The sequence below is a fragment of the Aegilops tauschii genome, chromosome 4 (assembly GCF_002575655.3).
Source record: "Aegilops tauschii subsp. strangulata cultivar AL8/78 chromosome 4, Aet v6.0, whole genome shotgun sequence".
Lineage (NCBI taxonomy): Eukaryota > Viridiplantae > Streptophyta > Magnoliopsida > Poales > Poaceae > Aegilops > Aegilops tauschii.
In genome coordinates, this window is record NC_053038.3 from 162,328,665 (window position 1) to 162,400,753 (window position 72,089).

Consider the following 72,089-nt stretch of genomic DNA (forward strand, 5'->3'; position numbering starts at 1 on the left):
ATACTATTTGAATCTTCTCTGAATTCTTTTATGCATGATTTGATATCTTTGCAATTCTCTTTGAACTATCGGTTTGGTTTGGCCAACTAGATTGGTTTTTCTTGGAATGGGAGAAGTGCTTAGCTTTGGGTTTAATCTTGCGGTGTCCTCACCCAGTGACAGTAGGGGTAGCGAGGCACGTATTGTATTGTTGCCATCGAGGATAAAAAGATGGGGTTTACATCATATTGCTTGAGTTTATTCCTCTACATCATGTCATCTTACTTAAAGTGTTACTCTGTTCTTCGTGAACTTAATACTCTAGATGCAGGCAAGAGTCGGTCGATGTGTGGAGTAATAGTAGTAGATGCAGGCAGGAGTTGGTCTACTTGACACAGACGTGTTGCCTATATTACATAATCATTGCATTGGATATCATCTAACTTTGCGCTTTTCTATCAATTGCTCGATAGTAATTTGTTCACCCACCGTATTATTTGCTATCTTGAGAGAAGCCTCTAGTGAAACCTATGCCCCCGGGTCTATTTTCCATCATATAAGTTTCCGATCTACTATTTTGCAATCTTTTACTTTCCGGTCTATAAAGCAAAAACCCAAAAATATTTACTTTATCTTTTGTTTAGTTTTATCTATCTCTATCATATCTCACCTTTGCAAGTGACCGTGAAGGGATTGACAACCCCTTTATCGTGTTGGGTGCAAGTGTTTGATTGTTTGTGCAGGTATTAGGTGATTTATGTGTTCTTCTCCTACTGGATTGATACCTTGGTTCTCTAACTGATGGAAATACTTATCTCTACTTTGCTGCATCACTCTTTCCTCTTCAAGGAAAAACCAACGCAAGCTCAAGAACTAGCAAGAAGAATTTCTAGCGCTGTTGCCGGGGAGATCTACGCCAAGTCAAGACATACCAAGTACCCATCATAAAACTCTCATCTCTTGCATTACATTATTCACCATTTGCCTCTCGTTTTCCTCTCCCCCACTTCTAAAACGATTTTCGAAAAGATTTTCCTTTTCTTTCGCCCTTCTTCCGTTCGTCTTCTTTGTTTGCTTTTTGTTTGCTCGTGTGTTAGGTTGCTTGCTTTGTCACGATGGCTCAAGAGAATACCAAATTGTGTGACTTTTCCAATACTAATAACAATGATTTTATTAGTACTCCGATTGCTCCCGCCACTAGTGCGGAATCTTATGAAATTAATGCCGCTTTGCTGAATCTTGTTATGAAAGATCAATTTTACGGCCTTCCTAGTGAAGATGCCGCATCCCATCTGAATAATTTCGTTGAGTTGTGTGATATGCAAAAGAAGAAATATGTGGGTAATGATATTGTTAAATTGAAGCTATTTCCGTTCTCACTACAAGAGCGTGCTAAAACTTGGTTTTCATCTTTGCCTAAAATAGTATTGATTCATGGAATAAGTGTAAAGATGCTTTTATTTCCAAGTATTTTCCTCCCGCTAAGATCATCTCCCTTAGGAACAATATTATGAATTTTAAGCAACTTGATCATGAACATGTTGCACAATCTTGGGAGAGGATGAAATTGATGATACGAAATTGCCCTACTCATGGTTTGAATTTGTGGATGATTATACAAACTTTTTATGCCGGATTGAACTTTGCTTCTAGAAATGTTTTATATTCAGCCGCGGGAGGTACTTTTATGGAAATTACTTTAGGAGAAGCTACTAAACTCCTAGATAATATTATGGTTAATTATTCTTAATGGCATACCGAAAGATCTTCCACTAGTAAAAAAGTGCATGCGATTGAAGAGATTAATGTTTTGAGTGGAAAGATGCATGAGCTGATGAAATTATTTTCTAGCAAGAGTGCTTCGATTGATCCTAATGATATTCCTTTGTCTACTTTGATTGAAAATAATAATGAATCTATGGATGTGAATTTTGTTGGTAGGAACAATTTTGGTAATAACGCGTATAGAGGTAATTTTCCTAGGCCGTTTCCTAGTAATTCCTCTAATAATTATGCTAATTCCTACAACAATTCTTATGGAAATTATAATAAAATGCCCTCTGATTTTTAGAATAGTATTAAAGAATTTATGAGTTCGCAAAAGAATTTCAATGTTTTGGTTGAAGAAAAATTGCTTAAGATTGATGATTTGGCTAGGAACGTGGATAGAATTTCTCTTGATGTTGATTATTTGAAAATTAGATCTGTTCCACCCAAGCATGATATCAATAAATCTCTAAAGGCTATGAGAATCTCCATTGATGAGTGCAAAGAAGAACCGCTAAGATGTGTGCTAAGCGAGATTGGTTTGTAAAAGCGTGTTCTTCTAGTTTTTGTGAAAATAATGATGAAGATCTTAAAGTGATTGATGTGACTCCTATTGGATCTTTATTTTCCAATATAAATCTTGATAAAGATGGGACTGGAGATGAGTCAACTTTAGTTAAAAGGCGTCCCAATGATTCGGAGTTTTTAGATCTTGATGCAAAAATTGATAAAAGCGGGATTGGAGAGGTCAAAACTTTAAGTAGCGATGAAGCCACTCTTTTGGATTTCAAGGAATTTAACTATGATAATCATTCTTTAATATATTGTATTTCATTGTTGCAATCCATGTTGAATTCTCCTCATGCTTATAATCAAAACAAAGCTTTTACTGAACATATCGTTGATGCTATGATGCAATCTTTTGAAGAAAAGCTTGAATTTGAAGTTGCTATCCCTCGAAAACTTTATGATGAGTGGGAACCTACTATTAAGATTAAGATTCATGATTTTGAGTGCCATGCTTTGTGTGATTTGGGTGCAAGCGTTTCCATGATTCCAAAAACTTTATGTGATGTGTTAGGTTTCCGTGAATTTGATGATTGTTCTTTAAATTTGCATCTTGTGGATTCCACTATTAAGAAACCTATGGGAAGATTAATGATGTTCTTATTGTTGAAAATAGAAATTATGTGCTCGTAGATTACATTATTCTTGATATAGATTGCAATCCTACATGTCCTATTATTCTTGGTAGACCTTTCCTTAGAACGATTGGTGCAATTATTGATAAGAAAGAAGGAAACATTAGGTTTCAATTTCCGTCAAGGAAGGGCATGAAACACTGTCCTAGAAATAAAATTAAATTTCCATATGAATCTATTATGAGAGCTACCTATGGATTGCTTACCAAAGATGACAATACCTAGATCTATGTCTTTATGCCTAGCTAAGGGCGTTAAACAATAGCGCTTGTTGGGAGGCAACCCAATTTTATTTTTGTGTTTTTATTTTGCTACTGTTCTTGAATAAAATACACATTATTACCTCTGTAGTAATTGTGTTTTGGTGTTTCAATTAGTGTTTGTGCCAAGTAAGACCTTTGGGATAGCTTACGGTGATAGTTGTTTTGATCTTGCTGAAAAACAAAAACTTTTATGCCCAGAAAAATAATTGTCATTTTTTATAGAAGCGTGCTTTTGATCTGATTCTTGTTACACGAGATTGGCACACAAATTTCCCAGGTTGTCCTAATTTTTCAGAATTTTTGGAGTTACAGAAGTATTCGATAGTTCCAGATTACTACAGACTGTTCTGTTTTTGGCAGATTTTGTTTTCTATGTGTTGTTTGCTTATTTTGATGAATCTATGGGTAGTATCGGCGGGTATGAACCATGGAAAAGTTGGAATACAGTAGATATTACACCAATATAAATAAAGAATGAGTTCACAACAGTACCAAAAGTGGTGATTTATTTTCTTATACTAACGGAGCTTATGAGATTTTTTGTTGAGTTTTGTGTTGTGAAGTTTTCAAGTTTTGGGTAAGGATTTGATGGACTATGGAATAAGGAGTGGCAATAGCCTAAGCTTGGGGATGCCCGAGGTACCCCAAGGTAATATTCAAGGACAACCAAGAGACTAAGCTTGGGGATGCGTGATAACCCAAAAGTATAGGGGATCACAATAGTTCTCGAGGGTAGAGTATTCAACCCAAATTCATTGATTCGACACAAGGGGAGCCAAAGAATATTCTCAAGTATTAGCGGCTGAGTTATCAAATTCAATCACACCTAAAAGACTTAATATCTGCAGCAAAGTATTTAGTAGCAAAGTAGTATGGAAGTAACGGTAACGGTGGCAAAAGTAACAGTAGTAGTTTTGTAGCAATCGTAACAGTGGCAACGGAAAAGTAACTTAACAAGGATCAATATGAAACGAGCTCGTAGGCAATGGATCAATGATGGATAATTATGTCGGATGGCATTCATCAGGCAACGGTTATAATATAGGGTGACAGATAACAAGCTCCAATTCATCAATATAATGTAGGCATGTATTCCGAATATAATCATACGTGCTTATGGAAAAGAACTTGCATGACATCTTTTGTCCTACCCCCCCCCCCCCCCCCCCCCCGGTGGCAGTGGGGTCCTATTGGAAACTAAGGGATATTCAGGCCTCCTTTTAATAGAGTACCAGACCAAAGCATTAGCACTTAGTGAATACATGAACTCCTCAAACTACGGTCATCACCGGGAGTGGTCCCGACTATTGTCACTCCGGGGTTACCGGATCATAACACTTAGTAGGTGACTATTGACTTGCAAGATATGATCAAGAACACAAATATATTCATGAAAACATAATAGGTTCAGATCTGAAATCATGGCACTCGGGCCCTAGTGACAAGCATTAAGCATAGCAAAGTCATAGCAACATCAATCTTAGAACATAATGGATACTAGGGATCAAACCCTAACAAAACTAACTCAATTACATGGTAAATCTCATCCAACCCATCACCGTCCAGCAAGCCTATGATGGGATTACTCACGTACGGCGGTGATCATCATGAAATTGGTGATGGAGATGGTTGATGATGACGATGACGACGGATTCCCCTCTCCGGAGCCCCGAACGGACTCCAGATCTGCCCTCCCGAGGAAGAACAGGGCTGGGCGGTGGCTCCAAAACGTAAAACGCGATGAATCCTTCTCTCTGATTTTTTTCTCCCCGAACATGAATATATGGAGTTGGAGTTGAGGTCGGTGGAGGTCCAGGGGGCCCACAAGGTCGGGTGGCGTGCCCCAGGGGGTGGGTGCACCCCCACCCTTGTGGCCAGGGTGTGGGCCCCCTTCACCTGATTCTTTCGCCAATATTTTTTATTAATTCCAAAACTTATCTCCGTGAAGTTTCAGGTCATTCCGAGAACTTTTTATTCTGCACAAAAATAACTCCATGGCAATTCTGCTGAAAACAGCGTCAGTCCGGGTCAGTTCCTTTCAAATCATGCAAGTTAGGGTCCAAAATAAGGGCAAAAGACTTTGGAAAAGTAGATACGATGGAGACATATCAACTCCCCCAAGCTTAACCCATTGCCTGTCCTGAAGCAATTCAGTTGACAAACTGAAAGTGATAAAGAAAAACTTTCACAAACTCTGTTCGATCTTGTTGTTACAAATATGTAAAGCCAGCATTCAAGTTTTCAGCAAAGATCATGAACTAACCATATTCACAATAACATTTAGGTCTCACACTAGCAAACATGCCCATGCATTGCAACGGGTGGAAAAAATATCAACTCAGCTAACCCTTACTTCCAAAGGTCCATGCCCCCTACGTCAACACGACACCTCACCCGTGTTGCCGCTTATCCTTTTGAAGGAAATATGCCCTAAAGGCAATAATAAAGTTATTATTTATTTCCTTATATCATGATAAATGTTTATTATTCATGCTAGAATTGTATTAATCGAAAACATAATACATGTGTGAATACATAGACAAACAGAGTGTCACTAGTATGCCTCTACTTGACTAGCTCGTTGATCAAAGATGGTTATGTTTCCTAGCCATAGACATGAGTTGTCATTTGATTAACGGGATCACATCATTAGGAGAATGATGTGATTGACTTAACCCATTCCGTTAGCTTAGCACTCAATCGTTTAGTATGTTGCTATTGCTTTCTTCATGACTTATACATGTTCCTATGACTATGAGATTATGCAACTCCCGTTTACCGGAGGAACACTTTGTGTGCTACCAAACGTATCCTTATTCCACTAAGGATAATTTTGGCCGCTGTCCAGTGATCTTCTCCTAGATCACTATTGTACTCCCTTGCCAAAATCAGTGTAGGGTATACAATAGATGTGGTACACAGCATGGCATACTTTATAGAACCTATGGCCGAGGCATAGGGAATGACTTTCATTCTCTTTCTATCTTCTGCCGTGGTCGGGCTTTGAGTCTTACTCAATTTCACACCTTGTAATACAGGTAAGAACTTTTTCTTTGACTGTTCCATTTTGAACTACTTCAAAATCTTGTCAAGGTATGTACTCATTGAAAAAACTTATCAAGCGTTTTGATCTATCTCTATAGATCTTGATGCTCAATATGTAAGCAGCTTCACCAAGGTCTTTCTTTGAAAAAATCCTTTCAAACACTCCTTTATGCTTTGCAGAATAATTCTACATTATTTCCGATCAACAATATGTCATTCACATATACTTATCAGAAATGTTGTAGTGCTCCCACTCACTTTCTTGTAAATACAGGTTTCACCGCAAGTCTGTATAAAACTATATGCTTTGATCAACTTATCAAAGCGTATATTCCAACTCTGAGATGCTTGCACCAGTCCATAGATGGATCGCTGGAGCTTGCATATTTTGTTAGCACCTTTAGGATTGACAAAACCTTCTGGTTGCATCATATACAACTCTTCTTTAATAAATCCATTAAGGAATGCAGTTTTGTTTATCCATTTGCCAGATTTCATAAAATGCGGCAATTGCTAACATGATTCGGACAGATTTAAGCATAGACACAAGTGAGAAACTCTCATCGTAGTCAACACCTTGAACTTGTCGAAAACCTTTTTGCGACAATTCTAGCTTTGTAGATAGTAACACTACTATCAGCGTCCGTCTTCCTCTTGAAGATCCATTTAATCTCAATGGCTCGCTGATCATTCGACAAGTCAATCAAAGTCCATACTTTGTTCTCATACATGGATCTCATCTCAGATTTCATGGCCTCAAGCCATTTCGCGGAATCTGGGCTCATCATCGCTTCCTCATAGTTTGTAGGTTCGTCATGGTCAAGTAACATGACCTCCAGAACAGGATTACCGTACCACTCTGGTGTGGATCTCACTCTGGTTTACCTACGAGGTTCGTTAGTAACTTGATCCGAAGTTACATGATCATCATCATTAGCTTCCTCACTAATTGGTGTAGGAGTCACAGGAACAAATTTCTGCGATGAACTACTTTCCAATAAAGGAGCAGGTACAGTTACCTGATCAAGTTCTACTTTCCTCCCACTCACTTCTTTCAAGAGAAACTCCTTCTCTAGAATGGATCCATTCTTAGCAACGAATGTCTTGCCTTCGGATCTGTGATAGAAGGTGTTGAAGGAAATATGCCCTAGAGGCAATAATAAAGTATTATATATATTTCCTTATATCATGATAAATGTTTATTATTCATGCTAGAATTGTATTAACCGGAAACATAATACATGTGTGAATACATAGACAAATAGAGTGTCACTAGTATGCCTCTGCTTGACTAGCTTGTTAATCAAAGATGGTTATGTTTCCTAGCCATAGACATGAGTTGTCATTTGATTAACGGGATCACCTCATTAGGAGAATGACGTGATTGACATGACCCATTACGTTAGCTTAGCACCCGATCGTTTAGTATGTTGCTATTGCTTTCTTCATGACTTATACATGTTCCTATGACTATGAGATTATGCAACTCCCGTTTACCGGAGGAACACTTTGTGTGCTACCAAACGTCACAACATAACTGGGTGATTATAAAGGTGCTCTACAGGTGTCTCCAAAGGTACTTGTTGGGTTGGCGTATTTCGAGATTAGGATTTGTCACTCCGATTGTCGGAGAGGTATCTCTGGGCCCACTCAGTAATACACATCACTATAAGCCTTGCAAGCATTGTGACTAATGAGTTAGTTGCGGGATGATGTATTACGGAACGAGTAAAGAGACTTGCCGGTAACGAGATTGAACTAGGTATCAAGATACCGACGATCGAATCTCGGGCAAGTAATATACCGATGACAAAGGGAACAACGTATGTTGTTATGCGGTCTAACCGATAAAGATCTTCGTAGAATATGTGGGAGCCAATATGAGCATCCAGGTTCCGCTATTGGTTATTGACCGGAGAGGTGTCTCGGTCATGTCTACATAGTTCTCGAACCCGTAGGGTCCGCACGCTTAACGTTACGATGACGGTTATATTATGAGTTTATGTGTTTTGATGTATCGAAGGAGTTCGGAATCCGGGATGAGATTGGGGACATGACGAGGAGTCTCGAAATGGCCGAGACGTAAAGATCGATATATTGGACGACTATATTCGGACTTCGGAAAGGTTCCGAGTGATTCGGGTATTTTTCAGAGTACCGGAGAGCTACGGGAATTCGTATTGGGCCTTAATGGGCCATACGGGCAAGGAGAGAAAGGCTCCAAAGGGTGGCCGCACCCCTCCCCATGGACTAGTCCGAATTGGACTAGGGAGGGGGGGCGCCCCCTTCCTTCTTTCTCTTTCTCCCTTCCCTTTTCCTACTCCAACAAGGAAAGGAGGAGTCCTACTCCCGGTGGGAGTAGGACTCCCCCCTTGGCGCGCCTCTCCCCTTGGCCGGCCGCCTCCCCCTTGCTCCTTTATATACGGGGGCAGGGGGGCACCTCTAAACACACTTGATATACGATATTTTAGCCGTGTGCGGTGCCCCCCTCCACCATATTACACCTCGATAATATCGTTGCGAAGCTTAGGCGAAGCCCTGCGTCGGTAGAGCATCATCATCGTCACCACGCCGTCGTGCTGACGAAACTCTCCCTCAACGCTCGGCTGGATAGGAGTTCGAGGGACGTCATCGAGCTGAACGTGTGCTGAACTCGGAGGTGCCGTGCGTTCGGTACTTGATCGGTCGGATCGTGAAGACGTACGACTACATCAACCGCGTTGTGTTAACGCTTCCGCTTTCGGTCTACGAGGGTACGTGGACAACACTCCCCCTCTCGTTGCTATGCATCACCATGATCTTGCGTGTGCGTAGGAATTTTTTTGAAATTACTACGTTCCCTAACACCTTTTTCCTGTCTTGTCTACATTGGCTGCAGTGTTTGCATGATCATAATGTGTTCGAACATGGTCAATCCAAAAACAATTAGTTGGTACACAACATGACACACCTGCCAACGAATTGCGTCTGGGCAAGTGGCAATTTATGACTAAAAACCCAATATCATCGAGCTAGACGCGAGTGTTACCCTTGCGAGTTATGCTTCGCTACGGAGTAAACATCAGTTGACATCAACCAGGATTGACCGGGTGAAGGAACTTGGTCGTCAAGCACCGTTCGTGCTCGATAAGATTATGATCGTTGAACAAAGAGCCTACATTCTCCCGATGATATAATAGAAAAAACTAAGGATTTTTTCTATAGTACAAAACATATGATGTGGTCGGCGTTGAGGTAATAAAGCTTTTATTTTCCAAAAAAATTGAATATGTACTCTAGAACCTCGTTTTTTCTTCAATATTTGTTAAACTTCTAAATTTTATTCATCATCAACGGTTTGTGGATCTGGAAATTAATCGCTTTTGCATTTTCTGTTCCAAGGCGTAGCCATAAAGAATGCATGCATTTAAGTTTAATTAGTTGACAGCAAACATCCCCTTAATCCCTTATATGTTCTGGCATATTTTAATCAGGAGCTATCTCATAATTAGGAAACGTACAATCCCATAGTCTCTCTCTTCTCCTCCCATAATAATGGACTAACGTCTGGTCGTTAGTTTTTTTTAGGGGAGTCTGGTTTTCAGGTTTTTTGTTTTTTAGGAAAGTGTGGTCCTTAGATTAGATTTTTTTGAGAAACGTGTGGTTGTTAGATGATCATAAGATCGATCAACCATGCATGCAACAGTATTTTTTTTAATTCTATAATAAGCCCACCCGGCAGCCCACAAGGAAAATCAATTGGAAGGCCACCTGGTGGCCTCGTGGCCCAATACGGTGGCGCGACCTGAAAATAACCACCTCGATGTACCCATGTTTTCAAAATAGAAGAACGAATAGATGACGGACGAAATGGATGTACGAAGCACGGACGAATTTTTTGGAGGAAGAATCAATCATCGCTTTAATAGTAGGTATAGATTTACTCACATCAATAGCATAATCAACTAGCGAGCAATAATAATAAATCTCGGATGGCAATACTTTCTCAAAACAATCATGATATGATATAACAAGATGGTATCTCGCTCGCCCTTTCTGAGACTGCAAAACATAAATGCAGAGCACCTCTGAAGATCAAGGACTGACTAGACAGTGTAATTCATGGTAAAAGAGATCCAGTCACAATCATACTCAATATAAATTAATAATAATACATACAAATGACAGTGGTGCTCTCTAACTGGTGCTTTTTATAAGAGGATGACGACTAAACAATAAAAGTAAATAGATAGGCCCTTCGCAGAGGGAAGCAGGGATTTGCAGAGGTGCCAGAGCTCGAAATTTTGAAATAGAGATAAATAATATTTTGAGCGGTATGCTTTCATTGTCAACATAACAACCAAGAGATATCAGTATCTTCCATGCTACATACATTATATGCAGTTCCCAAACAGAATGGTAAAGTTTATACTCCCCCACCACCAACAATCACACTCCACGGCTGGTCCGAAACGACGGGCGCCGTCCAACTAACAACAATCCTGGGGGAGTTTTGTTTGCAATTATTTTGATTTGACTTGAGCATGGGACTGGGCATCCCGGTTACCAGTCATTTTCTCGTGAATGATGAGCGGAGTCCACTCATCATGAGAATAACCCACCTAGCATGGAAGATATTGACAGCCCTAGTTGGTACATGAGCGATTCGAGCATACAAAACAGATTATCATCTGAAGGTTTAGAGTTTGGCACTTGCAAATTTACTTGGAACGGCAGGTAAATACCACATATAGGAAGGTATGGTGGACTCATATGGAACAACTTTGGGGTCTATGGAAGTGGATGCACAAGCAGTATTCCCGCTTAGTACAAGTGAAGGACAACAAGAGACTGGGAAGAGACCAACTAGAGATCGACAACAGTCATAAACATGCATTGAGAGTAACCAACATTGAGTGCAAGCATGAGTAGGATATAACTCACGATGAACATAAATATCGTAGAGGCTATGTTGATTTTGTTTCAACTACATGCGTGAACATGTGCCAAGTCAAGCCACTTGAATCGTTCAAAGGATGATACCATCCTATCATACTACATCACAACCATTTTAAAAGCATGTTGGCATGCAAGGTAGACCATTATAAACTCCTAGCTAATTAAGCATGGCATGAGTAACTATAATCTCTAATTGTCATTGCAAACATGTTTATTCGTAATAGGCTGAATCAGGAACGATGAACTAATCATATTTACAAAAACAAGATATATTGAGTTCATACCCGCTTTTCCTCATCTCAATCATTTCATCATATATCGTCATGATTGCCTTTCACTTGCACGACCGAAAGGTGTGGATAATAATAATAGTGCACGTGCATTGGACTAAGCTGGAATCTACAACATTTATTCAAAGGAGAAGAAAAGGTAATGTGGGCTCTTTGTTAGATCAACAATAATGCATAAGGGAGCCACTCAACATTTTTATCGTGGTCTTCTCCTCTCAACCCCCAAACAAAAGAATCTCAAAGAAACACACTAAAATATTTTTGGAGTTTTTGTTTTTCGGAAGAAGGTAAAATAAGAACGAGAAAAACTATTTACACGGGAAAGCTCCCAACAAGCACGAGAAATCTTTTTGGGTTTTCTTTTAATACTACAACTAAGCATGCATAGAAAGTAAACTAACTATATCTGATTTTTTGAGTTTTTCTCTTAAGGTTATTCAAGCACACAAGAAGAAAGTGGAAAAAAATAATTAAACTAGCATGGATAATACAATGAAAGAGTATGAACACCGACAACTGAAATGAGTGTGTGAACATGAATGTAATGTCGGTGAGAAATACATACTCCCCCAAGCTTAGGCTTTTGACCTAAGTTGGTCTACGGCCATGGCTGGCCTGGCGGATATCCAAGTTGTAGTCGGGGTTGTGCTGAGATGCAGCAGCTACTGCCTGAAGGGCTGCATCATGGAGGCAAGCGACTTGCTCTGTTCTCTCATACTCGTTTGCCTCCTCTCTAGTTATAAAATATCGCCCATTTTCCTGAAAGTTAAAGAAGGCAGGAGCAGGAAGAGTAACATGGACGGCGCGCCGTCTATCAAAGATTAATCGGTACTGGAGGATCTGTTCATTCCTCTTAAGGAACTGGTAGTGTACCATAGCCTCATAATCTAGAAAAGCAGGTGGTAACTCAATGTCATACCCTTTAATAGGTACACCCAAATAGTTAGCTAAACGAGTTGCATAAATCCCACCAAATAAATCTCCATCTTTAGCATTATTATGCAACCTTCTCGCAATAATAGCCCCCAAGTTATATCGCTTATCGCCTAAAACCGCACAGTTGAGGACACTAAGATCTGGAACACACAGGCGGCTATGATCATGTTTACCATTAATGCATCTTCCTATAAAGAGAGCAAAATAATGTATAGCAGGAAAGTGAATGCTCCCTATGGTGGCTTGTGTAATATTTCTAGATTCCCCCATGGTGATGCTAGCAAGGAAATCACTATATTCAGATTTGTGAGGCTCACTAAGACTACCCCATTGTGGAATTTTGCATGCATCACAAAAATCTTCTAGGTCCATAGTATAAGATTCATCATAAAGATCAAACAGAACAGTGTGAGTATTACGCTTGGATGAAAACTCAAACCTCCGCACAAAAGAGTCGGTGAGATAATAATATTGTAGGCACTTGTCTGACAAGAAACCCTCAAGGCCGACATTCTGTATGTATGCGTAGAACTCATCTTTGAAACCTGCACGAACAATAAATTCATCCGACAACCATTCACAAGGCTGCACTTGAGCCTTTCTTGGTGGTTCAACGTCCAGTTCGCGTATCGCAAGCCTTGGTGCTTGTTTTCTTAAAGAGCCACCATGGTACATCCTCCTTGACATTTTTCCTCTGAAAATTTCTGAAATTTTTAGTGACTCAAAATAAAAGTGAACCAAACTCAACAAGATTGAAAGCAACTACTCCTACAAGTGCCTAGAGGCTATATCATGTATCAAAACTACTTTGGACCATATAAATTTGACATGCAAGCTCAAGAACAAGGTCACCACAGCAGCAAAAATTTGCAATGAATAAAGCACTAGAACAAAAACTAATTGGACCATTGGAGGAGTCACATACCGAAGAACAATCCCCCAAAGCAGTTTTGTGAATGGAGCTTTGAGCAAGGAGATCGGAAATGGCAGCAAGATGAGCAAGAACATGAGTTTGAGCTATGGAGTGATTTTTTCTGGAGGAAGAAGGAGAGGATGGGTGCTGGAATAAGTGGAGGGGGGCCACGTGGGGCACACAAGGACAGGGGCGCGCCCAGGGGGTAGGGCGCGCCTCCCGACCTTGTGGGCAGCTGGTGAGGCCCCCTGGTGTGTGTTCAGTGCCAGAAATTCTCAAATATTCTATTAAAAATCATACTAAATTTTCAGGGCATTTGGAGAACTTTTATTTTTCTGTCATTTTTTTATTTCAAGGAAAATTCAGAAAACAGACAGATAATACTATTTTTGCTTTATTTATTCTAAATAACAGAAACTAAAAAGTGGGTACAGAAAGTTGTTCTTTCAAAATTCATCCATCTCATGCCCATCAAAAGGAATCCATTAACAAAGTTGATCAAGTCTTATTAACAAACTTCTTCCGAATGACATGAAACCGGAGAATTTTTGAGTAACACTAGGTTACCTCAACGGGGATATGCATGTCACCAACAATAAGAATATCATATTTCGTTTTGATAGTAGGTAGAGGGACTTCAAAACCTCCAATGGTAATAGTAGAAAATTTTCCAACAGAATCGATACTATGAACTTGAGGTTGTTTCTTCAGAAAGTGTACCGTATGCTCATTACCATTAACATGAAAAGTGACATTGCCTTTGTTGCAATCAATAACAGCCCCTGCAGTATTCAAAAAGGGTCTATCGAGAATGGTCGACATACGTACTGTCATCCTCGGGAATATCAAGAATAACAAAGTCCGTTAAGATGGTAACGTTTGCAACCACAATAGGCACATCCTCACAAATGCCAATGGGTATAGCAGTTGATTTATCAGCCATTTGCAAAGAGATTTCAGTAGGTGTCAACTTATTCAATTCAAGTCTACGATACAAAGAGAAAGGCATAACACTAACACCGGCTCCAAGATCACATAAAGCAGTTTTAACATAGTTTCTTTTAATGGAGCATGGTATAGTTAGTACCCCTGGATCTCCAAGTTTCTTTGGTATTTGTAGCGACCCGACCCGAATGGATCAAGTCTCTGTGCTTAGGTGTCATCCCTGGATCGGTATGCTGACAAACATAGTACTCGAGGATTTATAACAGAGGTAAATCACATGCATAAAGTAACGCAAATACTATTACCTCAATCCATATAGCGGAAGTAACAAAAAACTTGTGGATTCCCATCAACACCAACGGCAAAGTTGAGTGTAGACATCGTAACCCTAACGTATCACTTACTCGTCGTAAAAATCCTGCAACATGAGACGTTGAAGCCATATAGGTCAGTACATTGAATGTACGGCAAATTCACACCATAGGATAATGATGAATAATAGCTATCACTACATGCATATTTGGCTAGTGGAGCCTCTAAGTTTTAATTTTGCATAAAGCTAATTTTTCCCTACAACAAAGGAATATATTTTATTTAACTACAAAGTTTGTTGAAAAACATTGAGAAGGTAACCCCAACTCAATCCCAAATTAACATTATTAACCCAACAACTTAATTAAGTAACGTGATGAGATCAAATCAATAATTCAAGTACCAGATACTCAAGATGTCCATAACCGGGGACACGGCTAACCATGATTAGTTTGTACACTCTGCAGAGGTTTGCGCACTTTTCCCCACAAGACTTGATCTCCTCCGTTGTATTTCTCGCACTGAATGATGTTTGAGAAACGGATGACCGAGACACAGTCTTTTCGAAGTGGTCCCCTTAACCGATAGATAAGCCGGTACACCTACAATCCCCTACATCTGCTAGCCCATCATGGAAAGGATTCCTACATCTTACTCAACTATGCCAGAGCCCATAATGGCTTGTGGCTACACACGGAAGTTTCTAGCATGAATAATCTTATGACCCTTTGAGCCTGGGTGGCATTCCAATAGGATGATCACATGGATACCCCGGGATCTCCTAGGACAACACTGGATTCCCCAGGTGTCCGGACAATCCACTGGTATCCCCAGGGTGCCCCAACCAATCCACCCAGATGTGTATTAGAGTAGCCACCTTAGGTTAACCCTTAGATAATATTGCTCTCGCAACTTTCATGATTCTCACATACCAATCCACGTCTACGAGCATAGCAAAGTAGTGCAAGCATAACACAACAATACCCTGGGTTTGAATGCAAGACAATAGGTTCCTACCTCATCAACTACTTCCCAATACCCACATCTTATCAATCCTACTCATGCAATGTTTGAGGGTTCAAACTAATGCATAAAAACTGGGTAATAAAGGGGATATGATCAAAGTGTGAACTTGCCTTGTACTGTTGATGAAGATGATTCGTACTCATAACTCCTGATAGTTCTACTCATCACACTCCGATCAATCTATCGTGAGCAAGCAATTGCATACATAAGCACTCATGCAAAAGAATCAAAGAAAAGATCTCGGAAAACTTTGAAAACAAGCAATTAACTCTTACAACAGAAAACAATTTCTAACAGTACCAAAATTAAGTGAATTTGGCCTTATCAGAAAGTTTAGGTCAAGAGCTTCGATTTTGCAAAGAGAATCAACTAAATCGGAGTTATAAACTCGAGATATAAACAAAAGAAGTTTGAATTCAAAACTGTTTGAAACCAAATTTTAAACTTTCAAAAACATGTTGAAGTTGATTATCTGGATAGAGGAGATCGTAACGAAGAAGTGGGCATTAGTTTCATTGGATTTGGATAAACGAGCGAAAAGTAGCGAAGGTTTGAAGATTAGGGTCTAATTTGTAAATAAAATATTCATGGATGGGTCCCTGGCTGAAATTAAACAGAAAAAGAAAAATCTACCGGACGAACGTCCACTACGAAAACCTAACAAAAGGATTCGTTCACTGCGAAGAGATAAACAGCGAGAGTTCGCTAAATAACTAAACCTAAAAAAACAGATCTAGGTTTTCTAAAAAAACCCGATCTAAACTGGAAAAAACGGTGGTTCATACCGGACCGGGAAAAACCAGTGGGTCGGCGGCGGATCCCGCGAGTTGGAGCAGCGGCGGCGGACTCCGGCGCAACGGCGGGCTTGGCGACGACGGCGGGGCGGCGGCGCGTGTGGGCGGAGGCGAGGGCGGTGTGGGCTGCGCGGGTCGGTCCGAAGCAACGGCGGTGCGGCGGCGAGCAACGGCGACGGCGGTTGGCAGCGGCGGCGGTGCAGCGGTTGCAAGATGCGAGGGCGGCGGCGACTTGGTAGGAGAAACGGGCCGGGACACCAGTATTTAAGGGGGGCAGGGGCCAACGGCGGCTTGGGGAGGAGCCAAGGAGAGGCGGCGGCGGGAGGCGTCCGGATCGGGGACGACGCGGCGATGATGGCGTGTGGCGGCCGGTGTCCTGCTCGAGGAGGGAGACGACGCGTGCTTGGGCCGGCTGGGCTCAGCGCGGCCCAGTTCGATCGGCCTGAAATTTTATTAAAAAAAACAGACAAAAATAAAATAAAACCAAAATAAAATAAACTATAACATAGGCATATTATATATCAAAATTTTCAGAAAAAGATTCTCTATCACAAGAACATTTTTCTAGCATCTAATAAAATCCACAAAAAATTAAATAAAGCAAAGAGTGCTACTGGTTTATTTAAAAACCAAATAAAATTATTTTAAAATACCAAAAGAATTTTAAATTTATTTATCTCCATTTTTCTAGTGGTGGGAATCATTTTACCCTATTTCCCATATATTTATTTTTGGAGAAAAATAATTTGAACAAAAACCAAATAACTCCAAATTGAAAATAATTTCAAAGGGACGTTAAGTTTGATTCTTTTAAACTTCCAACTCATATTTCATATGTTTTGAAGAAGTCATTTTATCTTCTCTCATGAAAAATCATTGAGTTGCTTAAAGTTTCTGAATTTGAAATAGTTCCAAATGAAATTCAAATATTTTCAACAACCCTTTTCATTTATTTAAATGGAAGAAGTCATGTCATCTTCTCTCTAGGGTTTTGTGATGAAATAAATTTGAATTCATGGAAATCATAAAGGCAAGGTGAAAGTTTTGGGAAAGTCCTTTCTTCCCTCTCATTTAACTTTCAAAAATTTCAAATTTCACTCAATTTCACACAAGCAACTACAGCACAATCAAACAGTCAATCAAAACTATTTATTTTAATATAACATTCCAAAATTTAGAATTTTGGGATGTTACAAACCTACCACCCTTAAAATGAATCTCATCCTCGAGATTCGGAGAGGCTAGCAAGAAATAGGTTAGGTTCGGGGTCTTCTCAAAATCCATCAATCATCACAAGGGTCTAGGGTGCTACCACCCTTAGAAGCATGGTTACGGTTCCACCAAAAACTCATATACTCCATCCCTATTGTTGACAGGGTCAGTCTTCTCAGATCCTCGGGAAAATTACTACTCTGGCTCTTCCGGTAGTGGCATAACCTTTCCCTCAATTCTTCTGTCCTTTCATCTTGGCAGGGTTCTTCCGAGACTGGGTCTTCTTAGCTGACAGGTCTGGTGCCAATACTAAACAACTATCGATATCTCATGGTGGTCATCCAACAATTAGACTGGGTCCCTGCAGAAAACGGGTCTGGGTTGAACCTCACCGTATGACCTACGATTGGCAATAGCTGCCTTGTACAAGGAAAATTGTCATACCATTCTAAGGTTTAAACAAGGTTTTGATCGTCATCGCTCTACTATGGGTAAGTCACTCAGATTTACCATCCCATATAGCAAAGCGAATAATAAGAGTAAGTCGGTATGGTGATCAATCCATCCCGCACCCAAATCATTACCTTGTATATGATTTAGTGAATCTCGCATTCTAACACCCGGTCATCATCACAAGCATTGCAGAATTTCTCTTGTCGACGAACTAAGTTTGGATAACTCCATTGATTCTGCAATCCAAAACAAACATCTATTGTTCCTTCACAACTCTCAGGTTTTGCGTTACTCCTATAAGATCGTTTGTTGGTAAAGTCGTAACTTCTTCCAGGGTTTTTCCTTCAGCAAGAGTGTGCTTGCTTCTTGGCAGGTCCTGGGGCCTGTGGGTTATGGCCCATCTCATCACTTGTAAACCTTGAACTCTTCATCGGGGCAGCTGATCATTATTCAAACATCCAGCTTCCTAGCATTCTTAAATCCATCCAATTGTACTGTCTCCCTTCCTTCTATTGGTACCAAACTAAGACGTGATTACTCAGACTCATCATGGAGTTACAGTTGCTCCATATTACCAACATTGTACCTCCTTTATATCCAATAGTACTTCCTCCCTTCATACTCTTGGGGTATCCCACATATTGAGATAAAACTCGTACTTATTTTTGTCCGAAGTCCACTCCGTGGAATATCATTATCCTTTCCAGGGGTCAAGGGTCCTCACAGGGTACTACCACCCTTGGAATGCACAAATTCTTCCATAGACCATATTTCTCATATCCTCGAAAATGGTCAAAATCTTTCTTCATAGCATAACTACTCATAAAATCCAAATCAGTACCAACGATGCTAACTTTATTGATTCTCAAATTATTACAATCTCCTGCATTTCTCATTACATGCCTCAACTCAACACCTCAATATAAAATAAATGTTCTCACTACTACTACTATATTTTGCACAGACTCAACTATTTATCACAGGTCTCCTTCTCCTTGGGACAATCTCTGGCAAAGTGCCCTGCTTCATTACAGCAGAAACATATTACTTCTGACAAGTCTTGAGGTTTCCTTCTGATTACATAGCCTCCTTGGGTCCTCGGCTTCCTTTTTGGGCAACTGCTGAAGTAGTGCCCTGACTCCTTGCACCTGAAACAGGTGATATGACTCAGGTCCTTCCTGGAATCCAATCTATTTCTCTTCCTGGACTTTTCGTTCCAATCAGGGCTTCTATTTCCTATGGGTCATACTCTACTTCCTATGTCGGGAATTCCACTAGATCCCCCTTCAGAAAATTCTGGGAGATGTGTACTTCTTCTCCACATGAATAACATGACTTGGTGCAGGTTTTGATTGGGTATTCTTCGGGTGTGTCCTCCACCTCTTCCTTCATCACAGGTTCTTCTAAAATTTCCATGAGGGCTCCTTTCATTATTTCTTTCTTCTGCTGGATGGTTCTTTGCACCATGGGGTAAATGTGACATTGAGCAGGGTAGTGGGTAGTCCCTTCACACAAGAAACAAGTAATCTGCCTAGTTGGGCATTCTTCAGCTGGGTGACTTTCTTCACAATGAGGGCATTCATCCTTGTATTCTTTATGGTTGTGTCCTATTTCTCCACAGATCTTGCATGCACAAGGTTTCTTCATATCATTTCCATAAGGCTTCAATATCTGGGACACAAGCCGAGACTTTAGTAGAGTCAACTTAACTTCTTCCCAAGTGGTTACTCTTTGCCATCCATTGATGGTTTGGTACATCCTCCACCAAGTAGCAGCACCTCTTTCAAAGCATTGAAGAGCATGCTGGACCATATCCTTTTCGGCTATAGTGTTATTCTTCATATGATCTTCCATGTTCTGAATCCATCGCTCCGTCTCCAATTGACTTATCGGTCCTGGAAATGTGAGTTCATCATCTCCATTCATCCTCTTTTGGTTCCAAGGGTTTTGGGGTGAGATAAGAGAGGTAGAGAGGGATACACACAATACAAACAATAGTTTTGAAAAGACTAATTTTATTTTGTGGCTATCGAAAAAACAACAAACAAATGGCAGCTCATAATCATCGCATCTAACGTAGGTATATAACAAGGGTTTGGTCTTCTAAAGGTCAACAAATCTTCAAATTCGCCAAACTCTTCAAGTCTTGTTCATGTCTACGATGGCTTCTTCCGATCGTGCTTGTCCTTCTCAAGTTCTTTTGCCAGATCATCTCTGTTGATGTGAAGTCTCTCGTGACGTCCTTTAATATTCTGGAGTTGCATTCCACACTTTTGGGTTTCAATATCCTTGGCATGAACCATGGTCCTACTATCCTTCAGTTCCTGACGAATCTCCGGTATCTCGAGGTTTTGCTCCTCCAGCTTGGCTACTTTCAGCTTCTGGGTCCTGAGTTCTTCACGAAATTAGCTAAGGCTAAAACTTCATCTTTTGATGATAGGTGCTCCATTAGCCCTTTCTTAACCCTATCCTTCCGAAGAAATGCATGCTCAACTCAGCACGGTGACAATAGTGTAAGCAAGAAATAACATCATGGATAGCCATGTTTATGCCCATGTCCTTGCCATGAGCTATCATTCCATAATTGATATCTCTTGCCTTACAGTTTTCTTGACAGAAACTTTGAGTTTTAACGCTCCATGTTCTGGTATTTCTCCGACACACCTTGATCTCGGGTATTGACAACTTCAATAGTCTGACCAGTTCCATAAGGGTAGCCTTCCTAGGTCATACCAAATCTGGAAATTCTTCAGAGCCTTCAAATTCTCCTAGTCTTCGGAGTCTTCAACCGTTGTAGTTTCCATTATTATAATGCACAGTAAAGTCCTCTTCATTCCGAAGTGATCTTAGTTGTCCAATATCTTGTACTTCTTGGAGTGGTCTCATCGGTCAAATATTCGCGTGGTCAAAAGGGGAAAGGGGTATAGCCTAACTAAAAGGTAACATTTGATAAAGCTCGAAAAAGAAGAGAGGTAAAAGATCTTTTTGAAAAAAAAGTTTTAGAGAAACCTTTCCTATGGGCTTGCCAGTTTCTAGGGGTCACGTCCTACAGTCAACATGTGCCCTGATACCATCTTGTAGCGACCCGACCTGAATGGATCAAGTCTATGTGCTTAAGTGTCATCCCTGGATCGGTATGCTAACACACACAGTACTCGAGGATTTATAACAAAGGTAAATCACATGTATAAAGTAACGCAAATACTATTACCTCCATCCATATAGCGGAAGTAACAACAAAGTTGTGGATTCCCATCAACACCAACGGCAAAGTTGAGTGTAGACATCATAACCCTAACGTATCACTTACTCACCGTAAAAATCCTGCAACATGAGACGTTGCAACCATATAGGTCAATACATTGAATTTACCGGCAAATTCACACCATAGGATAATGATGAATAATAGCTATCACTACATGCATATTTGGCTTGTGGAGGCTCTAAGTTTTAATTTGGCATAAAGCTAATTTTTCCCTACAACAAAGGAATATATTTTATTTAACTACAAAGTTTGTTGAAAAACATTGAGAAGGTAACCCCAACTCAATCCCAAGTTAACATTATTAACTCAACAACTTAATTAAGTAACGTGATGAGATCAAATCAATAATTCAAGTACTAGATACTCAAGATGTCCATAACCGGGGACACGGCTAATCGTGATTAGTTTGTACACTCTGCAGAGGTTTGCGCACTTTTCCCCACAAGACTCGATCTCCTCCGTTGTATTTCTCACACTGCATGATGTTTGAGAAACAGATGACCGAGACACAGTCTTTCCGAAGAGGTCCGCTTAACCGATAAATAGGCCGGTACACCTACAATCCCCTACATCTGCTAGCCCATCATGGAAAGTATTCCTACATCTTACTCAACTATGCGAGAGCCCATAATGGCTTGTGGCTGCACACGGAAGTTTCTAGCATGAATAATCTTATGATCCCTTTGAGCCTGGGTGGCATTCCGATAGGATGATCACACGGATACCCCGGGATCTCCTAGGACAACACTGGATTCCCCAGGTGTCCGGGCAATCCACTGGTATCCCCAGGGTGCCCCAACCAATCCACCCAGATGTGTATTAAAGTAGCCACCTTAGGTTAACCCTTAGATAATATTACTCTCGCAACTTTCATGATTCTCACATACCAATCCACGTCTACGAGCATAACAAAGTAGTGCAAGCATAACGCAACAATACCCTGGGTTTGAATGCAAGACAATAGGTTCCTACCTCATCAACTACTTCCCAATACCCACATGTTATCAATCCTACTCATGCAATGTTTGAGGGTTCAAACTAATGCATAAAAACTGGGTAATAAAGGGGATATGATCAAAGTGTGAACTTGCCTTGTACTGTTGATGAAGATGATTCACACTCATAACTCCTGATAGTTCTACTCCTCACACTCCGGTCAATCTATCGTGAGCAAGCAATTGCATACATAAGCACTCATGCAAAAGAATCGAAGAAAAGATCTCGGAAAACTTCGAAAACAAGCAATTAACTCTTGCAACAGAAAATAATTTCTAATAGTACCAAAATTAAGTGAATTTGGCCTTATCAGAAAGTTTAGGTCAAGAGCTTCGATTTTGCAAAAAGAATCAACTAAATCGGAGTTATAAAACTCGAGATATAAACAAAAGAAGTTTGAATTCAAAACTGTTTGAAACCAAATTTTAAACTTTCAAAAACACGTGTAAGTTGATTATCTGGATAGAGGAGATCGTAACGAAGAAGTGGGCATTGGTTTCGTTCGATTTGGATAAACGAGCGAAAAGTAGCGAAGGTTTGAAGATTAGGGACTAATTTGTAAATAAAATATTCACGGATGGGTCCCTGGCCGAAATTAAACAGAAAAAGAAAATTCTACCAGACGAACGTCCGCTACGAAAACCTAATGAACGGATTCGTTCGCTGCGAAGAGATAAACAGCGAGTGTTCTCTAAATAACTAAACCTAAAAAAACAGATCTAGGTTTTCTAAAAAAACTGATCTAAACTGGAAAAAAACGGCGGTTCGTACCAGACCGGGAAAAACCGGCGGGTCGGCAGCGTATTCGGCGAGTTCGGGCGGCGGCGGCAAACTCCGGCGCAGTGGCGGGCTTCGCGACGGCGGCGGGGCGACGTCGCGTGCGGGCGGAGGCGAGGGCGGCGTGGGCTGCGCGGGTCGGCGTGAAGCAGCGGCCGTGCGGCTGCGAGCAGCGGCGACGACGGTTGGCAGCGGCGGCGACGCGGCGGTTGTGTGATGCGAGGGCGGCGACGACTTAGGAGGAGAAACGGGTCGGGGCGCCGGTATTTAAGGGGGGCAGGGGTAGCGGCGGCTTGGGGAAGGGCAAAGGAGAGGCGGCGCCGAGAGGCGTCCGGATTGGGGACGACGCGGCGATGATGGCGTGCGGCGGCCGGTCTCCTGCTCGGGGAGGGAGACGGCGTGTGCTTGGGCCGGCTGTGCTGGGCGCGGCCCAGTTTGGTCGGCCCGAAATTTTATTTAAAAAACAGACAAAAAACAAAATAAAACCAAAATAAAATAAACTATAACATAGGCATATTATATATCAAAATTTTCAGAAAAAGATTCTCTATTACAAGAACATTTTTCTAGCGTCAAATAAAATCCACAAAAAGTAAATAAAAAAAAGAGTGCTACTGGTTTATTTAAAAACCAAATAAAATTGTTTTAAAATACCAAAATAATTTCAAATTTATGTCTCTCCATTTTTCTACTGGAGGGAATCATTTTACCCTATTTCCCATATATTTATTTTTGGAGAAAAATAATTTGAATAAAAACCAAATAACTCCAAATTGAAAATAAATTCAAAGGGACGTTAAGTTTGATTCTTTTAAACTTCCAACTCATATTTCATATGTTCTGAAGCATTTTATCTTCTCTCATGAAAAATCGTTGAGTTGCTTAAAGTTTCTGAATTTGAAATAGTTCCAATTAAAATTCAAATATTTTCAACAACACTTTTCATTTATTTTAATGGAAGAAGTCATGTCATCTTCTCTCTAGGGTTTTGTGATGAAATAAATTTGAATTCATGGAAATCATAAAGGCAAGGTGAAAGTTTTGGGAAAGTCCTTTTCCCCCCTCTCATTTAACTTTCAAAAAGTTTCAAATTTCACTCAATTTCACACAAGCAACCACACCACAATCAAACAATCAATCAAAACTATTTATTTTAATATAGTATTCCAAAATTTAGAATTTTGGGATGTTACAGTATTCCACCCTTAAAAGTATAATTAGCAAGCATAGTGGAAATTTCAGCTTCCGGTATCTTTCTTTTATTAGTAACAATATCTTTCATATACTTAGCATAAGGAGGCATTTTAAGCATATCAGTCAAACACATACGCAAAAAGATAGGTCTAGTCTTTTCAGCAAAGTGCTCAAAATCCTCATCATCCTTTTTCTTGGGTGGCTTAGGAGGAAAGGGCGTGGGTTTCTGAACCCATGGTTCTCTTTCTTTACCATGTTTCCTAGCAGCAAAGTCTCTCTTATCATAACATTGATTCTTTGATTGTGAGTTATCAAGATCAACAGCAGGTTCAATCTCTACATCATTATCATTACTAGGTTGAGCATCAACATGAACATCATTATTAACATTATCACTAGGTTCATGTTCATCACCAGATTGTGTCCCAGCATCAGAAATAGAAATATCATTGGGATTCTCAGGTGTGTCTATAGCAGGTTCACTAGCATGCAAATTCCTATCGGTTTTCTTTTTTCTTTTTAGAAGGACTAGGTGCATCAGAATTCATAATCTGAGAATCTTGCTCAACTCTCTTAGGATGGCCCTCTGGATACAAAGGTTCCTAGGCCATCTTACCACCTCTAGTCATAACCCTAACATCATTATCATTGTTTTTACTATTCAACTCATTGAGAAAATCATCTTGTGCCTTAAGTACTTGTTCTACTTGAGTTGTAACCATGGAAGCATGTTTACTAATAAGCTTAAGATCATTAACAGTTCTACTCATATAATCACCCAAGTGGTCAAGCATGTAAGCATTATGTTTCAATTGTCTACTCACATAAGCATTGGAATTTTCTTGTTTAACAATAAAATTATCAAACTCATCCAAGCACTGACTAGCAGGCTTATTATGAGGAATATAACCTTCATCAAATCTACGGAGAGAGTTTACCTCTACTACCTGTGTCGGGTTATCATGACCATGTATTTCTTCAATATGCGGTAAATTCTTAACATCTTTAGCTTTAATACCTTTTTCTTTCATAGATTTCTTTGCCTCTTGCATATCTTCAGGACTTAGAAATAGAATACCCCTTTTCTTCGGAGTTGGCTTCAGAGTTGGTTCAAGAAGTGTCCAATCATTATCATTACTCAATCGCAATTCAGCTTGCTCAACAGTTCTTTCCTTGAAAACACAACCAGCACAACTATCCAGGTGGTCTCTGGAAGCATCATTTAGTCCATTATAAAAGATATCAAGTATTTCATTTTTCTTGAGAGGATGATCAGGCAAAGAATTAAGTAATTGGACAAGCCTCCCCCAAGCTTGTGGGAGACTCTCTTCTTCAATTTGCATAAATATAAATATTTCCCGAAGGGTAGCTTGTTTCTTATGAGCGGGGAAATTTTGAAGAGAAGTAGTATATCATATCCTGGGGACTACGCACACAACCAGGAGCAAGAGAATTAAACCATAACTTATCATCACCCTTTAACGAGAAAGGAAACAACTTAAGAATACAGTAATAGCGAATTTTTTCCTCATGAGCAAATAGGGTGGCTATATCATTTAATTTAGTAAGATGTGCCACAACAATTTTAGATTCATAACCATGAAAAGGATCAGATTCAACCAAAGTGATTAACTCGGGATCAACAGAGAATTCATAATCCTTATGAGTAACAAAGATAGGAATTAGCAAAAGCGGGATCATATTTCACTCTAGCATTCAAGGATTTTTATTTCAACTTAGCTAAAAATTTCTTAAGATCCTCTCTGTCATTGCAAGCAAAGAAGTCTCTAGCAGTTTCTTCGTCCATAACATAACCCTCAGGTATAACAGGCAATTCATATCTAGGGGGAGAATCATAATCATCAGTTTCAATAATATCTTCAGTTTCAGTAATTTCATTCTCTCTAACCCTAGCAAGTTGTCCATCAAGAAATTCACCTAGTGGCACAGTATTATCAAGCAGAGAAGTAGTTTCATCATAAGCATCATGCATAGTACAAGTGGCATCATCGGTAACATGCGACATATCGGAATCAATAGCAGGTGTAGGTGTCGCAAGTTTACTCAAAACAGAAGGTGAATCAAGTGTAGAGCTAGATGGCAGTTCCTTACCTCCCCTCGTAGTTGAGGGAAAAATCTTGGTTCTTTGATCTTTCAAATTCCTCATAGTGATCAACAGATATAAATCCCAACTGACTCAGAGAATAGAGCTATGATCCCCAGTAATGGCGCCAGAAAAAGGTCTTGATAACCCACAAGTATAGGGGATCGCAACCGTTTTTTAGGGTAGAGTATTCAACCTAAATTTATTGATTGGACACAAGGGGAGCCAAAGAATATTCTCAAGTATTAGCAGCTGAGTTGTCAATTCAACCACACCTGAAAGACTTAATATCTGCAGCAAAGTATTTAGTAGCAAAGTAGTATGGAAGTAATGGTAACGGTGGCAAAAGTAACAGTAGTAGTTTTGTAGCAATCGTAATAGTGGCAACGGAAAAGTAACTTAACAAGGATCAATATGAAACAAGCTCGTAGGCAATGGATCAATGATGGATAATTATGTCGGATGGCATTCATCATGCAACGGTTATAATATAGGGTGATGCATAGCTAGCTCCAATTCATCAATATAATGCAGGCATGTATTCAGAATATAGTCATACGTGCTTAAGGAAAAGAACTTGCATGACATGTTTTGTCCTACCCTCCCATGGCAGCAGGGTCCTATTGGAAACTAAGGGATATTAAGGCCTCCTTTTAATAGAGTACCGGACCAAAGCATTACCACTTAGTGAATACATGAACTCCTCAAACTACAGTCATCACCAGGAGTGGTCCCGACTATTGTCACTCCGGGGTTTCCGGATCATAACACGTAGTACGTGACTATTGACTTGCAAGATATGATCAAGAACACAAATATATTTATGAAAACATAATAGGTTCAGATCTGAAATCATGGCACTCGGGCCCTAGTGACAAGCATTAAGCATAGCAAAGTCATAGCAACATAAATCTTAGAACATAATGGATACTAGGGATCAAACCCTAACAAAACTAACTCAATTACATGGTAAATCTCATCCAACCCATCACCGTCCAGCAAGCCTACGATGGGATTACTCACGCACTATGGTGAGCATCATGAAATTGGTGATGGAGGATGGTTGATGATGACCCCCTCTTCGGAGCCCCGAACGGACTCAAGATCTGCCCTCCCGAGGAAGAACAGGGCTTGGCGGCGGCTCCGTATCGTAAAACGCGATGAATACTTCTCTCTGATTTTTTTGTCCCTGAACATGAATATATGGAGTTCGAGTTGAGTTCGGTGGACGTCCAGGGGGCCCACAAGGTCGGGTGGCGCACCCCAGGGGGGTGGGCGCCCCCACCCTTGTGGCCAGGGTGTGGGCCCTCTTCACTTGATTATTTCGCCAGTATTTTTATTAATTCCAAAACTTATCTACGTGAAGTTTCAGGTCATTCCGAGAACTTTTTATTCTGCACAAAAATAACACCGTGGCAATTCTGCTGAAAACAACGTCTGTCCGGGTCAGTTCCATTCAAATCATGCAAGTTAGAGTCCAAAACAAGGGCAAAAGAGTTTGGAAAAGTAGATACGATGGAGACGTATCAATGCCCCAGAAGGCATCCCTTCTTTCGTCTTCGTGTCGGTAACTTTACTTGAGGCTATATTTTTATTCACCACATGATATGTGTTTTTCTTGGAGCGTCTTGTATGATATGAGTCTTTACTTTTTAGTTTTCCACAATCATCCTTGCTGTACACACCTTTTGAGAGGGACACGCATGGATCGTGATTTATTAGAATACTCTATGTGCTTCACTTATATCTTTTGAGCTAGGCAATTTTGCTCTAGTGCTTCACTTATATCTTTTTAGAGCACGACGTTGGTTTTATTTTATAGAAATTATTGAACTCTCATGCTTCACTTATATTATTTTGAGAGTCTTTTTAAACAGCATGGTAATTTGCTTTGGTTATGAATTTAGTCCTAATATGATAGGCATCCAAGAACTACAAAAAGAAAAGACACATCCGTGACATTTTGGGCCGAACGATTTTTTCTGTCATGCTTATGACACTTCTATGACGATAATTGTGACAAAACCCGGTATCATCATAGATGTGGTGGGCTCCTACTTCTATGACAAAAATCATGACAAAAAATGGGCTTTTCGTCCTGGGTGGGCCGGAGACGCACCTGCATGACATTCTTTGGGCCGTCCATGACGGAAAAAATCGTGGTAGAAGCGAGGGCGAGGAAAATTTCAGGGAGTTCCCGGTTACGGTGGGTGGTCGGGGCCGAGTGATGCACGAAGGTTTGCGCGTTTCTCTCGTACACGTATGCGCGTGTTTGCGAGGCATTGCACTCTAACTGAACCCGAGCGATTGCACTAGCTACGTTACTGAACCCCGATCGATCCCTTGCTGTTAACTGAACCTGAGTGATTCCTTCGCTACTGCTGCTAACTGAAGCCGATCAAAGCTGCCTCTTGATGAACAGTTCCCGGTGGAGGTTAGATGAACAGGATCCCGTGGTAGTAGAGGCCGTTGCCGCTGGATGAACACGACCCCGATCGAGGTGGTGGGGGTGGATGAATAGTAGTCGATGGAGGGACCCTGTGGAGGGCTGGTTGAATAGGACCCCATGGAGGGCTGGTTGAACAATAGTCGGTGGAGGGTTGGATGAACAATAGCCCGTGGATGAACAGTAGCTGGTGGAGGTAGGAGGAAGATGCAGTGGATGAATAGTGCAGGTGGAGGCTGAAGGAAGTCGACGATGGGTGAACAGTAGCCCGTGGAGTCCCGTTTTGCGGTACGCCACACCCCTCCGATGAACAGGACCCCCGTTTCGACCGTAGCACTACAACACAAGTCTATTTCCTCCATTTTGCGGTACGCCACACCCCTCCTGATGAACATGACCCCCGTTTCGACTGTCGCTCCAACACAAGTCTGTTTCCTCCGTTTTGCGGTACACCACACCCCTCTCGATGAATAGGACCCCCATTTCGACCGTAGCCGGTCGAACATAAGGCCGTTTCCTCTGTACTACGGTACGCCAGACCCCGTTTCGGCTGTTCCATCCAAGCCAGTTGGCTCCCGTTGAACAGGACGCATTCCGACCAAGTCTGCTGCCTCCTGATGAACATGACGATGTTTCTCCGTTCCGACCCAACCGGTTGGCTGCCCAATGAACAGGACGTCGTTGCTGCCATCCATTGCCTCTCTATGTACACGAGCCCTGGCCGTACGTATGCGCGAGTACGCGTTCGAGACCTCGCCTATATGTACGTACGTGGCCATATTTTTTGACATGTGGCTGTACGTACGTGTACACGGTTTGGAAGGGACTGCCTGAACTATTACAACAGGGGCTCTACTACTACACGTGTTGTTGCTTGCTCGGCCATGGTTCATCGTTGCAGAGACCGGTCGACCAGTATGTACGTACAGGTTTGCGACCAGAATGACAATGCCACGTACGCTTCGACTATGTGGGTCCCGACTGTCAGGGAGGATAAGGAGGCACTTCCTTGCGTGCGAAGTTATTGATGGTGGCTCCGAGCTGTCAGGGGGATGATTCACTTTTTTTGCACCTAATATGGAGGCACTTTCCTTGCGTCCGAAGATATAGCTGGTGGGTCCCAGCTGTCAGAGGGGAAAACATTTTTTTCGCAAAATACAACTAAGCCAAAATACAGAGGCCCTTCCGGTTGGTCCCTGCTATCAGGTGGAGAAATCATTATTTTGCGCGTAATAAGGAGGCACTTCCTTGCTGCGGCGATGGACCCACCTGTTGGTTCTCCACGTATAGTCCTCTTCTGATGTAAGTCGTTCCTTGACCACGTTGACCACGCCGCGCCGAGAGCACCAAGGTGGTGGATGACGACGAGGCCTAGGAAGGGAATGACCTGGAGTCGGGGAAGACTCGGCAGTTGTTTCCCACGCGGAGGGGCGTACGAGGGTTTACTGGTTGGGCTGCAGTGTGAGGGTGCCTTCGTTGGAGAAAAACAACAGGTCTGGGTGAGTACATGGATGGCCAGGCCAGCGATGGGAGTAGGGTGGGGCGGTGAGGCCTGCGCGGCAGCACAGCCGACCACGAGAGGCAGAAGCAGGCAGCACGGGCGGTGCTGGTTTGGGCGGCTGGAGCAAGAAGACCAGAGGTTGAAGAAGCACTACGCCCGTTGGATGGACATTGTACGGTCACTAGAGCTAGAATTGTTCATATTGACTAAATTGACAAAGCCCTCTGTCCGTGTCAGTAGGCCCACAAGTCAGCCTCCAACTATGGTGGGTCCCAGATAGCAGGGGGAGTATTCATTTTTTTGTGCGTAATAAGGAGGCACTTCCTTCCGTGCGAAGATATAGCTGTTGGGTCCGAGCTGTCAGGGGGAGGAAGGTTTTTTTGTGAAATACACAGGCCCTTTTGGTGGGTCCCTGCTGTCAGGTGGAGGAATCATTATTTTGCACGTAATAGGGAGGCACTTCCTTGTGTGCGGCCGTGGACCCAGCTGTCAGCCTCTCCACGTACAGTCCTCTTCCAATGGATGTCATTCGATGACCACGTTGACCACGCCGCGCCGAGAGCACCAGGGCGGTGGACGATGGCGAGGCCTAGGAAACGACCCGGAGCGAGGGAAGACTCGACAGTGGTTGCCCACATGGTGGGGAGTACTAGGGTTTACTGGTTCGGCTGCCGTCGCCAGAAAATAATAGGAGGTGTGGGTGAGTAGAGGAATGGCCTGGCCAACGATGGAGTAGGGTGGGGCGGTGCGGCCTTGTAACACCCACGATGCGGATATATCTCTCACGTGTCGAGGCACGACTTAGAGGCATAACCGCATTGTAGGTTTTGTCGCAAGAAGGGTCATCTTCACACAATCCCATGTAATGAACAAGAATTGCCACTTCACTCAATACATAAATAAATTCATACATCATTCAAGATACACACATAGACCGACTACGGTCAAATCCAGATAAAAAGAAGATAACCCCAAATGCTAGATCCCTGATCGTCCCAACTGGGCTCCAATACTGATCATCAGGAAACGAAACATAGTAACGACCAAGGTCCTCGTCAAACTCCCACTTGAGCTCGGTTGCGTCACCTGCACTGGTATCATCGGCACCTGCAACTGTTTTGGAAGTATCTGTGAGTCACGAGGACTCAGCAATCTCACACCCGCGAGATCAAGACTATTTAAGCTTATGGGTAGGAAAGGGTAGTGAGGTGGAGCTGCAGCAAGCACTAAGCATATATGGTGGCTAACATACGCAAATAAGAGCGAGAAGAGGAGCAACGGAACGGTCGTCAACTAGTAATGATCAAGAAGTGATCCTGAACTCCTACTTACGTCAAACATAACCCAAAAGCTGTGTTCACTTCCCGGACTCCGCCGAAAAGAGACCATCATGGCTACACACGCAGTTGATGCATTTTAATTTAAGTCAAGTGTCAAGTTCTCTACAACCAGACATTAACAAATTCCCATCTGCCACATAACCGCGAGCACGGCTTTCGAAAGATAATACCCTGCAGGGGTGTCCCAACTTAGCCCATTATAAGCTCTTACGGTCAACGAAGGATATTCCTTCTCCTGGGAAGACCCTATCAGTCTCGGGATCCCGGTTTACAAGACATTTCAACAATGGTAAAACAAGACCAGCATGACCACCCGAATGTGCTGACAAATCCCGATAGGAGCTGCACATATCTCGTTCTCAGGGCACACCGGATGAGCAGTCCGTACAACTAAAACCAGGCCTCAAGTTTCCTCGAGGTGGCGCTGCAAAGGGCTCTAGTTTGGACCAACACTCAGAGGAGCACTGGCCCGGGGGGTTAAAATAAAGATGACCCTTGAGTCTACAGAACCCAAGGGAAAAAGGCTTAGGTGGCAAATGTTAAAACCAAGGTTGGGCCTTGCTGGAGGAGTTTTATTCAAGGCGAACTGTCAAGGGGGTCCCATAAATCACCCAACCGCGTCAGGAACGCAAAATCAAGGAACATAACACCGGTATGGCGGAAACTAGGGCGGCAAGAGTGGAACAAAACACCAGGCATAAGGCCGAGCCTTCCACCCATTACCAAGTATATAGATGCATTAATTAAATAAGAGATATTGTGATATCCCAAAAAAAATATCCATGTTCCAACAAGGAACAACCTTCAAATTCACCTGCAACTATCAACGCTATAAGAGGGGCTGAGCAAAAGCGGTAACATAGCCAAACAACGGTTTGCTAGGAAAGGTGGGTTAGAGGCTTGACATGGCAATATGGGAGGCATGATATAGCAATTGGTAGGTAGCGCAGCATAGCAATAGAGCGAACAACTAGCAAGCAAAGATAGAAGTGATTTCGAGGGTATGGTCATCTTTCCTGAGATCCCACAAGGAAGAAGAACGAGTCCATGATGAAGACAAACGGATGTAGTCGAACGAATCCTCACAATACCGAAACGAAACCGAAGCTAACGAGAGAAGCAACCCGGAAAGAAACAAACAACATAGTAAACAACCATCACATAAGCATGGCATGATGCAAAATCAAGTATATGATGCATGTCCGATTTAATGAGGCATGGCATGGCAAAGTGCAACAAACAATACTACAAATTAAGTGGAGCTCGATATGCAACGAGTTTCATATTGACGAAACACCACATCAATTATTTAGTTCTCTCTCGTTTATGTACCCAACAATGTTAAATGTTATTAAACATGGCAAGGGGTGAAGCATAATTAAACAACCTATCTAGGCAAGTTTAAATGAGGCCGGAAATAACAAACAACAATTCCGGAAAATCCCCATATGCATAAATAGCAATTTAAAGGAAACAACAGTAATAAACATTTTTAAATGTTGTTATCATGATGCGGATGACAATGCAAGTTTTTATGCAATTTAATGAAAATATTGACATGAGCAAGATACGGGTCATTTGTCATCGTGGCGGAAAGAAATGGTGTCACGGCGACGAATCCGAAAATGATGCCACGGCAACATATCGGTTCCGGTAGCTAATGAAAATACCGGTGCAAAAGGAAGTGTGCGGATGTGCGGAACATGCTAGAGATGGTGGGGTGCTCCCGACTACCGGGTTCCCACGAGTTAGTGGCATGGAAACGGTGACAAATCGGACACGGTGCAAACATACGGTGCATCTCATACATTACATGCATTCGTCCATGGGCATCGTTCTGGCGGGTATACCTTTGAAGCGTGTGTTTTCGAGGCGGAACGAGTTCGGCGGTAATGGAAGTAGTTGTTCACGGGTCGCCGAGGGAAGTAGTGGTACACGGCGACGGTAGTTGCACACGGGTCTTCGGCGACGGTAATGGTACACGTTTTCGTAGATGTTCGGGGTCGTCGGTAGAGGTACTTGTCGCATCGCCGGGCGTATTCATGCACGTTTGGAGAGGAACTTGGCATATCCATGTACTTGGCGTTCCGGTGTGGTAGTCGTTCACTTGACAATCATGAAGGATTCCAAGGGGTACTTGCCGATCTAGAAACAAAGCAAGACGAAAGAGCCTGGGTTTGGATGTTAGGGTCCGAGGTGGGGCACTGCAGCGAGGCGGTGCTCGCGTCAACGCAGACGAAACCGAGGATGGATGCGGTGACCTTGTCGATTCCGGAGACAGCAGCGGCCAGGTGAAGGAGTGGCGGCCGAAGCAGAGCAGGGCGTCAACGAGGGAGACGGGATGCGCACAACAGAGGCCAGCGGCGGCGCACGTCCATGGCCCACGCGAGGACGAGCAGGACATCGAGGAGGGCAGCAGAGGCGACGATGGCCGAGACGGAGGGTAGCGTGCGGCGGACAGAGCAGCTCTGGCAGTGGCGCTCGGGCTGCGAGAGGCGGGCACTGGTCGTGGTCGCCGGCGATGGAGGCGGAGCAGAGGACATGCGAAGCAGAGGAGGCGGTGGCGGACGCGGGCAGCAGTGCAATCCGGCAGCGAGGCTCGCCAGATCAAGGACGCGGAGGGAGCTCCTGGAGGCTGGCGGCGCTGGGGAATCGGGTGCGGGGGCTCCTCCCCTGGCTCGAGGTGTGTGTGTGTGTGGCTGACAGGAGGCAGGGGTCGAGGGCGTTGACGGCGCTGAGGGGGAGCGTGAGGGAGAGATTGAGAGGAGGGAGAGATGGGGATCGAGGGCGTGGTGGCAGCGGCCACGGGAATGAGAGAGGGAGAGGTCAGGGATCGAGAGGGAAGGCTAGGGTTAAGGGCGCGCGGGCTGGGCCTTAGAGGCCGGCCCAGTGGAGAGGGAAATGTTGACCAGAGGCCTGGCCTAGTGGCATGCGGCTGCTGGGCTTCTTCTCTCTTCCTCCAAACAGAAAAGGAGTAATAAGAAAAGGGCAGGAAAGAAATAGCAAAAGGGCTTGGCCAAAATATGCAACATTTTTGTGGGACTTACTGGAGCAACACCAAGCCAACAAAGACAGTTCCAACGATTTGGAAAAAAATGTTTAAATTCAATATGATTGAGTTTAAACCAAATGAGTTAGAAGTGGACGTAGGAGTTAGAAGTGTCCAAAATGACGAACATTTGGCGGAGCTTGGGAAGGTGACAAAAGAATTTAAAGCAAGGATGGAGGCCGGGAATTGAGAAGGAAAAGGCATGAAACTTAAACTGTAAGTGTGTTATGGTTTATTCCTAAAGAATGGAATATTTTATCATAGCTCCCTAATATTGGGAGGATATGTTATAAAGAGAAGTCACCCTTCCCTCGACTTAAATGGATCAAAGATCCATACAATTTATTTAAAAGAGTTATACAATTAATGATATGATGGCATGATGACATGATGCAATGCAAGAGATGACATGAAGCAATGCAGCAAACAAATAAATACACACAACGATAACGAAAAAACATGGAAGCCGTCTGGAGCGTCGGTCTCGGGGCGTTACAACACTCCACCACTACAAGAGGATCTCGTCCCGAGATCTAAGGACGACACCGGAAAAAAGTGGAAGAGGAAGAGAAGAGGTAAAGCCAAGTTGCTTCTTTGACAAACGAGTGAAACCACGAACCTTGAGAGATTGAACGAACGAAAAGAGAGAATACAAGGGAGATGAACGAGATTGAAAACACTCCGTTATCAAAGAGGAACAAGGAACATTGCGAGAACCTTTGTAGGTTGAAGAATATGAAACAAGAGCTTAACGGATCAAAAGGAATATGAAAGCACACCAGTAGAAAAAAAGAAACAAGGAACACCATGTGAACCTTGGAGTTTGCAAAGCTATGAATGACGAGAACAATGGACGAGAAGTACATGCAAGCACTCCGGTTGAAACGAGAGGTACAAGGAACGATAAGGATCAATTACGATAAGGCTCCGGTTGGAAAATGGAAGAGATAGAATATGAACTTGGCAAAATGAAAGCACTTGGATGAGACTCCGGTTAAAATAGGAATGGTAGACACAACACTCCGGTTAAATGGATAAGTAAGAAAATAACACGAACCTCACAATTCGAGATGATGAGCGAAGAGAGCAACATCACCATGCCTCCGGAAGAAATAATAGAAGATAGAACATTGGAATAAAAGAATGGAGATGAAAATGCCAACTTCTGCCACAAATGCGCTTGGAAAGCATCCTTCCAAGAAGGTTATAATGGAGTTATTGGAAAACTAGCAACAAATGAATAAGCTTGAAGTGGGCTTATGGAAAACTTCTCAAAATTATGAGGTTAAATCCTGCCACTAACGAAAACAATAGATTGGATGGATATGAACAAGGAGACGAGAAATTTATGTCACCAAGAGGATAAATGAAGAACTTGGGTCATTTATAAGCACCATAAATAGCAAAATCCTTAGGGCAAGCTTTAGGTGAAATATAACCCAAGATAACTCCAACAAAAAGATTGATTGGTTGAAAAGATCTATTGAACAAAGATAAAATGATGGATTTAAATTATTCACTCTTGAAAACTTTGTGAATCATGAACCCGAAGGGAAATTATCCAGAATGACATAGCACCACCTCAAAAGATAAGGTAGAAAGAATTGCACTTCGGAATGCGAGATGAAGAATGCTTGAACTCCTCAAGACAAACATGTGTTGAGCACCATGTTTATTTTAGAGTATAGCTTGATGGATCATAACTTCGAGAGAAATCTTGAAGAACAATTGAAGAATGAAAAGAATCCTTGACGAACCACCATGTAGAGCCTCCATGAAGAACTCCGTTAAACAAAAGGATGATAGAAAGAAAAGAGAAGTTGAAAGAACAAGGTGAAGTCTTGCAATGATTTAGATGGAGCTTCAGGACGATATAATGAGGAAACCTTGAACTCCGGAAAGAAAAGATGAAGCATCTCGAACCGAGAATGTGATATGATGAACAAACTCCGGAAAGAAGAGATGAACAACTTAGAACTGAGAAATTGATACCATTACGAACTCCGGAAGAAGGAATTAATCACTTGGATGAAACAAGAATAAGAATTATATTATGCTTAGCCTTCGCCAATTTAGATTAATGACAAGCAACGGATTTTGCATACTACTTATTCTCGTAGAAAGGATTAAGATAGATATGGCGCAAACTTGGGAAGGTCTTCATCGAACCATCGGTAGGATTGGAAAGAACGAATGAATCTATATGATAACGAAGGAAGAGAACTCTTGACGAACCACCGTAAGAATTGAAAATGAACGACGAAAAGATAAAGAAACACCGGGAAGAATTAGAAAATGAACGAAGATACTTGAGAGAATTTAGATACAAGTGAACGAAGAGATCACGAGCTGATTAGAGAATACTTGAATGGTACACCGGAATAATATGGAGATGAACGAAGAGACATCAATTTAGAATAATTGGAGAACGAGGCTGAAAACTTAGAACGAAGAAATCTTCTGAAATGATGGCCTTTGGATGATCAAGAAGCGAAAACAACTCATGAAATGCTCCGGATGGGTAAGAAAAGAATTTTCACAATCGAAAAACAATTATGAGAGGATGGCATAAGCTAGAACTATGAATCTTCAAGAGAATGGAGCAAGATTTAAGAGAAACTCTTCTTCGGTCTTCAAATGTTGAGAATGACGATGAGAAACACCACCATGAATTGTTGAGATACTCCGGGATGAAAATTAGAAAGATTGAACCAACAATGAAAAGAGTTTGAAAGATCTTGGAGAAAGACATTTGACTGATGATAATTCATTCTTACGTCAAACTTTGCAATGAATTTGAGAATAACTCCGGAAAGAATTAGAAGAGTTAGGTAAGATCCTGGGAAAAAACCTGTGGGTTAGGGCCCACTCAAAAGATACACCGTTGAATGATTAAAAGAAAGATTGCGCCGGTTGAATTAAATGGCTCAAAAGAGATAACAACCTCGAGATAGCTTGAACGGATCGGGAATGGAAATGCGAATCTTCTGAGATATCTTCAGCACTCCAGATAACATGAATAGCAAGAGGTGGATGATTAAGAGATGCACCGACATGAGAAAGCATTTGAAACGAGGAAAAGAATACGATCAACACTGAAAGCTTGACTTGAGTCCACCGGAGAAGAAAAGAACGAAGAATAATAGACTTGAAGCTTCATTAGCATCTTCATGAGAATCACCAGGTAAGAACATGGAGGAAAATAATGAAGAGACTTCACATCAATAAAAATGATACTTGATTAAGAAATCTGAGTCCTTGAAGAAAAAGGGTGGGAGGGTGGGAAAACAAAGACAACTTGGGTCGGATGAAACGAACACCGTTGAGAAAAAGCTTAGAATTGATCTTGCGAATGTTGGAATGATCGGATGCACTTGAAGAGAAGCACGCCGGTTGGAAAGAATTGGGATGACAATCTCGATGATCAAGAAGGATTAGTATCCCCATAGAAATATGAGAACACCACCTAGAATAAGGCAGGGAATCAACACTTGACACCGAAGCAACTCGAATACCACAAACCAAAACAAAACAAACCAAAACAAAGGATTGGCTTGCAGAATAAGCCGGAACAAACATATGATAGAGATTTCGCCCAAAGTGTTCGTGATGAGGCCCCACAGGCACGACGTACAGCGGACGTCACGAATGACAAACAAGACGTCCCCGAATCGGCATAGCCAAGGATTCTTTAAGACGCCTCGCGATCACTGTAAATCGACCGTGAAAAACGAACCACTAGACGTTGGACCCCAATCTCAAATCATACATATGTCGAAAATATTCTAGGAGCTACTTGAATTCCCACTTATAAACTCCCAAAACTTTCTGGTTATGCAATCTGGTGTTGGGGATACAGGGGACACAATATATCTCACCCAAACTAACAATACCTAGATCCAGCTGTATCCATCCTTCAACACATAACCAAGAAACCTTCGGAAATCATTTACCTCAACCTTCGAAAAGCATCCGTTATACGAGTTATGGCAATACGCCGAACTCCCGCCCCAGTACTGGGTGGCGTCGAGGTGATCTCACCAACAACTGCATAAAAGAGATTTTCGATGTCGGCAAAACTCAGGTATTCCAGAACTGCAACGATAAAATTGTGACGACAACACCTCGGAGCTCAACTCCCCGGGACACTGCCACAACCCCTAAATGTCAGGAGGCACCAAGAACAATGTTCTCATCACAAAACCATCGAAACGATTCCAAGATACCCGCATGATCCTAAATTTTTTTTAGTGAAATTTGAGGAGAGAAAAGTCAAAACTTCTACGTCAGGAGACCTCACCAGAGCGACGAAGGGACTGAGGAGTAAAAAGAATCCTACTCTCCGATATATATAATCCTAAGACTCAAAACATTTTTGTTCTAGACTCAACAACGTCAGCGATTTGATCAAGCAGGGGGCTCCTAAGTCGGGGATGGCTCTGATTACCAACTTGTAACACCCACGATGCGGATATGTCTCTCACGTGTCGAGGCACGACTTAGAGGCATAACCGCATTGTAGGTTTTGTCGCAAGAAGGGTCATCTTCACACAATCCCATGTAATGAACAAGAATGGGGTAAAGAGTTGGCTTATAATCGCCACTTCACACAATACATAAATAAATTCATACATCATTCAAGATACACACATAGACCGACTATGGTCAAATCCAGATAAAAAGAAGATAAACCCCAAATGCTAGATCCCTGATCGTCCCAACTGGGCTCCACTACTGATCATCAGGAAACGAAACATATTAACGACCAAGGTCCTCGTCGAACTCCCACTTGAGCTCGGTTGCGTCACCTGCACTGGTATCGTCAGCACCTGCAACTGTTTTGGAAGTATCTGTGAGTCACGAGGACTCAACAATCTCACACCCGCGAGATCAAGACTATTTAAGCTTATGGGTAGGAAAGGGTAGTGAGGTGGAGCTGTAGCAAGCACTAAGCATATATGGTGGCTAACATATGCAAATAAGAGCGAGAAGAGGAGCAACGGAACGGTCGTCAACTAGTAATGATCAAGAAGTGATCCTGAACTCCTACTTACGTCAAACATAACCCAAAAGCCGTGTTCACTTCCCGGACTCCGCCGAAAAGAGACCATCGCGGCTACACACGCGGTTGATGCATTTTAATTTAAGTCAAGTGTCAAGTTCTCTACAACCGGACATTAACAAATTCCTATCTGCCACATAACCGCGGGCACGGCTTTCGAAAGATAATACCCTGCAGGGGTGTCCCAACTTAGCCCATTATAAGCTCTCACGGTCAACGAAGGATATTCCTTCTCCCGGGAAGACCCGATCAGTCTCGGGATCCCGGTTTACAAGACATTTTGACAATGGTAAAACAAGACTAGCAAGACCACCTGAATGTGCCGACAAATCCCAATAGGAGCTGCACATATCTCGTTCTCAGGGCACACCAGATGAGCAGTCCGTACAACTAAAACCAGGCCTCAAGTTTCCTCGAGGTGGCGTTGCAAATGGCTCTAGTTTGGACCAACACTCAGAGGAGCACTAGCCCGGGGGGTTAAAATAAAGATGACCCTTGAGTCTGCAGAACCCAAGGGAAAAAGGCTTAGGTGGCAAATGTTAAAACCAAGGTTGGGCCTTGCTGGAGGAGTTTTATTCAAGGCAAACTGTCAAGGGGGTCCCATAAATCACCCAACCGCGTCAGGAACGCAAAATCAAGGAACATAACACCGGTATGGCGGAAACTAGGGCGGCAAGAGTGGAACAAAACACCAGGCATAAGGCCGAGCCTTCCACCCTTTACCAAGTATATAGATGCATTTATTAAATAAGAGATATTGTGATATCCCAAAACAATATCCATGTTCCAACAAGGAACAACCTTCAACTTCACCTGCAACTATCAACGCTATAAGAGGGGCTGAGCGAAAGCGGTAACATAGCCAAACAACGGTTTGCTAGGAAAGGTGGGTTAGAGGCTTGACATGGAATATGGGAGGCATTATATAGCAAGTGGTAGGTAGCGCGGCATAGCAATAGAGCGAACAACTAGCAAGCAAAGATAGAAGTGATTTCGAGGGTATGGTCATCTTTCTTGAGATCCCGCAAGGAAGAAGAATGAGTCCATAAAGAAGACAAACGGATGTAGTCGAACGAATCCTCACAATACCAGAACGAAACCGAAGCTAACGAGAGAAGCAACCCGGAAAGAAACAAACAACATAGTAAACAACCATCACATAAGCATGGCATGATGCAATATCAAGTATATGATGCATGTCCGGTTTAATGAGGCATGGCATGGCAAAGTGCAACAAACAATACTACAAATTAAGTGGAGCTCGATATGCAACGAGTTTCATATTGACGAAACACCACATCAATTATTTAGTTCTCTCTCGTTTATGTACCCAACAATGTTAAATGTTATTAAACATGGCAAGGGGTGAAGCATAATTAAACAACCTATCTAGGCAAGTTTAAATGAGGCCGGAAATAACAAAAACAATTCCGGAAAATCCCCATATGCATAAATATCAATTTAAAGGAAACAACAATAATAAACATTTTTAAATGTTGTTATCATGATGCGGATGACAATGCAAGTTTTTATGCAATTTAATGAAAATATTGACATGAGCAAGATACGAGTCATTTGTCATCGTGGCGGAAAGAAATGGTGTCACGGCGACGAATCTGAAAATGATGCCACGACTACATATCGGTTCCGGTAGCTAATGGAAATACCGTGCAAAAGGAAGTGTGCGGATGTGCGGAACATGCTAGAGATGGTGAGGTGCTCCCGACTACCGGGTTCCCACGAGTTAGTGGCATGGAAACGGTGACAAATCGGACACGGTGCAAACATACGGTGCATCTCATACATTACATGCATTCGTCCATGGGCATCGTTCCGGCGGGTATACCTTTGAGGCGTGCGTTTTCGAGGCAGAACGAGTTCGGCGGTAATAGAAGTAGTTGTTCATGGGTCGCCGAGGGAAGTTGTAACACCCACAATGCGGCTATATCTCCCACATGTCGAGGCACGACTTAGAGGCATAACCGCATTATGGTTTTGTCGCAAGAAGGGTCATCTTCACACAATCCCATGTAGTGAACAAGAATGGGATAACGAGAGTTGGCTTACAATCGCCACTTCACACAAAACATAAATATAATTCATACATCATCCAAAATACACACATAGACCGACTACGGTCAAATCCAAATGAAAATAAGATAACCCCAAATGCTAGATCCCCGATCGTCCCAACTGGGCTCCACTACTGATCATCTGGAAAAGAAACATAGTAACGACCACGTTCCTCGTCGAATTCCCACTTGAGATCGAACCCATCATCTGCACTGGCATCGTCGGCACCTGCAACTGTTTTGGTAGAATCTGTGAGTCACGAGGACTCAGCAATCTCACACCCGCGAGATCAAAACTATTTAAGCTTGTAGGGAAGGATGGTGTAATGAGGTGGAGCTGCAGCGGGCACTAAGCATATATTGTGGCTAACCTACGCAAATGAGAGCGAGAAGAGAAGCAACGGAACGGTCGTCAACTAGTAATGACCAAGAAGTGATCCTGAACTCCTACTTACGTCATTCATAACTCAAACCGTGTTCACTTCCCGGACTCCGCCGAGAAGAGACCATCACGGCTACACACACGGTTGATGTATTTTAATTAAGTCAAGTGACAAGTTCTCTACAACTGGACATTAACAAATTCCCATCTGCCTCATAACCGCGGGCACGGCTTTCGAAAGATAATACCCTGCAGGGGTGTCCCAACTTAGCCCATGATAAGCTCTCATGGTCAACGAAGGATAAACCTTCTCCCGGAAAGACCCGATCAGTCTCGGAATCCCGGTTTACAAGACATTTCGACAATGGTAAAACAAGACCAGCAAAGCCGCCCGAATGTGCCGACAAATCCCGATAGGAGCTGCACATATCTCGTTCTCAGGGCACACCGGATTGTCCAAGCTTCCGATAGGCGAGCCCAGAGTTGCCCCTGGTGGCCACCGGCGACTGACAGGTTGGACCAATACTCAGAGGAGCACTGGCCCGGGGGTTTAAATAAAGATGACCCTCGGGCTCGCGAAAACCCGGGGGAAAAGGCTTAGGTGACAAATGGTAAAACCAAAGTTGGGCCTTGCTGGAGGAGTTTTATTCAAGGCGAACTGTCAAGGGGGTCCCATAAATCACCCAACCGCATAAGGAACGCAAACTCAAGGAACATAAAACCGGTATGACAGAAACTAGGGCGGCAAGAGTGGAACAAAACACCAGGCATAAGGTCGAGCCTTCCACCCTTTACCAAATATATAGATGCATTAATTGAATAAGAGATATTGTGATATCCCAACATATCCATGTTCCAACATGGAACCAACTTCAACTTCACCTGCAACTAGCAACGCTATAAGAAGGGCTGAGCAAAAGCGGTAACTTAGCCAAACAACGGTTTGCTAGGAAAGGATGATTAGGGGCTGACATGGCAATATGGGAGGCATGATATAGCAAGTGGTAGGTAGCGCAGCATGGCAATAGAGCGAACAACTAGCAAAGCAAAGATAGAAGTGATTTCGAGGGTATGGTCATCTTGCCTGCAAGGTTCTCAGAGTTGTCGAAAGCTTGATCCTCGTAAGCGTACTCAACAGGTTCCTCGTTCACGAACTCGTCTCCCGGCTCTACCCAAGACAAGAACACAAGCAATGGAACCACAATCAATCACGGGAAATGCACAAGCAACATGATGCAATACATGAATGATATGCAAGATATGATATACGATGCGTATGCGTGCTCCGGGAGGAAAATGATGAACAAGGCAGTAACTTGGCAAACCAAGCATGCCACTGGAAAGATGAGATGATTTCGGTTGAAATCGATATAAAGATCACCGGAAACGGATGCACGGTTTGCAAATGGCAAGCAAAACAAGAATGACACGAATCTGCGATTAACAGCCTGATAGCACTTAGAATGCAACAAGAAACTGTGCTACAGGACTCCAACATAGCAGCAAAGCATATAGCAGTAACCTACAGGAGATGCTTGACAAAAGATGAGCACTGAGCTACGGCTAGATCACAACATAACAAGCTCAAACAAGCATGGCAAAAGTGCAAAAGATAACAGGTTCACAGACTTGGCGAAATTACTGGACATGCCTGAAACAGCATGAGGTAGCAATGTTCAGAGCACGAAAACAACATGCTACAGGAACTTAAGATGGCAATACAAGGCATGACAGTATTCTACTAAATGCATATGACAGAAGTCCCTTACTGACCAAAAGCCAAAAAGGACCAGAAGATATGATGGCAACCATGTAAACATAGCAAGTTTCGTTAACAGGTTTCAGACTTAGCAGAAAACAGAGCATGGCAGTAACAGAACTTATGAGGGCATCTTGGTGAGTTTGATTCACTCATCACAAGGCAATTCATGACAAAACAAGCATACCTACAGCAATATGGCATGTTTATGAAGCTATCAATGGCAAGAACAAAAGCATAGCATGTATGGATCAACTACAACAAGCTTGGCAAAATTGAATAACACGTAAACAATCTGCCATAAATATTTTATAGCAAAAGTAGAGCAAGATTGAGTCATGCTATGGCACTCCATAATTTCAAACAAGGGCAGGAGTGGATCAATTACAACAATATCTACAAAACATCCTTACTGAATATCTCCAAAATATGCATGGATCTCTCTGTAGCATCAAGTTTACATGGCAACAAAATAACAACAGACAGACGGAGAAATTACCAAGTCCCTGAAATCAGAAACATTACGGAGCCTAGTTTGCATGCTTGTGCTAGTCACCGAAGAGATCACAAAAATACATGGCATACCCCACTGGAAAGATGGCATGTCATACAACAAAACACAAGTAGAGCTCATGCCCCTAAGATGCACAGATTAAATGATACAAAAATAATAAATCTCCAAGTTCTGCTAAGTAACAGCAGACAACAGCAACTTGCACTCTTGCACCAGAGATTTGGGCATCAAGATGAACTCTAATGAACATGGTGCAATGGAACAAAATGTAGAGCATCACGAGACGAACATTTTGATATATTAAACGCACGAAACGGAGCTATATGCATAGAGTTATGTCAAGATGAACAGGACAAGATATTGTATAATAAAAGACTTGGAAGTTTCGGGGGGGGGGAGAGAAAAAGTCAACGCACTGGTTTGGATCGAGATCTGGCGCCCGAGCTCGAGCTCGAGGCTGCCGGAGTGGAGGAAGCCGCGGCGACCGGAGGAGAAGAAGGAGAAGGCGCGGGGCACGGCGCCGGCGGGCAGAGGCGACGGCGTGGCGCAGGCGAGGCGGCGGCGTCGAACGGGCGGCGGGGCAGCGCGCGGAGGCGGCGGCTCGCGGCCGGCGGGGCCGGCGGCGGCGCCGGCGGCGGCGCCGGCGGGCGACGGCGGTGCTCGGGCCTCGGCGGTGCAGGGCGCGGGAGGCGCGGGCGAGGAGAGGCCGGGCCGCGGGGGCTTGCTACGGGCCTCGCGGGCTCGGCGGCGGCCGGCGTACGGCCCGCCACGTGGCAGCTCCGGAGTGTCTGGGGGCGGCGGCGCTGATGTGTCCGACCCCGGGCGGACACGTCCGGCGGCGCGGAGGAGCGGGACTAGGGTTTGGACTGCGAATGTTTTCGGGAGGGGATGCATATATATAGCTAGAGGGAGCTAGGAGAGTCCAAATGAGGTGCGGTTTTCGCCCACAGGAGCGTGATCGAACGACCTACAGCATGGAAGAGAGTTTTGTGGGTTTTGGGATGGTTATGAGGGGTTTTTTGCTGCAACACACAAAAGGACTATGCGGATGCCCGGTTAACCGTTGGAGTACCAAACGACCTCCAAATGGAACGAAACTTGACCGGTGGTCTACCGTGGTATACCAAGGCCACTTGACAAGCCTCGGTCCATTCCGAGAACGTTTGACACCCGCTCACGAAAGAAAACAAGAGGGGTGCATCGGAGGAGGTGGGAGCGCCGGATTGCAAAACGGACAACGGGGAAAATGCTCGGATGCATGAGATGAACACGTATGCAAATGCAATGCACATGATGACATGATAAGGGATGCATGACATGAACAAAATACAAAACGAAAGACAAAACCCGACCACGAAGGGAATATCTTAACACATAGCCGAAAATGGCAAGAGTTGGAGTTACAAATATGGAAAGTTACATCCGGGGTGTTGCAGAAGTAGTGGTACACGGCGACGGTAGTTGCACACGGGTCTTCGGCGACGGTAGTGGTACACGTTTTCGTAGATGTTCGGGGTCGTCGGTAGAGGTACTTGTCGCATCGCCGGGCGTATTCGTGCACGTTTGGAGAGGAACTTGGCATATCCATGTACTTGGCGTTCCGGTGTGGTAGTCGTTCACTTGACGATCGTGAAGGATTCCAAGGGGTACTTGCCGATCCAGAAACAAAGCAAGACGAAAGAGCCTGGGTTCGGATGTTAGGGTCCGAGGTGGGGCACTGCAGCAAGGCGGTGCTCGCGTCAACGCAGACGAAACCGAGGTTGGATGCGGTGACCTTGTCGATTCCGGAGACAGCATCAGCCAGGTGAAGGAGTGGCGGCCGAAGTAGAGCAGGGCGTCGACGAGGGAGACGGGACACGCACAGCAGAGGCCAGCGGCGGCGCACGTCCATGGCCCACGCGAGGACGAGCAGGATGTCGAGGAGGGCAGCAGAGGCGACGGGCGAGGCCGAGACGAGGTCGACGACGGCCGGGACGGAGGGTAGCGTGCGGCGGACGGAGCAGCTCTGGCAGTGGCGCTCGGGCTGCGAGAGGCGGGCGCTGGTCATGGTCGCCGGCGATGGAGGCGGAGCAGAGGACAGGCGAAGCAGAGGAGGCGGTGGCGGATGCGGGCAGCAGTGCAATCCGGCAGCGGAGCTCGCCGGATCAAGGACGCGGAGGGAGCTCCTGGAGGCTGGCGGCGCTGGGGAATCGGGTGCGGGGGCTCCTCCCCTGGCTCGAGGTGTGTGTGTGTGTGGCTGACAGGAGGCAGGGGTCGAGGGCGTTGACTGCGCTGAGGGGGAGCGCGAGGGAGAGATTGAGAGTAGGGAGAGATGGGGATCGAGGGCGTGGTGGCGGCGGCCACGGGAACGAGAGAGGGAGAGGTCAGGGATCGAGAGGGAAGGCCAGGGTTAAGGGCGCGTGGGCTGGGCCTTAGAGGCCGGCCCAGTGGAGAGGGAAATGTTGACCAGAGGCCTGGCCTAGTGGCATGCGGCTGCTGGGCTTCTTCTCTCTTCCTCCAAACAGAAAAGGAGTAATAAGAAAAGGGCAGGAAAGAAATAGCAAAAGGGCTTGGCCAAAATATGCAACATTTTTGTGGGACTTACTGGAGCAACACCAAGCCAACAAAGACAGTTCCAACGATTTGGAAAAAAATGTTTAAATTCAATATGATTGAGTTTAAACCAAATGAGTTAGAAGTGGACGTAGGAGTTAGAAGTGTCCAAAATGACGAACATTTGGCGGAGCTTGGGAAGGTGACAAAAGAATTTAAAGCAAGGATGGAGGCCGGGAATTGAGAAGGAAAAGGCATGAAACTTAAACTGTAAGTGTGTTATGGTTTATTCCTAAAGAATGGAATATTTTATCATAGCTCCCTAATATTGGGAGGATATGTTATAAAGAGAAGTCACCCTTCCCTCGACTTAAATGGATCGAAGATCCATTTAAAAGAGTTATACAATTAATGATATGATGGCATGATGACATGATGCAATGCAAGAGATGACATGAAGCAATGCAGCAAACAAATAAATACACACAACGATAACGAAAAAACATGGAAGCCGTCTGGAGCGTCGGTCTCAGGGCGTTACAGGCCTGTGCGGCAGCACAGCCGGCCACGGGAGGCGGGAGCAGGCAGTCCCACCGGTGCTAGTTTGGGCGGCTGGAGTAAGAAGATCAGATATTGAAGAAGCAGCATGGTCGTTTGATTAACATCCAACGGTCACTGCTGCTAGAATCATTTGTGGACTAAGTTGACAAAGCCTTTCGTACATGTCAACCTAGTAGACCCACAAGTCAGCCTCCAAATCTGTCCCAAACAGCATATAGCCCGAAATTTCTAGCCAGATTCAAATTAATTTATAAACTAACATACCTTAATTTAAATCCAGAAATTTTACCCGCACAACAAAAATGAAATCTAAAATATCAAAATCTGAAAGAAAAAATTATTTTGGAACTAATTGCCTCTTTGCTATATTTTTTCATTTTAGAACCCATTTATTGTTACTTATAGCCCATTTCTTATTACTTAGAGCCCATTTTCTAGGCAAGCCCGAATGCATCCCTCCTCATCTTGAAAGATCTTTGGCCCAACAGGGCGTAGAAAAGCAAGTAGGCCTATGTTGGTTATTCTGCAAAAAACAAAATAGTTGGGCTAGCCATTTTCAGGAAGGAAAAAAAACTGGGCTGATCATGTGGTAAACATATGACATAAAAGCCTCAGCTAGACGGGCCATAGCTCCCGCACAACCCAGTTGATACCCTTCTCCGTCCCGAAAAGAAAATACTGCATGCGCTGCTGGGTCCCGGGTGTCTGCTGCTCCTTGTGCAGTTGTCTTGCTTATTGACTACATTGACAGTGGCGTGCGACCCAGATGTCAAGAAACCATCAGGAGGAACCCTTTTTTCTTGTAATAAAGGAGGCACTTGCTTGCCTACTGCCATGATCCTGGTGGGTCCCTACTGTCATCCTCACCATGTACATTCATCTCCTTATTCCTCTTGATTGCTGACCATGTTGACAACACCGGAGGGCGGCGCCGCGGCGAGCGAACCAAGGCGGAGGACGATGGTGAGGCCTCGGACGGGAACGAACAGGAGCCGGGAAATATGCGCAGAGTTTTAGGGTGCAATGTGGCCATGATGCGTGCGCGGCAACACAACCAGCCGTGGGAGGCAGGAGCAGGCAGTCCCGCCGACGCTGGTTTGGCTTTGACGGGTGGAGGAAGAAGAGACTGAAGAAACACGACATATGTTGAATGTCAATCCAACGGTCAAGGTTGGCACCATCGTTTGTTGACTAAGTCGACACCAAGTAGCATACTTTTTTATATATAGGAAGAAAAGAAAAACTGGGCTCGTTTGCCTGATAACATTCCCGAAACTGTGACCGTTCGATCTTGCGTCGTAACTAAAACTGCGAGAAAAATGTGTTTGTCTGCTGTCCTCCTCCCAGGGAACGTTCGCCACATAAGTGACTAGCACCCTTGGTTTTCAACCGAGAGGTCTTGGGCTCGATTCCTAGGAACCCTCAATTTTGTCCTCCTTCCTTCCTTGCAAAAAAAGAAAGAAAATCAAAGACTTGAGAAGGCGTACAGAACAAGCTAGTGAACCAGTAAAGAGACGTTGCTGAGTCTTAGAAAAAAAGAGAGACGTGCACTTGTAGCTGCTGGTTCGAATCCAAACCTAGACTATGACTATATATGGTGCTATGCTACTCTGCAAGTAATGAAACTGACATATCCAACGTTTGCTTCTCCTCTTCTCTACTTACTCTGCCTAGCATCAGAAGCTCTGGCCGAAGCAACCATGTCCGCTGGCGGCTTGTCCACCTGCTCTTCAGCAGGGGAGAACCAGATATGCGCCAAGTCGCCACCCATACCATCGCCTGTGGGTCTCATCACACCCGTGCCGGCACACGCACCATAGCTGTTTGCTCATCGCAACCCGCTGCCGTTGGTGTGGTACCACTGCTACAAATCATGCAGGGTCATCCGTCGCGTCTCAACCAAAATCCTCAACCCTATCCGAGTCTTCTACAAATGCCCGAATGATGGGGTAATAATATGTTTAAGTGTTGTTCCGCTGCTTTCAGTTGCTGATTTTTTAATAGTTTGGTTGATGATCTTCTAATTTGATTCGTGCAGAAAAGGGAAGATTCATGTGATTTGTATTTCTGGGAAGTTGCTGATGTGGGGGAATGCAACTACGCTGATTATTTGGTTAGCCGAGGAATCCCAATACCAGCAGGTTGGGGTGTTGGGCAAGTAAATGAAGGAACGACACAAGAGGAAGATGCAGAACAGAAGGTTAAAGATGCAGTTCCTCTGATCATGGCCAAGCAACAGCTGCTGAACGACCTAGACATCAATGAGGAGATGAAAGAGCTTGTGAAGACAGTGGGCACAATCGATGTGCCGTGTAGGATGATTATCTCTTTATTTGTAGTGTATGTAGCACTCATGATGTATTCAGTGGCTATGACATGAGCGCTTTGCTGAAACTAATAATGAATGAAACCTGTTTAGCAGGCTGGGAATAGTGTTGTGAACATCTAATGATTTCTATTAACGAAAATCGGGGGTATCCCCTCTTGCTCATAATATATAAATACCAGAGGCCCTTTTGCTAATAAATAAATAAATTAGCAGAGGCTCTATCGGGTCAGCTTTGTTCCCATTCAAAGACGTCGAGCAAATTGTAGTCCAACAGCAAACTATGTCATCAAATACAAGTTTCACACCCAAATATGAGTACAACTAAATAACAATGTCATCATGTTTTAGTTGTCATACAATCACCAAACACAAATCAACATACATAATAAGTGATGTTCTCACAGCAAAATACTAAACAACAAGTTCATCAGGTTTTAGTTGTCATTGCAAACACAATTTCACATAGTAGATAAAAAACGTCTTCTAACAGGCAAATACGACAAAAGCAATCTAGTCATCATCCGCAGCAGCAACGTCAACATCTTCACCATGTGTATCAGTCTGAATCGTAATTCCCCCTAGTGTCATCTTCTTCTTCATCCTCAATGTCCTCGAACGTTGGCTTCTTTTTGATCAACTCTCGTATGTCCACAACCCGACAGTCAATCTTTTCGCCAGCGCCATTGACGTGATGGTTCTCAAAGATATTAGGAACATTTGTGGAATCTTCTACATCAGGAGCAGTGTAAGCATCATCTTGTATGCAACTTCATTAAACGAATTCCTCTGCTCAAACCTTTGCAATACTCTCCAGTCATTGCTACATGCAAAAGTGTCTTCCAAGAAAAATATATGTGTTGATTGATTTGCCAAAATAAAAGGCTCGTAGGTCTCGTACACCGCCTTGACATTGTTGAATTTGAAATAATCATCAGCTTTGGGTTTTGCAATCCTGGAAAACAGGTTATGCCAACGACAGCACAAAAGAACCACACACCGATGAACCTCGAAACTAGAGATATACTGCAACTGAACAATGTCTGTTATGTTAGCATACATTTCAGTTGTCTCTTTTCCATAGGTATCCGTGCTCATGATGGCACTGTTTTGTGTCTTCCTACCTTCGTCACGTGCAAGGGTGTTGTAGCGCACATCTCCGACAACGCAAGATTCATAATGTCTTACCCGAGTATCAGGACCCATTGCTAGTGCGTAAAGGGCATCATTAACTTCCTACCCATCCTCCCGCATCGTCTTAACCTATGGTTAGAAAATAGACAAGCTGATCATCTTACGTACACAATATATTAAAAAAACTAACAGTGCAATTCAAAAACTTACATGGCTCTTGAACCATTTCGCAAATCCTGCCATAACCAGTTTGTCAATGTTTCTTTGATTTTGCGGCAGTAACTCCTTTTTGTAGATGCTGCACAACATAGTGATCGCGTGAAACATCTAAATATATATGAATGTGCTGCAAGTTTAGTAGATTACGATGTATAAGGTGCAGTAGTTAGCACTTACTCGATATAAGGTAGAATCTCAGGACAGTTATTCAACACATACCAAACCATTTTGTCCAAATCTTTAGGTTTGTCGTCTTGTCGACTCTTCCCTGTAACTCAAACAAAACAATCGAAAACATTGAGACCGGGATTGTCTTCACCCACCTCTTTGCTAAGCTGACCAGCTATTTCAATATATTTTGAGCAGAATGTCAATGCTTCTGTAGCAATGTAGGCCTATGCAATGGAACCCTCGGGTCTAGCTCTGTTCCTAACATAGCCCTTGAAAGTGCCTAGCCGCCTTTCAATAGGGTACATCCGGCCATACTGTGCTGGACATCTAAGTAGTGCCTCATCAGGTAGATGAACAGCCAAATGCACCATCACATCAAAGAAGGCTGGAGGATATATCTTCTCAAGGTCGCATAGGATAGTTGGTATCTTGTCTCTAAGACGCTCCAAAGCATCTATCCTGATATTTCTACTGCAGAGTTCCCTGAAGAATTGTCCCAACTCTGCAACTGGTCTGTATAAGTCAGGGCGGCCCAATCCTCTAAGGATAACAAGTAAAACCCTTTGAAGTAGGGCGTGGCAGTCATGAGTTTTTAACCCTTGTACCTTGTTTCCATCTGCACTGACTCTCCTTTCAGGGTTGGAAGCAAATCCATGTGGGAACCTCACACCTGACAGGACCTCGCAGAATTCTTTTCTTTTTACCTTGTCCAAGACGTACACAGCTGGTGCCATATCCCGTGGTTTACCTTCATCTTCCACCTGCAAATCCTTTCTGATACCCAGGTGTGTCAAATCAATCCTAGATTTTAAGGTATCTTTTGTCTTGCCTTCAATATTAAGAAGTATGTCGATAATGCTGTCACATATATTTTTCTCGATGTGCATCACATCAAGATTATGTCGTAGATCCAAATCTTTCCAATACTCCAAGTCCCACAAAGTGGACCTGCGGGTAAACAATGATCTCTCTTCTGCCCTGCCATGTTTCCTTTTCCTGCTACCATTATCAGGATGGTTTCATGGTGTAATATGCCTGACCTTCTCTAATTCCACTTGCAACTCATCGGCGGTGAGCCTCTTTGGCGCATCACGGTTTTCATGCTTTGCATTGAACACATATCTTCGGTATTTTGTAGGACACGGCTTGTCCTTGGCAAGGAAACAACAGTGTCCAATGTAACAGTAACATCCCCAAAATCTAAATTTTGGAATGTTAATAATTTAAATAAGAGTAATTAAAAACTTGCCTGTATTGCTTGTTGTTAGTTAATTTTGACTAGGATTTGAAACTTCTGGAGTTTTAAATGAATATTAAACGAGAGGGAATAAAAGGAATTTCCCAATTATTCATTTGGATCTTATTTTGGGTTCGAGAATATTCCCAATTCAAATATGAGAGAGGATGACATGACTTCCTCAAAGAATGATATTGGTGAATAATTTAATATTCTCTTATTTTGGTTTCAACATTTAAAACAAATCCAATAAAAGAATTGAGAGAAGGTAATATGACTCCTTCAATACAAAAGTGTTGGAAATGATTTAAATGTTGTTAGAATTTTTCTTCGGAGTTCAAAAATATTTAATGGGACATTTTATAAGTGGTAAATTAAAGTGTATGAAAATATTATATTTACTTTATATAAGTATTTTGGACTGGAAAAATGTTCACTATGTTGTATGTAACTATATTTGTTTTTGTGGATGCCCTAGTATTTTTATAAAATGATTTGGGTCATTGTTTTGGAGCCAAAGTCATTTCAGTAATTTCATAAATAATAAAACCTATCCCTAACCTATTCTAACCCAACAGCCGACTGGCCCATTCCCTGCCAATCGCCCGCGTGCGAGGCAGCAACTGCTCAGGCCCAACCGCAGTGTAGCAGCTGCAACGCTAGGAGGCCGACCCAACAGCCAGTCGCGCATCAGCGCTGGCGTCACCCACCTAGCCCACTTGCCAGCCTCTCTTCCCTCCTCTGTTTGACTGACGTCCCAACCCCACGTCCTTCTTCCACCTCTGCTCGATCTCCCTGTCTCGCACGACAGAGCCTGATACGTCTCCAACGTATCTACTTCTCCAAATACTTTTGCCCTTGTTTTGGACTCTAACTTGCATGATTTGAATGGAACTAACCCGGACTGACGCTGTTTTCAGCAGAACTGCCATGGTGTTATTTTTGTGGAGAAATAGAAGTCCTCGGAATGACCTGAAACTTCACGGAGAATATTTTTGGAATAAATAAAAAATACTGGCGAAAGAATCAGCATCAGGGGGCCCACACCCTGTCCACGAGGGTGCAGGGCGCGCCCACCCTCCTAGGGCATGCCCCTGCCTCGTGGGCCCGTTGAGACTCCACCAACCTCAACTCCAACTCCATATGTTCACGTTCGGGGAGAAAAAATCAGAGAAAAGGATTCATCGCGTTTTACGATACAGAGCCACCGCCAAGCCCTAATCTCTCTCGGGAGGGCTGATCTCGAGTCCGTTCGGGGCTCCGGAGAGGGGAATACGTCGCCGTCGTCATCATCAACCATCCACCATCACCAATTTCATGATGCTCACCGCCGTGCGTTAGTAATTCCATCATAGGCTTGCTGGACGGTGATGGGTTGGATGAGATTTACCATGTAATCGAGTTAGTTTTGTTAGGGTTTGATCCCTAGTATCCACTATGTTCTAAGATTGATGTTGCTATGACTTTGCTATGCTTAATGCTTGTCACTAGGGCCCGAGTGCCATGAATTCAGATCTGAACCTATTATGTTTTCATGAATATATGTGAGTTCTGGATCCTATCTTGCAAGTCAATAGTCACCTACTATGTGTTATGATCCGGCAACCCCGAAGTGACAATAATCGGGACCACTCCCGGTGATGACCGTAGTTTGAGGGGTTCATCTATTCACTAAGTGTTAATGCTTTGGTCTAGTACTCTATTAAAGGGAGGCCTTAATATCCCTTAGTTTCAATAGGACCCCGCTGCCATGGGAGGGTAGGACAAAAGATGTCATGCAAGTTCTTTTCCATAAGCACGCATGACTATATTCGGAATACATGCCTACATTACATTGATGAACTGGAGCTAGTTCTGTGTCATCCTATGTTATAACTGTTGCATGAGGAATCGCATCCGACATAATTATCCATCACTGATCCAATGCCTACGAGCTTTTCACATATTGATCTTTGCTTAGTTACTTTTCTGTTGCCACTGTTACAATTACTACAAAACAACTACTGTTACTTTTGCCACCGTTACCGTTACTTCCATACTACTTTGCTACTAAATACTTTGCTGCAGATATAAAGTCTTTCAGGTGTGGTTGAATTGACAACTCAACTTCTAATACTTGAGAATATTCTTTGGCTCCCCTTGTGTCGAATCAATAAATTTGGGTTGAATACTCTACCGTCGAAAACTGTTGCGATCCCCTATACTTGTGGGTTATCAAGACTATTTTCTGGTGTCGTTGCCGGGGAGCATAGCTCTATTCTTTGAGTCACTTGGGATCTATATCTGCTGATCACTATGAGGAACTTGAAAGACGAAAACCAAAATTTATCCCTCAACTACGAGGGGAGGTAAAAATCTGCCATCTAGCTCTGCACTTGATTCACCTTCTGTTATGAGTAAACTTGCGACACCTACTACTGCTATTGATTCTGATATGTCACATGTTATTGATGATGCCACTTCTGCTTTGCATGATACTTATGATGAAACTACTTCTATGCTTGATAATACTGTGCCATTAGGTGAATTTCTTGATGAACAACTTGCTAGGGTTAGAGAGAATGAAATTATTGAAACAGATAATATTGATGAAAGTGATGATGAAGATTCTCCCCAAGATATGAATTGCCTGATGTGCCTGAGGGTTATGTTATGGATGAAGAAACTGCTAGAGACTTTTTTGCTTGCAAAGATAGATATGATCTTAAGTAACTGTTAGCTAAGCTGAAAGAAAAGTCTTTGAATGCTAGAATAAAATATGACCCTCCTTTTGCTACTTCACCTATCTGTATTTCTGATAAGGATTATGATTTCTCTATCGATCCTGGGTTAATTACTTTGGTTGAATCTGATCCTTTTATGGCTATGAATATGAAACTGTTGTGGCACATCTTACTAAATTAAATGATTTAGCCACCTATTCACTCATGAGGAAAAAAAATCGTTCCTACTATATCCTTAAGTTATTTCCGTTCTCATTAAAGGGTGATGCTAAAACATGGTTTAATTCTCTTACTCCTGGTTGTGTGCGTAGTCCCCAGGATATGATTTATTACTTCTCTGCTAAATATTTCCCCGCTCATAAGAAACAAGCTGCTTTAAGGGAAATATATAATTTTGTGCAAATTCAAGAAGAGAGTCTCCCACAAGCTTGGGGGAGGCTTCTCCGATTACTTAATGCTTTGCCTGATCATCCTCTCAAGAAAAATGAAATACTTGATATCTTTTATAATGGACTAACCGATGCTTCCAGAGACCACCTAGATAGTTGTGCTGGTTGTGTTCTCAGGGAAAGAACCGTTGAGCAAGTTGAATTGCTATTGAATAATATATTGAGTAATGATAATGATTGGACACTTCCTGACCCAACTCCTAAGCCAACTCCGAAGAAAAGGGGTATTCTATTTCTCAGTCCTGAAAATATGCAAGAGGCAAAGAAATCTATGAAAGAAAAGGGTATTAACGCTGAAGATGTTAAGAATTTACCACCTATTGAAGAAATACATGATCTTGATAACCCGACACAGGTAGTAAAGGTAAATTCTCTCTACAGATTTGATGAAGGTGATATTCCTCGTTATATGTCTGCTAGCCAATGCCTACACGACTTTGATAATTTTATTGTTAAACAATAAAACTTCAATGCTTATGTTGGTACACAATTGAAACGTAATGCTTATATGATTGAACACTTGAGTAATTATATGTCTAGAGTTAAAGGTGACATTAAACTTATTAGTAAACATGCTTCTATGGTTACCACTCAGGTAGAACAAGTGCTTAAAGCTCAAGATGATTGGCTCAATGAATTAAATATAAGAAAAATGATAATGTTGTTAGAGTTATGACTAGAGGGGGTAAAATGACTCAGGAACCTTTGTATCCTGAGGGCCACCCTAAGAGAGTTGAGGAAGATTCTCAGAGAACTAATGTTGATACACCTAGTCCTTCTAAGAGGAAGAGAAAGAAAAATGATAGGACTTTGCATGCTTCTAGTGAACCTGTTGTTGACCCACATGAGAATCCCAATGATATTTCTATTTCTGATGCTGAAACACAATCTTGTAATGAACATGAACCTAGTGATGATGTTCATGTTGATGCTCAACTGTCAGGACCCCGATTCTAAGTCACACCGATCTAGCATGTAACACCTCATATCACTTTGCGGCCTCACGCACGGTATTCCCACGGGTGTCACCTTACCTGGCCCGGGACCGTTTGCGCCTTTTGGCTCACGTATATGATAGTGTCGCTAGCATCCATATGACAGAGAACCCGGGCCGACATGACTAGTCGGTAACCCAAAGTGGCACTAACTTACGGGGACAGGCATACATGAAACAACATCGAGCATGTCGGTCAGCAGCGTGTGAATCCGGGCTGTAGCAACTGGGCTAACAGGACTCCGGGAACCCGGGCTGTAGCAGGCTAGCAGGACTCCGGATGTCACCGCGTGACATTTCCCCGAAGGGACAGACACAGGAACGAAGTGTATCACATGCCGGCCAGTCTAGGTGTTCCGGAGCAGTAGTGCTGGGCTAGCAGGACTCCGGTAAACCGGGCTGTAGCGGACTACCAAGGCTCAGTGGAAGCACCAGACTACATTTCCCCATAAGAGAGGCTACCAAGGATAAACAACTAGATTGTCGGATCCCACACATACTAAGCATTTCAATCATACACACAATATGCTCAATATGTGCAAATACAACATGGCATCACAACAAGACTCTATGACTCAGAGTATTTATTCATAAGACTCCGAAGAGTTAGATATTACAAACATGGGTCTCATGACCCAACATACAGAGCATACAAGCATCAAGCGGAAGCATGAACATGTCTGAGTACAGACAACTACAAATGAAAAAGGCTGAGAAGCCTGACTATCCACAAGACCCTCCCAAGGGTACAAGATCGTAGCTGAGGTAACAAGCTAAACGTCGAAGTCCACGCGGAACTACTAGCGAGACTGAAGTCTCTCTGCAAAAACATAAATTAAGAAAACGTGAGTACAAATGTACCCAGCAAGACTTACATCAGAACTAGCTACATATGCATTGGTATCAACAAAGGGGTGGTGGAGTTTGACTGCAGCAAGCCAGCTTTGACTCTGTGGCTATCCTGTACTACGACTGCAAGTAACTCTTTTTAGGTGGCGCACACGAGTCCACATATTCACCATATCAATACACCACTATGGATCTGCTCCCATCTCCCTACGAGAACGCCATCCATAGCACTCACGCTTATCTTGCGCATTTTAGAGTATCCACTTTCACTTGTCTATGAACTGTACAGGCAACCCAGAAGTCCTTTACTGCGGACACGACTAGTCGAATAGATGATGTTAACCCTGTAGGGGTGTACTTCTTCGCACACGCTCTCGCCACTTACCACCATGTACACGTAGTGTATCTCGGCAACCTTCAAGCGGAAGCCTAGGGAGGGAGTCGGCCACGACCTGACTAACCACGCAAGTCTCTAGTCCAGGTTTATCCCCTATTCGGGTTCCATCCGCAAGGAGATCTGGCCGGGGTGTCGCTCACGGCCCCAAACAATGTGTGCAGGGTTCCCAAGCCTACCTCGACGGATGGATCTATGCTTGGTACACCGTGCCATGGTGCCTAGTCTGTCCCAAGCCCACCTGTATCGGGTGCCACTTGGTAGACTACTAACACTACCTACAAACACCAGAAACTAGTTGCAACTCCTGGACAGAGATCAGGTTGATTAGTAAGTCGAGAGGGGCACTTAAGCATTCCAATGTGTGGTAGTAACTATTCATGGATCACAAACATAGAACTCAGTTCCTGAGGACGGTTTCAATGAGACAACTCACCATGTACTGCTACATGGCCTCTCACCGCTACCTTTACCAAATCATGTTCACACACTTAGCTCTCAACAGTAGGACATGTTCACAACTTTCCAATTCATCCCCGATGAATCAGACCTGACACAACTCTAAGCAATAACAGGCATGACAAACAAGCATGAATGAGTAGGCACATCAGGGCTCAAACAACTCCTACTCATGCTAGTGGGTTTCATCTATTTACTGTGGCAATGACAGGTCATGCAGAGGAAAAGGGGTTCAACTACCGCAGCATGTAACAGTTGAATCGTTGTTGTCCTAATGCAGTAAAAGAGAGCAGGAGCAAGAGAGTGGGATTGTATCGGAATGAACAAGGGGTTTTTGCTTGCCTGGCACTTCTGAAGATATTATAGCTCTTCATCGGTGTCATCGAACTCATCGTCGGGATACGCCTACCGAGAGGGAACAAGCACCGGCAATAGAGAAGAACACAATCAATGCAAATGCGACAATATGATGCATGATCATGACATGGCAATATGCTATGATTTGTACTAATGCATCTAGCAACAATTTAAATGAAGTCCATATGAACCAAGGGTTCATATGCAAACTCCATAAGGGGTATTTAAAATGCCATTATCATGTTTTCACTTATACATGGGTATAAGTTGGTTGAACATGCATGAAAGTAGCATAAATGGATAGATTGGATTTTTCTGATAATTTTTCATATATAAATCTTTTCATTTGGAATTACGATTGAATTTCTATGATTTTTAGAAGTTTAGGACATTTTCTGAAATAATAAATCATTTCTGATTTATTTAGAATTCCAGAAAATAATTACCACGTCAGCCTGACATCATCATGACATCAGCAGGTCAACGGGGCACGGTCCAGGTCAAACCTGACGTGTGGGGTCCACACGTCAGTGTAACAACTAACTAACAAAGTTAATTAGTGTTAGATTAAGCACTAACCAAGGTTAATTACACCCTGGGCCCACATGTGAGTGTCTTATCTACTTAACCAAGTTAATTAACACTAACTAAATCCAACACTAATTAAGCAGGGGCCTGGGCCCACTTGTCAGCGGATAACCTAACTAACAAAAATAGGATTAGCCCTAACTAACTTAGTTAGCCGGGCGGGGCCCGCATGTCAGTGAGAGAGAGAGGGGTCAAACCCCTGGTCAGTAGGGGTCAAACCCCGCCGGTCAAAGCGGTCAACCCGCCGGCGTTTAGCCGCAGGCGACGACAACCGCGGCGGAGGGGCTCGGGAACGCGCTGTAGTCCATGGAATCGAGCGCCGTTAGGACCTACGGCTAGCTGGGGGCAGCGCGCATCCATTGGTGGTGGTGGGAGTTGCTGGGGTGGCCGGGAATGGTGGCGGCGACGAGCCGCGCAGTGGCCGGAGCTCGGAGGTGTGCGGCTGCGGGGCCGCAGCTCGCAAGGAAGCTCGCTAGGGGTGGCGTTGGCCTCTTGGTTGCCCCAGGAGCATGCGGGGTGCGCGGGTTCGAGCGGAGAAGCACGGTCGCTGCAGGAACAATGGCCATGGCGGACGGCGGCTTCGGTCATGGCGGGGAACGGCGCTACGGCACGGGAGCGAGCAAAAGGGGGGGAGGGGAGATGCTCAGGGGCTCACCGCAAGTCAGTTGGGTAGGTCGGTTGGCTCTGGGACGCACTGGAGCCCGTGAATCGACGACGGCGAGGTGCGGCAGTAGGCGGCGAAGACGGCGATCCTGGCGATGCTGTCGACCTCTCGGCCTCCCTTCAGTCGGTGAGGCAAAGCAGCACGGTGAGGCGGAGCTTCTGGGCTGGCTTTTAGGGCAAGGGGTGGCCGGTGGCTATGGGTACGACGATATGCGTCGGCGAGCTCGCTCGGTCGAGCTCGTGTTCTTGCGGGAGAGAGGGGAAAGTGGGCGAGTGTGAGAGGGTTGAGCACGCGGCGTGCGTGGCGTCGTCCGGGAGGTCCAGAGGGAGGCGGCAAGCAGGAGGTGGCCGGGGGCGCGTGCTTGCGCGCGCGAGGCGCACACCTCTGTCCTACTGTCCAAGGAGGAAGACGACAGGGAGGGCGTTGGTGGGCTGGGCCGGCCGGTTACAATGCTGGGCCAAGGTAAGTGGCCAGGTACTAACTCTCTCTCTCTTTTTCTGTTTTTCTTTTTCTATTTCATTTCCTCTGTTCTGATTTAGTTTAGCCACTAAATCATTTTAATAAATTCTGTAGGTTATTATATGGCTTGCTAAAATATATACAAAGCCACTCACAAACTTCCAGAATTATTGGAGTTATATTTATTATATATTAAATATAAATCCAAAGCAAATAATTATTGGATTAATTCAAATGGCCAAAATAAATGTTTATGAGCTCCTAAAAATATTGGTTTGAATTTTACCTCTTGCCAATATTTTTATAGAATAACAGGAACATTTTCTTGGACTCATTTGAGAAGATTTTAAAGTTAGTTATTTCTGAGGTCATTTCTGAGGGTTTCAACTAACCTCAATTCAACTTTCAGAAGTTAAACATGATGACATGAACATCAAGCAAAGTCAAACAAGAGCTGATCCTGGGGTTGTGACATCAACAAAGCAATAACAATGATGTAGAGATTGAACCTGCTGTTGATCTTGATAACCCACAATCAAAGAATCAATGTTATGATAAGAGAGACTTTGTTGCTAGGAAGCATGGTAAAGAAAGAGAACCATGGGTTCAGAAACCCATGCCTTTTCCTCCTAAACCATCCAAGAAAAAGGATGATGAGGATTGTGAGCGCTTTGCTGAAATGATTAGACCTATCTTTTTGCGTATGCGTTTGACTGATATGCTTAAGATGAATCCTTATGCTAAGTATATGAAAGATATTGTTACAAATAAAAGAAAGATACCGGAAGCTGAAATTTCCACCATGCTTACCAATTATACTTTTAAAGGTGGAATACCTAAGAAACTTGGAGATCCAGGAGTACCAACTATACCATGCTCCATTAAAAGAAACTATGTTAAAACTACTTTATGTGGTCTTGGAGCCGGTGTTAGTGTTATGCCTCTCTCTTTATATCATAGACTTGATTTGAATAAGTTGACACCTACTGAAATATCTTTGCAAATGGCCGATAAATCAACTGCTATACCTGTCGGTATTTGTGAGGATGTGCCTGTTGTGGTTGCAAACATTACTATTTTAACGGACTTTGTTATTCTTGATATTCCCGAGGATGATAGTATGTCGATTATCCTTGGTAGACCCTTTTTGAATACTGCAGGGGCTGTTATTGATTGCAACAAAGGCAATGTCACTTTTCATGTTAATGGTAATGAGCATATGGTACATTTTCCGAGGAAACAACCTCAAGTCCACAATATCAATTCTATTGGAAAATTTCAACGATTATTATTGGAGGTTTTGAATTTCCTCTTCCTACTGTCAAGAAGAAATATGATATTCTTATTGTTGGGGACGTGCATATCCCCGTTGAGGTAACCTAGTGTTATTCGAAAATTCTCTGGTTTCATGCGATTCGGAAAGAGTTTGTTAACAAGACTTGATCAACCTTGTTAGTGGATTCCTTTTGATGAGCATGAGATGGATAAAGTTAGAAAGCACAACTCTCTGTACCCTCCTTTTACTTTCTGTTATTTAGATTAAATAAAGCGAAAATAGTATTTTTTGTCTGTTTTTTGAATTATCCTTATAATAAAAAATACCCTAAAAATAAAAGTTCTCCAAATGTCCTGAAAATGAAATATGATTAGAATACTTAAGAATATCTGGCACTGAGAACACACCAGGGGGCTCCACCATCTGGCCACGAGGGTGCAGGGCGTGCCCCTGCTTCGTGGGCCCCATGTGGACCCCCTCCACTTATTCCTGCACCCACTCACTTCGTCTTCCTCCAGAAAAAATCCTCCCATAGCTCAAACCCGTGTTCTAGCTCATCTTGCTGCCATTTTCCATCTCCTTGCTCAAAGCTTCATTCACAAAACTGTTTTGGGGGATTGTTCTTCGGTATGTCACTCCTGCAATGATCCAATTAGTTTTCGTTCTAGTGCTTTATTTATTGCAAATTTTTGCTGCTAAGGTGACCCTGTTCTTGAGCTTGCATGTCAAATTTATATGGTTCAAAGTAGTTTTAATGAATGATATAGCCTCTAGGCACTTGTGGGAGTAGTTGCTATCAATCTTGTTGAGTTTGGTTCACTTTTATTTTGAGTTACTAAAATTTCAGAAATTTTCAGAGAAAGAAAAATGTTCAGGAAAATGTACCAAGGTGGTTCCTCAAGGAAGCAAGGACCAAGGCTCGCGATACGTGAGCCGGATGATGAACCACCAAGAGAAGCTCAAGTGCGGCCTTGTGAATGGCCGTCAGAGGAGTTTATGGTCCAAGCAGACATCAAGGATGAATTTGATGCATATGTGCGTAACGCTGATCTTGAGGGCTTCGTGTCAGATAAGTGCCCACAATACTATTACCTAACTGATTCCTTTGTGAGAAGGTTTAAATTTACATCCACGCGAAATTCTCACACTGTTTTATTTGATATTTATGATAAATCATACACCATGGACCTAGAGATTTTAATACCGCTTGTAAACTCCCGCAGTGGGGCAATAATAGTGGACCTCGCAAATCTGAATTTAAAGACTTTCTTGCTAGTATCACTGTGGGGGAATCTAGAGAAATTGCACAAGCTACCATAGGGAGCATTCATTTTCCTTCCATACACTATTTTGCTCTCTTCATAGGTAGATGCATTAATGGTAAAGATGAGGATTGTCACATGTGCGTTCCAGAATTGCCTCCTGCTTATCTAGATTATAATGCTATGGTTCGCCATCAGTTTGTTGAGAGGAATGAATAGTTTCTCCAATACCGACTAATCTTTGAAAGACGTTCCACCGTCCATGTTGCTCTCCCTGCTCCTGCTTTCTTTGACTTTCATGCAAAAAGGAGATATGTTATAATCAGGGAGGAGGAAAACGAGTATGAAAGGAGGACGGAGGCAGCTCGCCTCCAAGCTGCAGCTCCTCAGGCAGTAGCCGCTGCATCTCAGTATGACTCCAGTTACAACTTTGGATATCCGCCAGGCCAGCCGTGGCCATAGACCAACTTAGGCCAAAAGCCTAAGCTTGGGGGAGTACGTATTTCTCACCGACATTACATTCACGTTCACACACTCATGCCAGTTGTCGGTGCTCATACTTTTTCATTGTACTATCCATGCTTGTTTATTTCTTTTCTAAGTCTTTTTCTTGTGTGTCTGAAAAACCTTAAGAAAAACCAAAAAAATTAGTTGTAGCTTTTAGCTAATTTACTTTTCATGCCTGTAGTAGTAATTAAAAGAAAACCCAAAAAGATTTCTCATTCTTCTTTTGTTTGTTGGGAGCTTTCCCGTGTAAATAGTTTTATTTCTTTTCTTTGGGGGTCGAGAGGAGAAGACCATGATGAAAATGTTGAGTGGCTCTCATATGCATTATTGTTGATTTAACCAAGAGCCCATATTACTTTGTCTTCTCCCTTATATAAAATGCTTACAGATTCTAGCTTAGTCCAATGCACGTGCACTATTATTATTATCCACACCATTCGGTCGTGCGAGTGAAAGGCAATAATGACGATATATGATGGACTGACTGAGATGAGAGAAGCTGGTATGAACTCGACCTATCTAGTTTTTGTAAATATGATTAGTTCATCATTCCTGATTCAGCCTATTGAATGAAACATGTTTGCAATGACAGTTAGAGATTATAGTTGCTCATGCCATGCTTAATTAGCTAGGAGTTTATAATGGTTTACCTTGCGTGCCAACATGCTATTAAAATAGTTGTGATGTGGTATGATAGGGTGGTATCCTCCTTTGAACGATTCGAGTGGCTTGACTTGGCACATGTTCACGCATGTAGTTGAAACAAAATCAACATAGCCTCCATGATATTTATGTTCATGGTGAATTATATCCTACTCATGCTTGCACTTAGTGTTGATTAATTTTAATGCATGTTCATGACTGTTGTCGCTCTCTAGTTGGTCGCTTCCCAGTCTCTTTCTAGCCTTCACTTGTACTAAGCGGGAATACTGCTTGTGCATCCACTTCCATAAACCCCAAAGTTATTCCATGAGTCCACCATACCTTCCTATATGCGGTATCTACCTGCCGTTCCAAGTAAATTTGTATGTGCCAAACTCTAAACCTTCAAATGAAATTCTGTTTTGTATGCTCGAATAGCTCATGTATCAACTAGGGCTGCCTATATCTTCCATGCTAGGTGGGTTATTCTCATGATGAGTGGACTCCGCTCATCACTCACGAGAAAATGGCCGGTAACCGGGATGCCCAGTCCCATGCTCAAATCAAAATAATTGCAAACAACACTCCCCTAGGACTGTTGTTAGTTGGAGGCAGCCGTTGTTTCGTGCAAGCCATGGATTGATGCTTGTTGGTGGTGGGGGAGTATAAACTTTACCATTCTATTTGGGAACCGCCTATAATGTGTGTAGCATGGAAGATATCGAGATCTCTTAGTTGTTATGTTGACAATGAAAGCATGCCACTCAAAATATTATTTATCTCTATTTCAAAACTCAAGCTCTGGCACCTCTACAAATCCCCGCTTCCCTCTGCGAAGGGTCTGTCTATTTACTTTTATGTTGAGTCATCATCCTCTTATTAAAAAGCACCAGTTGGAGAGCACCGCTGTCATTTGCATGCATTACTATTAATTTACATTGAGTATGAATGTGACTGGATCTCTTTTACCATGAATTACAATGTCTAGTCAGTCCTTGATATTCAGGGGTGCTCTGCATTTATGTTTTGTGGTCTCAGAAAGGGCTAGCGAGATACCATCTTGTTATATCATATAATGATTGTTTTGAGAAAGTGTTATCATCCAAGATTTATTATTATTGCTCGCTAGTTGATTATGCCATTGATATGAGTAAACATGAGACCTAAATATTATTGTGAATATGGTTAGTTCATAATCTTTGCTGAAAACTTGAATGCTGGCTTTACATATTTGCAACAACAAGATCAAACAGAGTTTGTAAAAGTTTTTCTTTATCACTTTCAGTTTGTTAACTGAATTGCTTGATGACAAGCAAAGGTTTAAGCTTGGGGGAGTTGATACGTCTCCAACGTATCTACTTTTCCAAACACTTTTTCCCTTGTTTTGGACTCTAACTTGCATGATTTGAATGGAACTAACCCGGACTGATGCTGTTTTCAGCAGAATTGCCATGGTGTTATTTTTGTGCAGAAATAGAAGTTCTCGAAATGACCTGAAACTTCACGGAGAATATTTTTGGAATAAATTAAAAATACTGGTGAAAGAATCAGCATCAGGGGGCTCACACCCTGTCCACGAGGGTGCAGGGCGCGCCCACCCCCTGGGGCGCGCCCCCCTGCCTCGTGGGCGCCCTGAGACTCCACCGACCTTAACTCCAACTCCATATATTCACGTTCGGGGAGAAAAAAATCAGAGAGAAGGATTCATCGCGTTTTACGATATGGAGCCGCCGCCAAGCCCTAATCTCTCTCGGGAGGGCTAATCTGGAGTCCGTTCGGGGCTCCGGAGTGGGGAATCCGTCGCCATCGTCATCATCAACCATCCTCCATCATCAATTTCATGATGCTCACCGCCGTGCATGAGTAATTCCATCGTAGGCTTGCTGGACGGTGATGGGTTGGATGAGATTTACCATGTAATCGAGTTAGTTTTGTTAGGGTTTGATCCCTAGTATCCACTATGTTCTAAGATTAATGTTGCTATGACTTTGCTATGCTTAATGCTTGTCACTAGGGCCCGAGTGTCATGAATTCAGATCTGAACCTATTATGTTTTCATGAATATATGTGAGTTCTGGATCCTATCTTGCAAGTCAATAGTCACCTACTATGTGTTATGATCTGGCAACCCCGAAGTGACAATAATCAGGACCACTCCCGGTGATGACCGTAGTTTGAGGAGTTCATGTATTCACTAAGTGTTAATGCTTTGGTCCGGTACTCTATTAAAAGGAGGCCTTAATATCCCTTAGTTTCCAATAGGACCCCGCTGCCATGGGAGGGTAGGACAAAAGATGCCATGCAAGTTCTTTTCCATAAGCACGTATGACTATATTCGGAATACATGCCTACATTACATTGATGAACTGGAGCTAGTTCTGTGTCACCCTTTGTTATAACTGTTGCATGAGGAATCGCATCCGACATAATTATCCATCATTGATCCATTGCCTACGAGCTTTTCACATATTGATTTTTGCTTAGTTACTTTTCCGTTGCCACTGTTACGATTACTACAAAAAATGCTACTGTTACTTTTGCCACCGTTACCGTTACTTCCATACTACTTTGCTACTAAATAATTTACTGCAGATATTAAGTCTTCCAGGTGTGGTTGAATTGACAACTCAACTGCTAATACTTGAGAATATTCTTTGGCTCCCCTTGTGTCGAATCAATAAATTTGGGTTGAATACTCTACCCTCGAAAACGGTTGCGATCCCCTATACTTGTGGGTTATCAAGCCCGCCCTGCCGAATCAGGCTCCTCGAGATCTGCGCGATCCGAACTCCTCTCTCCAACCCATGGACACCGAGAGATACCTCTCGCTCCCCTTGTACGATTCCCGTGCAAATCCCTCGAGGTAGAACTCGATTACGAGCGAACAGAGCACCCCATCTTTGCTGCCCGAGCTCCCTTTTTCGGTCAACATCGTCGTCAGTAAGCCGCCCCTGCTCCCACTGTTCGTCTACACAATCTTCTTGATGCACCTCCCCTCCCTGACCATCTTTCCCACTCACAGACCCTCTGATTCGAGCTCCCCGATCTCGCCAGAGTCCTCTGTCACAGAAGCATCGCCACCACCGCCCGATGAGGCAGTCGACATTTGGACCCCACCCTCGTGACCCCCTTGGCGCGCCATGCTTGCCCGTCACCTCTCAGTCGCCGGAGAGCCACCCCAATGCCAACGCCCGAGCCGCACCACCGCCGTGTTCTTCTCCGACGAAAATTCCGGTGAGGAAATCCCCTCTGCCCAATCCTATGACGTGGCATCATCTCAGCCATCCATGCTCACTTAAATCCGATGGTCTATGTTATTTCCTCAACGAATCGGTACCGGCGAATCCCGTGCTACCACATGTACACAAATTTTGTTTTAATCTTTTTCGGCTGAAACTGTTTTTGTACCTTTACAGATAGGTCCCTGAAATTCAATTCATCATAACTTTTCAACTGTAGCTTCGTTTTCGATGAATCCAGTTGCGTTGGTTTCTTACCGGAGCCCTATTTTCACTTAACTCATAAGTTTCAACTTTTGAAGATTTCAAATTTGACCAATTCAAATTTGAATTCGAATCATCTTTTGCTCATATCTTTCAAACTGTATATCTTATTCAATTGATTCTTTTTGCCTACGAACACTTGTGCCAAATACTTGCTGGTCATATTCTTTAAACTCAAATTTCAAATAATTTTTGATCTGTTTTGAATTTAAATTTAATTCAAACCTCATTCCACCATGACTTGCGTTGTAGTGTTCCTATTCCATCAATTCTTTTTGCAAGTGAATTCTTGTATGTCCTATGCAATCATTCGAACAATATATATGTTGTGTTCCATATACCTTGGCACTCTTCCATACCATCTTTGATGTAATCTTGTATAGCAACGTTAACTCTTTTGAGTTGATTTCCTTCATCTTATCACATTATAGCACATAGAGAACCTATATTATATATTAAGCCTATTTATATTATTCTTGTCAACCTTGCCATATTTGTTTTGTTGTTCTATGGTTCTTATATATGGCATGGTTGTTTATTTGGATTCTTTCGTTTGCGATAGATTGCTCAGAGCGTGACGAGTAGAATTATCAGAATTGTGAGTGTGACGAACTTCACCAAACGTACCAGGCAAGTTACACCTTGATCATACTCCAACCTATTTTTTCATGCATGTAGTATATATATCACATTATTATATTATGCATGTGTAGGAAGATCATGGTAGTATGTTATTGCTACTGAGTTTCAGCTTAGTATGGCCTTATTGTAGATCGTGGTAGTGTATTCTTGCTATGCTTTGTAGACGTGGATTGGTTCGTGTATGCATCAAGATTATGTGAGGACTATATGTAATAACCTGAGTAAAAACATAATTTATAATTCACCTCTGGACGGACAGGGTTGCATCGTGGTTTCTTGTTCCTTTTCTAAGGACGTGGACCATGGCTAAGTGCGCCCGAACGGTATTGCTGGGTGGTTTCAAGAACATCATGGTTTATACCCTCTGAATGTAAGTGGGTGTCGTCTAGGCTCAAAAAGATCAGACAGACTTAGTGACTAGTAGCTTCCATGTACAACCACTGGCTAATATGGGCTCTGGCTTAGTTGATCAGTTGTGGAGACCTTGCCCGGATGTGCCAGCACATGTAGTTATGATAGTTGGGATGGGCCTCCTGTGGGACTAGGGGACTGCTTCTGAAAGACTTTGTCTCAATCTTCGGGTTGAGTCGAGTGGGTAAAGTGTACAGACCTCTGCAGACTGTATAAACTAATCATGATTAGTCGTGTCCCTGGTTATGGACAAATTTGAGCAGCTAGACCATTACAGTTGTTGGATGATCTTGACAGATGATACTTTAATAAAAATTGAGTGGGGAACTTAATAATGGGGATAGGTTGGTATTGGAGTGCCTAATTCAACCTATGTATTTAATTGTAGCAAGACATAAATAAAATGTGACTATTATATTATGTAGTTATCTGGGAAAAACTAGCTTTCTGCAAAACAACCACTACAATATCCTCTTGATATACCTTGCATATAATTATAGGTTTGTTATATCATTCCTGTGTGACTTGCCAATACATTCAAAGTATTGACCCTTCGTGGCTGCAACGTTTCATGTTGCAGATTTTATACGACGAGTGAGTGATACGATGTAGGGTTACGATGTCTATACTCGACATTTGCGTGCGGTGTTGATGGACTTCATGAAGATTTTATTTGCTTTTCTGCTGAATTTTGTTGTATGCTAGCTTGAGCTATGCAGGTATGTATTATATTAAATTCTGGATCTACGATGTAATATTATGACATGTGTTTTATTCTTGATATTACATCTTGTACTGTGTGTGCTAGCTATTGATCCAGGGACTAGCACAGTGAGCACAGAGACATCGAATCTTACCAGGTTCGGGTCATTACAGTAACAGATCTTGCTAAGTATTGCGTATGACAGCGGATTCCTGTCACAGCGAACACATGCATTGTAACCATCTGTCGTTCGCCCTGACATAGTGCCCAAAGCCGGATAATCATGGATGCACCAAATTATAACAGCACGCAGAAAGAAATCAGTTGGTGGGCTACTATATGGGTCTCAAGTGAGAACACCCCTCCATAGCTGTTGAAGTTCCTCCACAAGAGGCTCCATGAATAAATCGAAATCCTTTCCAGGACTTTTTGGACCTGGGATGAGCAAGGCCATCATGTAGTTTGATTCTTTGGTGCAGACATTTTGGGTACGGTGCCACCCTTTTCCTTTTCAACTATTGAAGAGTAACACTTGATTAAGTAGTCGGATGGTGTGCTAATGTAGGTGTCCGACTATTTGAAGGAATAATTGAGGTGTGCCCGGTCCGTGCCCGCATTTAGGGGTACAACTGACCATGTTCCGACAGTAGTAACTATACTAGTCCCTGCGTACTCCCTCTGTTTTTATTTACTCCGCATTTTAGCTTTGCTCAAAGTCAAACTTTGTAAACTTTGACAAAGTTTATAGACAGAAATAATAACATATACAATAACAAATCAATACCATTAGATTCATTATTGAATATACTTTCACATCATATAGATTTGTTATTGTAAATGTTCATATTTTTTCTATAAATTTGGTCAAATTTTATGAAGTTTGACTTCATTCAAACCTAATATGCAGAGTAAATAAAAACAGAGGGAGTATCTTACTCCGTGACCAAGATGGAAGGGAAAACGAGACAACTTATTGTTTATTTGAGCCGTTCAAATATAATCGTGTGGCGTTGCTTATTTCTCATTCCTCTCCAACCCTCTTCTCCATCGATCATGCCGCCCTCCGGTCATCCTCCCGCATGCCTCATTTAAACATTCCGCCAAGTATCATTCACATGTGGGCCTAGACCATGCTTGTATTAACAATGTTGTAATTTGTCCGACATGCATACAGAGAAACGGTTTGTTTAAAGTTTCACTTTGCCTCCACTACGTGTCGCTTCCCATCTTAGTTTTGACATCCCATTCGGTTCATGCCCCGACACATCTTGACGAGATCGATCGATGTTCAGAGATCAAGTGAGTGTCGTGCAACGAGATAAAGGTTTGGTGTGTTTCTATGATAGAAATGACCCGGGGGGTCTGCGGGGATCGGAGGGACTATATTGTATGTTCAAAAGTGAAACGAACATACTGTACCCACCCTAGTCATGTTTCAATCGATCTCTGGACCCCGAGATGAGACCGAGAGAGAATGAGTGGGTGCATGTGTGATACCTAAGGCGGATTCAAAATTTTGAACTGGTAATCATAGCATCAACAAATCATATATAATGGGTATTCAATATTTGTTTCGCTTTTGAACATACAATATACCCCCTCCAATCATTTCTAGTTTACATATAAGTTTTATGTGTAGTCAAAGTATCTCTACTTTGATCAAACTTACAGAAAAAATATCAACGTTCAACAACGCCCAACCAATATTGTAAGATTCGTACGTACTCCTAGATTTGTATTCAAACAGAGATGGTTTCCAATTTGTTTTCAAACACGTGAATGTGCTTGTTCTCGCGCATGCTATTCCTACTAGGATTTCGCCACGTATAGCCAGTCCAATAGTAACTTTTTAAGCTCCCTGTCCAATAGTACTAGTGGAGTACTGACAACATCTGCAGTAGAGTATGCAGTGCTCATAGTACTAGTAGTATACTCCCTCTATGTTTATTTACTCCGCATAAAATGGAGGGAGTACTAGTAACACTCGGCCGACTTCTCTCTCTTCTAGTAGTATAAATGATGCGGGCGGGGGAGGGGGAGGGACGTCAGTTTGCTCTCAACTGCGGTCCCACAAGCGAGCGAAAACGCAAGACGAAGCGTGTTCCATTCGGTGAGTGACGTGGAGGGTCCAGCATGCCGGGGTGCAACGCGAACGCGACAAGAGTGATGTACAGTCAAAACCGATTGACCGGTCGTCACGGGAACCACTATTCACACCAGAACCTTCGCTGCTCGGCCTACGCCAGCTACTTGCCGGCCGGTCACCACTGCCCCAAAACGACACCTCCTCTCCAGCCTATTCCCCCACCTTTCGATCCCCTAGCCCACAGCAAGCGTCCCCTAGTTCACCGGAAAGACATGGTGCACCGCAAGATCATGTACTACAAGATGCTGACGCCGGAGCGCCGCGCAGAAATCGCGGCGGCGGTCAGCGCCACAGACCTCCGTTCCCAAGCTCGCTTTGCGGCGAGCCAATCCCCGTGTTCTCTCG